Genomic DNA, 60,948 nt, shown 5'->3' with positions numbered 1-60,948 from the left:
CTCTCTATAAGCCCTTATATCCAGGCTGTATCCACAGTTGTCATAAATCTCCAAGATCCAGCCTTCTCTCTGTCCAGGCTCACAAAACTCTCATCTAGGCCCTTATCTCTCATGTCCTGAATACTGTCATCTCCTCCTCTTAGGTCTTGACTACTGTAAACTTGCCCACCTTGAGTCCATTCAAAATGCTACTGCCAAAATATTTTTCCTTGTTCTTTGATTTCAAGATGTCCCCCTTTTCTTTGAATCCCTCCATTGACTCCCCTTCCACCTTACACCAGATATAAGCTTCTTGTCCTCACTTTAAAGGAACTTAACTCCATGGTATTTGTTATATCTATTAGCTCACTGCATTGTTCGCTGCAAGTTTCCCAATGCCCGAGTTCCCAAACTTCACTGCCTATTAGTCAATGCCTCCTACAAACACCTCTGTACTCTTTCCTGTGCTGCTCCTCATGCATGGCAGAGATTCCTTGAAGAAGAAGAAGAAGGTAAAGCTTATGCTGACTCCCCTTCAGGGCCGGCTCCAGGCACCAGCCCACCAAGCATGTGCTTGGGGCGGCACCTGGAGGGGGCCGGCGCGGCGCTCCGGCCCAAGAGGGGGGCCGCGACTGGGCTCGCTGCCCTCCCCGCGGCGCTCCGGCTGCCGGGGAGAGCGGAGCCCTGGCCGGCTTGCCGCCCTCCTCCCGGCGCTCTGGCCGCTGGGGAGAGTGGAGCCCCGGCCGGCTCGCCGCCCTCCCCCCGGCGCTCCGGCTGGTCGGGGAGAGCGGGCCCGCGGCCGGGCTCGGCGCCCTCCCCTGCCGCGCTCCCCGCAGGGGTGGACGGCGGGAGGCTTTTTTGCCTGGGGCGGTAAAAAAGCCAGAGCCACCCCTGCCTAAGTGTATCTATATTCATACACACAGAGAGATCTTTCTTTTTCTTTTTTTTTTGGATGTGTCTTAGCCCCTCCCTTTGTAATTTGTTGGTTTTACAGGCATACCAACAAACAGCTGCTTAAGGTTATGCTTACCAGTCACCCCACATTTATCAGTGACACAGATGAGGGCGCATTCAGCATATTTTAATTTTTATTGTACTGTACTATAGATATTAAACCAGTATCTGTTGTTTTAAATTATTATATAACCAAAAGGTGGCAGCACTGTGTTCCTGTTCTACTTACACAATTAATGAGAGAGACTTGTAACCTTATTAATATCCATATGAGAAGCTTTTAATTTTTGTAAGTAAAAGCCATGAGAAAGTGACTCCATTTGTTGAACAGCAGTATGTTTTCCTTTTCCTGTAGGAGATGTAGTGCAAACAGAAATGTGCATTGTTAAATAATGGATTATGTCACGTAAAAGGCTGTATTAATTACTGGGATCAAGAAATCATAGGAGCATATTTTCTCCTCCTGTTCTGTGTGCAGTAGAGAGCCAAAATGGTCAGATCCCAAGAGGGTGGGGTGGGTATATAAAGAAAGGCACTATCTCTGCTGTATGCTCCCTCTCTCAGCCCCTGCAACAGCTTTTCTATGAGAGCTCTGCAGGCCGGGTTACTCCTTTGCAGCATTTGAAGACATGGAACCAGGGCTGGCTCTAGCTTTTTTGCTGCCCCAAGCAGCAAAAAAAGCACCGCCCCCGAGCCCCCCCGCCGAGCGCCAGAGCCCGCCCCCCCCCCGCGCCGAGCGCCGCCGGAACTCCCCCCGAGCCCCGCGCCGTCCCCCCCAGCGCCGCGCTGCCAGAGCCCGCCCCCGCCCCCTGCCGAGCGCCGCCGGAACCCCCCTCCAGCGCCACGCCCGCGCCGCACCCCCACCAAGCGCTGCACACCGGAACCCCCCCGAGCGCTGAGCCCCACGCTGCCCCCCCCTGCCGAGCGCCACGCCGCCGGAGCCCGCCCCCCGCCGGAACCCCCTTCCAGCGCCGCACCCACGCCGCCCCCTCGCCGAGCCCCGTGCAACCGGAGCCCGCTGCGCCGCCAGAGCACCCCCCCACGGAATGCCGCGCCGTGCTCCCCCTGCCGCCCCTTACCAGGTGCCGCCCCAAGCATGTGCTTGGGTGCCTGGAGCCGGCCCTGCATGGAACCTGGCATCCATATTCAATGTGTTCTCTATCAAAACCCACTCATGCAGCTTAGATACTTACAGAATCCCTTCAGCGGCTGGAACTGTGCAGCTGTGCAGAGAATCAGCTGGTGTTAACCCATCTGCTTCAGGAGTCATGCTGCTAAAGGAAGGGAGCAGGGTCTAATCAACCCCCCACTGGAGAAATATTGGAGAGTCAGAACTGATGGAGTTTCCTCCCCTCCATACACAAAAAAATACATAGGGCAGAGAATATGGCCCTTAGATAGATTGACTCCAGTGGCCCTATTCAAGTGCTTAAGTTAAATATGTGCTTAAGGGCGCTGTTGGATCAGGACCAGAGTACTTAGCATCTAACCCTAAATGCCCCATCCAGGGATACCATATTAGCACTGTCCTATTGAGGAATGCTTAGATATAGTTCTTGGCAAGAAAGATCCTAAAATGTTTTATTTTGACTGATGAAGGGCTCCCCTTGCTGCAAATCAAATAACGCTACAGATATCAGGCCAGATTTTCAAAGCAGCCTAAGGTTAGGTACTTAAATAGGAACTACTGCTGTCTGAACTCTGTTGAAAACCTGCTTTTTGGGTTTCATTTACTTTTCTGTTGCCACTAAGTGAAGGATCTACATCTTTTAGCTAACAGTAAGGTCTCGATTCTGTCCTCTGATATGCACCACACAGTACCTTTTATCTTGGGTAAGTGGCAGCAGTGCTTGAAAATTAACCCTTACACTGATGCAAACTCCAGATGCAAGCCACAATGTGGGTCAGGGGGTGGGTCCAATCCTCACATGCAATGTGATTCATCCAACCCGGGATAAGAACCGAGGGCAAGTCTACACTACTGTGCTACATCGGCACAGCTGCGCCATTTTAGTGTATCTGCTGTGCCGACCGGAGAGTGCTCTCCCATTGACATAATTACTTCACCTCCACACAAGGCAGAAGCTATGTCAGCGGGAGATCATCTCCCGTTGTCATAGTGCGGTGTGGATGGGGGGTCTTTTTCATGAAATTAATCAGGAATAGTTAATCCAGTTTAAATTCGCACCCTCCCTTATTCCTGTTTAGTTTTGAAGCATAGACAAGTGGTGTGTGTGTGTGGGTGTGTGTGTGTGTCACACACACACCCACACCCACCCACCCACACAGAGACAGAGAGAGGGAGGGCGGAAGATTGCTGTAAAGTGAATGTGTTTCTATAGAAAGTGTCAAACAACACTTTTAAAAGAGAAAATATTTCTTTTACTCTTATAATACATTTAAAAAACAAACAAACAAACAAAGAACAACACTTTACCCCATATTTTTAAGGGGGGGCAAGTAAATAACTAGATCAGGTGGATGTTTCCCTGCAATTCTGAAACAAACAAAAATGTGAAAATATTGAAATTTTTCTTGTTAAATTTTTCATTTTGCAATATTTTTGTTCATTAATATTTGTGAGACATTCAGATACTATGGTGATAAGGGCCACATACATACCTCATGGATAGATCAGAGAAGGAATATGGTTCTCTGTATAGGACACTGGACTAGGAACCAAGACACCTGGGTCCTATTCCTGTCTCTGCCATTCTGTGACCTTGGGCAAGCCATTTTATCTCTCTGCCCCTCACACCCTTTATCTGTTGAGACAGTAAGTTTTTGGAGGCAGGGAATGACTCACTATGTGTTTGTACAGTGCCTAGTACAATAGGGCCCTGATCTTGGTTGGGCCCTGCCGACAGTATTGTAATACAAAGAATAAATAATAGATAAAAAGGAATTTTAAAACTAAGGCTAACATTAATACTCATGAATTTTAATATTGTTTAGAGGTCAAAGATCGCAGAGCAGTAGAAAGTAAAATTCCAGGTACAGCTCAAAGATACAAAAAGTGAAGCTGAAAACAGACAACTCTCTCTATAAAGCATATCAATTTTTACAATGCATTATAGTCAATGCAATAGCAGAGGAAAAGTATGGCCTACATGTAATCAAAAGATGAATGAATGGAGAATTCCACTGAGTGGTTTACTGGCCACTTGCCATTCTTGAATGGCAGCAGATAAAAAAAAAATACTGTGATAAGTATAATATATCAGACCATATTTATTTGCAATAAAAAGGTGATATTGACATGAAATTAAACTGCTTGATATTCTGGACCTGTGTGGCCCAACCAACTGGAGACTAATGAAATGCTACTTTTTCTTAGATCTGACGTACTAGAAACCAATAACATATAAAAAACTTGCCATAAAATAAAAGTGGGGCTGTTGCATGAAATCTTTATTCTGAGTCAGTTCAAGAAGATTTCCTTAACTCTGGCAATAAAGATTGCAATTTCTCCCCGTCCCCCCATGCAGCATCTCTAGAATTATTCTGATACTTAAAAAAAACAAACAAAAAAAAACACTACAGCCAAAATAATTTATATAGATTTATTGAAACCAAAACATGAGAGGTGAAGTCAATGGGAGTTTTACATACTCAGTATCTTAGTATTTGGCCCGATAGCACTGTCACAACAATACTTTGCATGTCTTATGTTATTTTGTATCAAGATAATGAATTAAAAAGCATTTTTACCCACAAAACAGTTCTTAAACGTGTTTTGAACTCTCTATTGTGAATTTATAAACAAAATAGATGCTAACTAGTCCACTTTTGTGCCTGAGTCAGCAAACATTAATAAATTTAAGCCTTACAAAAATCCATGCAAGATGGGTAAGTGTTGTTATCCCCAGTTCACATGTGGAGAAATTGAGGCAGAGAAACATACTTGGGATTTACTCAAGATCATACAACAAATCAGTGACGGAGCTAGAAATAGAAGGCAGGAGTCCTCTCCCCCAATTGTTTTGCTGTAACTACTGAACTACAGCAGAAGCAGCTCTGGGGCAGCAGAAGGGGACAGTGTCAGGGATATTGTTGCCCAAGGGCACAGACCATGTGAGATAGTTTGGCAGTTGGGAAGGGAACATGTGCACCAGGGATCTCTTGCTTATGCCTGGTAAACCTTGCCCTCCCCAAGTCCCAGCAGCATAGAGATCCATTTCCTTCTTGTTAAGGGTTTTTTATTGTCCTCTTCCTTTGTGCTCTGAGCAGCAAATTCAGCCAACAAGAGGAATGTACTTGCATGACTCATCTTCAAGGGAAGGGTAGAACAATCAATACTTTTTATCCTCTTTAATGTCCCACAATAGTCTGTCTGGTGTCGATGGGCCTTCCTTGTTGGCCAGGCATGGCACCTTCTGTTGGAGATCAGCACTTCACACTAGTTAATGTTTCTCTCCTATCTGGTGATTTACAGAGTCACAGAGGCTCACAATCAGGGCCGGCTCTGGCTTTTTTGCCTGGGGCGGCAAAAAAGCCTCCCGCCGCCCCACCGCCCCAGCGCGGCAGGGGAGGGCGCCGAGCCCAGCCGCGGGCCACTCTCCCCAACCGGCCGGAACGCCAGGGCGAGGGTGGCGAGCCCGCTGCAGCTCCGCTGGCGGCCGGAGTCCTGGGAGGAGGGCGGCGAGCCAGGCTGGGGCTCCACTCTCCCCGGGGTCCAGAGCGCCGGGAGGAGGGTGGAGTGCCTGCCACAGCTCCACTCTCCCCGGGGTCCAGAGCGCCAGGGGGAGGGCGGCGAGCCCGGCCGGGGCTCCGCTCTCCCTGGCGGCCAGAGCAGCAGGAGGAGAGCGGCAAGCCCGGCCGGGGCTCCGCTCTCCTCGGCGGCCAGAGCGCCGGGAGGAGGGCGGCGAGCCCGGCCAGGGCTCCGCTCTTCCCGGCGGCCGGAGCACTGTGCCGCCCCCCTCCAGGTGCCGCCCCAAGCACAAGCTTGGTGGGCTAGTGCCTGGAGCCGGCCCTGCTCACAATACAACCACTCAAATATTATCTTACAATATAGGATACAGATTAATGCATGCAGCAACTCACAAGCATTCCGTAAAGTCTAAACATTACATATTCTTCTAATCCTAATAGCTATTGTAACAATACTGACACACGGGGGATCCAGACTGATTCCAGCTATGTATTTGTCAGTGTTCAGTTGAGACATGGGGTCCTTGGCATGAAGTGCCACCTGGGCTGCTAGTGTCACAAGTTTTATGGAGAATACCAGCTCTGTTTAATTTAGGGGCCAGAACTTCAGCTTGTGAAAATTAGCATAGCCCGATTAACTTCAATGGAGCTATGTAGATTTACTCAAGCCGAGGATCTAGCCATTGGGTTTCAGAGTAGAAAGTCTCGCTTGTTTGCAAATAGGTGTGCTGATTCGAGCTATGCTTAGCCTAAATGGCAATTATTCCAGGACTGTGTGACATAAATGTGCCTTATTCCCTCACAGACTACAGTGGGGACAAATAAAGCATAATGGTGGAACTAGTTTGAAAATGACTTATCACCACATCTTCAGGTTTATAACAGCTGGGTTTTTTTTAAAGAGAAAGGCCATAGTGCAAGGAAAGCAGTTTCTTTATAAGTCAACAATTTTTTGTAGTTAACAGACAGTTATTCTTTGATCAGAATGCAAGCTATTCACTAAGAGTGAACTTTAGCATAATTTATTGCAGGGCTTTGCCAGCAGCTCTGTAATTATTAGGACACTCAAATGACTAGGCATATTTTTCCCTGCTGTACCTGAAGAAAGAGAAGATTCCAAGAGAAATTCAAAAGCAGAATTGATTTCTCTCCACTTCCATACGGCTGATCTGCTCATTTAAAAAAAATATCAAGGAGTGTGTGGGGGTGAGGGGCAGGGAGACCCCTCCAGGAACTAAAATAGCAGCTTGTGTTTGCATTTTCACCACCTTACTTATAGTGCACCTATCCTGTTAAATGTGCACAGAGTGGCTGGTCATGCTTGAGCATGTGATGTCCAGGATTAAAAATAAAAGTCTATGGCCACCTAAAAATGTCATGGCTGTCATCATGCTTTCATTGACTAGAACTACATTGACAGTGGGGACAGAACCAGTACTTCTTGTACTCTGAAAAACAAAGGTGTATGGCACTTGAGCTAAAGGAGAACCGCCATTAGCTGCTAGCAGTTATAGGGGCTATGACTTGCACTTGAGCAATTCTGGTTCCATCATGTCAAGGACAGTGGTACACACAGCCAGGTCATTACAATAGAAAAGGAACATGTTATTTCTGTGTGATGCATTATCGCAACTAATTGTTGTTGTTTTCTGCCGAATTAAAAACAAAAAACAAAAACAAAAAAACACCTATCGCTCATCAGAATTTTTCTTCTATCTCAAACATATTAGTAGACTTCAGCCCCTATACTCCCACATTGCTAGTACTGGTGGAATTAGATCACTAGAGGGAGAATTGCTAATACTCCTCAGTCCTTTTTTCTCCCTCCAGCTCTCCAAGTGCCTGTTCCTAAAGCTCAACCCCACAGCTGTGCTGCCAGAAACTTTGCATTTCTTAGGGTACATCTATACTTACCTCCGGGTCCAGCGGTAAGCAATTGATCTTCTGGGATCGATTTATCGCATCTTGTCTAGACGTGATAAATCGATCCCGGATCGATCCCAGAAGTGCTCGCCATCAACGCCGGTACTCCTGCTCCGCGAGAGGAGTACGCGGAGTCGACGGGGGAGCTTGCCTGCCGCGTGTGGACCTGCGGTAAGTTCGAACTAAGATAGTTCAACTTCAGCTACATTATTCACGTAGCTGAAGTTGCGTATCTTAGTTCGAAGTGGGGGGTTAGCGTGACCAGCCCTTAGGTAGCATCTCACCTTCTCCTCCTGATTTTTTCCTGATAGGTTATTTCCTGATAGCTCTGTGAGCAGAGCCAGTTCTAGGTATATAACTAACAATTCCTGGGTTTGACCTAAGGGATGGGAATCGGGCAGCCCCGTAGCTAGGACATAGACATGGGGGAGCAGACTGCATGACAAGAGTGGCAGTTGTGCTTGCCTTCAGAAGCACATGTACTTAGTGAAAAATGCAGACTCAGTCAGAAGCCTTTTGAAATTTATATTTATGAAATGAAAAAAGATAAGAGATATTTCTATACTTGTTCAGTCTAACGAAGATTCAAGCATTCAAAAAATTAAAAGATTCAGAAACAAAAAATATAGATATTAACATGAAAGTGCTGTGTAATGTAAACACTGTTCCTGAAACTCAAGTTGAAGTCTTCTTTATTTCCATGGCAGCACCTAGAACTTCTTCAAATTCTTTGCAATTTCTCTTATCTATCAGTGGTTTAAATACAGGCATTTCAGCTTTCACTGTCTCCATATCTAATCCAAGCAAATCAAAGCTCACAGTAATTCCAATGTCAAGAAGTCCAGAGATCTGGTGGAATAGATTGCTGACAAGCTTTTGTATAACTCAGAGAATCTCCGTTGCAATTCGTTACTGGTTTCATCAAACAATTAATGGTAAATCTGGGACGTCTGGTGCTCATTTGCACTTTGGAATCCTGGTAAGTCCTCAGTAACTATGTAATCTTGAAATTTTAGGGGCAATACCATTGCTCTTTTGGTGGCACATCTTCAGGTTGATGCTTCATCACATACATCTCTCAAACCAGGGTGCTTGGATGAAATATCCAAGAAAAACAAACAAACAAACAAAAAAACCTTCAAGCATCTCTCTTCCTCCCCTCCTCCCCCCGATTTTCTTCACAGCCAACAGTAATCAATTCAACATCGTTAGCAAGGTGCCTTAATTCCTTTTGAAGGTAATTGTTCAGAGGAGAAAATCTTTCAAAATCATTCTCATAACCTCAGCTAAGAACAAATTTTTTTTCGGTGATTATTTAACTTCCAAGAGTGGACAAGTCTCCATATCCATTCACAAAGTTTGACAGAATACTCTGAATCTCTTCCAAATTATTGAGGATTATTTCCAAGGTTTTCAGGTGACCAATCCATCTTGTTTCTAGGAGTCTTTGCAGGTGCTGGCCTTGGTACAGCACACTCACTTCATGCCTATGAAAAAAATGGTATAGACTTACAATTTGAGAATATATCTGCCACTGCTGAGCTCTTTTCACACACATGTGTAACCACCATATGTAATAGGTGACTCAAGCAGTGTGTGTAAGGTATTTGCTTGTTTAATTTCTGCTGCAAAAGCATTTGCACTCTTCCTTTGCACTCTGACATAACTTTGGCATCATCAAGGAAAGAACAAAGAATTTTGAAGGTCAAGACCCAGAACTTTCAAAATATGTTGTGTGAGATCTTCAGCAGTGAAGCCATGCAGTTGCGCTACTCAAGTAAGTCTCTCCTTAGCTCTGCTATCAACAGATTAGCATAAAACAGTGGACACATTTTCAATATTCACAGCATCCACTGTCAAGGTCTTCTGCCTGAAATGTGACACTACATCACTATTTTTCTCAGTATCGTCAACATATCTTTCAAAACTATCTTCTTCATAATGTCAATTACTTCATTCTGAATTTCAGCAGAAGTGTACTTTGCATTTTTCAGAATGGTTCAGAGCATCCTTGAATTTTGGATCTTGTCCTGCAGTAAATTAAAGTAGGTTGATAAAAAGATTCTTGATGAATTGTTCAGAGTAAGATGTAAGTCCTTGAAGTTTACGATATCTAGATCTCTCTCAGAGACAACTCATTTATCATTGCAAACTGGATATGGTTTTGCAAAGATTTTTAAATAATACCGGTTTCTTTCAATTTGTGAGGATGACACTAAAGCAACAATTGTGGCACCTGAAAAAGGAAGTTACGATAAAATAAATATCATAATCAGATTCATAAGTCAGGAATGTTACTGAGCACATGAATAAACTGAAATAATAAAATTAGTAAATATTTTGTACGGTGGATCTACCACATCACGTTTAGGAGCTTTCTTCAAGATAAGGGATTTTTGTGTAGGTGCTGAAGAGCCTTTTTTTAAAAAGGTCCCCCCTCCTCCTGCCTTCTCTCTCTCTCCTTTCTTAGTTTTCCGGGAGGAGAGTTTTCTTTTCAGTTTCAAGTTGGTTGTGTTTTCTCATTAACTTTAATGGTCCACCATTATATTTTCTGGCTCGTACAATGCTAGGTATGACGGGTTGGATCACAGAAACCCCCCTGAGAGCTGCCACCTGATGTACCAAGACTACTTCTATACCTGTTTTCCCTGCCAGCTCAGGAATCCAGCACCCTGTCTTGCTGAGCCAGACACTCCCGTCTGCTCCAACACAGACCCAGTGTCTGAATTACTTGCCCCAAAGCTGCAGGTTTACCTGAAAACAACTCACAGAAGCATGCTTGTCTTTAGCACTCAGATGCCCAACTCCCAATGGGGTCTAAACCCAAATAAATCTGTTTTACCCTGTATAAAGCTTATGCAGGGTAAACTCACAAATTGTTCACCCTCTATAATACCGATAGAGAGAGATGCACAGTTGTTTGCTCCCCCAGGTATTAATACATACTCTGAGTTAATTAATAAATAAAAAGTGATTTTATTAAATACAGAAAGTAGGATTTAAGTGGTTCCAAGTAATAACAGACAGAACAAAGTAAGTCATCAAGCAAAATAAAATAAAATGCACAAATCTATGTCTAATCAACCTAAATACAGATAAGATCCTCACCAGTTCCAGAATGCTCCCTTTTACAGACTAATCTCTTTTTAGCCTAGGTCCAGCAATCATTCACACCCCCTGTAGTTACTGTCCTGTGTTCCAGTTTTCTTCAAGTAACCTGGGGGGTGAAGAGTCTTCTTCTTTAGCCAGCTAAAGACACAATAGAGGGGTCTCCCACAGGTTTAAATAGACTTTCTCTTGTGGGTGGAGACCCCCCTCCTCACTCCTATGCAAAGTCCAGCTCCAAGATGGAGTTCTGGAGTCACCTGGGCAAGTCACATGTCCATGCATAACTCAGTCTTTATAGGCCGAAGCCATTGGCCACATGGTATCTTGTATGTCTCCAGGAAGACTCCTTATGTGGATTGGAGCATTCCAAGATGCATTGTTCCCCAAATGCTTCTTGATCGGGTACTTAACCTTGTGAATTCCTTCCTAAAGAAGCTGACCAAATGCCTCACAAAGCTTACTTAGAAATCAAGCAAGTATACATAACTTTGAACACACGAATGGTGCCTACATACAACTCGGATGAACATAACCAGTAGATCATAACCTTTACATAGATATGTTACATGGCATATGTAGCAAAACCCTATTCCAGTTATATCATACATACATTTATAAGCACCCCCCCATAAAGCCTTATGGGGTACACTGTCACACTAGGTACTTGGAACTAATCTCTGGTTAGTGAGGTGGCCCCTCTCTGGTGATTTTTTCACCGTTTTGTAGTGAGGTGGAGCTGAATGTTGCAGAACAAATTATGAGCACAATTTTATATACACAAATACATAAATTCCTAACCACAGTTTGTGTACATATCTCATAACAATAATCAGGTTCAGAATATCACATGCTTTCATTAGGGATCGAACTTGATATATATTTATACACAGTAATATTGTATACAACCAGTTGATTGAATAGCATATTCTTTAGGGTTCACACCCCTTGTTCTCTCTTTGGGGTGTCTGGACCCTGATTGTCAGAAATGTAGAAATGGGGGGGAACAATCCCTCCCCCTCCCCAAACTCTGAAGCTTCTCTTTTCCTTGTTGCAGTCTAGTCAGCCATTGCATTCAAGTGGACTAAGCAGTTTTCATGTTTGATTAAACCTTTGCCATGAGAAAGTGCATTTTTCCAATTGCAAAATCCAGATTTGGTAAAATAACCATAGTAGCTCCCATTCCATCAGCATTGCCAGGGTGCATGTACAATCAACAAGGAAAACAAATGGCCCCTCCTCAGCTACAGGGCTGGAGTCAGGAGACTTGGGCTCTGTTATGGGCTCAGAGACATAGATTCATTGAGTGTCCTTGAGCATGTCACTTAATAATGTCTCTAGGTCTCAGTTTCCCCAGCTGTAAATTGGAAATAATGCTACCTTACTTACCTTCATAATGTGCGTTGATATGTACAAATGAAAAGCTCTCTGTATAGACACGAAGTGTTTATCATTTATTCATTCATTATTATGATTAATCATTATTTTTATTATTATCCCAATAGCTGCAGTTATCCTTAATCTGTTCCTTTCCTCTGTTCTCTCTCCTACTGCATTTCTCTTTTTTCAAGGGAGAACGCTATTGCAAAGAAAAGTCAGGCCAGGTCGGGGTTGGAGTAATACAAAGTTTATGGTAAAATTGTCTCTCTGCTAAGTGAATTATGGTATACAAACATTGGTAGCTTTTCCTGTCTCTTGATTGCAGCAGGAAATATATATGTGCTAGCCCTTGACTGGCATGTTTTTCCTTTGTACTCTTTGCTTAAGAAACCCTGCGTCGGGTAAGAATTGTGTGGCTATTGTACTACTCTGGGTAATGACAATTAAAAAATTATTAGCAGGGTTTAAACAGTGTTTACTTAAAAGTTGAGTTAATTGCCTAGCTAAAGTAAAATGTATTAAGGACATCTGTGCTGTTTGCTCATTGCTATAAGTTTGTTTCTACCTTTAACAATGGCAAAGTAGCCTAAAGCCTTGTTCTTAAAAGAAAAAAATAAAGTTACTGTTCAAGCTAAAGGCTGAATTGTTGGCAGTTATTTTTCAAGAGGGAGAAGCCCCTTCTAGACTTTTAGCAGGGAATTTACAGCTCGTGTTCTAAATTAGAAACCTGGTCTTATTTTGCTGGTCTTAGCAAACTGTAGCTCTACTGTGGCTGTTTAAACTTTTCTTGCCTGCATCCAATATCTGCCGAGAGAAGGGATCCCAGAGGAACCATTTTAAGTGAGAAGTAACCCTATGCTCTCCGCAATGATAAAATATGAGATCAGGGAAGTCTTTAAAAAACAACAACAGAAAAAAAACCGCTTGCGGTTGATAAAATTGTATATCGTCTAATGGCATCATTTGTTGGGGTTTATGGGCTGAGGGGAAGGTGGAAAAACTCATGTAAAGACCAGAATATAATTAAAACTGGTAGACACGGGTAGGTGTCTGAGACTATTTTAAAGTGCTGGGGATTTCTTTGAAACTGGCTAGATTTTTAAGATGTGTTTTTGTTTGGGTTTTTTTTTTTAAGTGATCTCTTACTCTTCCCCTTTTCACTGCTGCTGTTGAAAGCAAAATACCTGACCCTGGAAAAAGGAAATGAAACCTTATGGGGACGATCCACCATGGTGTCTCTTTTCTGGGCTTTCCTTTTTGATGTGTCCCCAGTACCAGAGGCGCATACGTGTGCCCCAAGCATTGTGAGCTAGCCGTATGCAGTTGAAACTGCTATTATCTCATCCACCTTGTCTCTGCATAACCCCAGTCAGTTACACCTGGGAGAGGAAGCGAGTGACAGGCAAACTGGGTTCCCTTTTCAGTTACCTATTTTAACCCCTCCAAGTTTATGGGACTCAAGGGGAACACCTACTCCGACCCCACCTTCTCTCATCTTGGTATGCATCTGGCTTTCCCCTCACATGCTATAGTTTCATGCTATTCATCTCTGGCTTCTTGCACCAAACGGTCCCATATCTGCCCTCTCTCCCTCGCATTTGTTCTTTCCCTACAGAGAGGGTTTGCAGCTGCTGACTGGATCTTGAACAGAATTAGTTAACGGGGCGGAGCAGGGGAAGGCGGGGGAAGGCAAGGATCGGCCTTGGTTTCTGACCATTTTTTTCGCTTGGCTCTCAGTCGCCAGCAGCGATCCAGGAAGCAGTGGGAGAGGCTCTCCTCTAGAGCAGGGGTTCCAGCGATCATGGAGGACCTCCTCTTTGTTGCAGCTAAGGTCATGTCCGTCTGGCTCACGGTGGGGTTTACACTGATAGTGTTGCCATCGGTGTTCGGAGCGTCGCTGGGGATTTCTGAAGTCTACATGAGAATTTTAGTAAAAACCCTGGAGGTAAGTTGGGGGCCCTTAAAACTTTATACTTAATACAAGGGAGGGGGGCGACTGGGACATGTTTTTGTTTTTTTGGTGGTGGTAACGGTGTTTCTAGTAAAAGCTTCTAGTCTGCAGCCGTAATTCTGTTGTAACTTCTGCATAAATACTTATTCTCCTTGCATGAATCAGTTTCTCTAACGCAAGAGGGTGTTTTCTCTCTCTGGATGAGTCTGCCAAAGGCTGGCTAGTCAAGACTAGAAAACAGAGTTCCTGGAAATGCTATATGCTTTAGGAACCTAAATCAGGACTAACTTTGCTCCGGGGTGACATTAAATCTGTCTCCTTTCCATTGGACGAATAAATGACCTGATAGTCAAGCTGTGCATAAAGAGCTCATCCCCATGAGGTATAGACCGTGGAGGAGCCTGCTTTAGAAGAAACTATCATGAAACTCCATAAATCTAGACTAATTTCATGCCAGTCTGAACCAAAAATCGGTTTCCTTGCTAAAATGTTCTGCTGTGTGCTCATCCACACTTGTGATCGCATAATACTAAACTGTGAATGTAAAACCCCAAACAGCCAGTGATTATTCTAAAATCCCACGTATTAACACCTTGGTACCTCAGCCTAGAATGTTATTACATGACAGAAATTCAATCTCTGGACAGAGAAGGGCAAGAATATAATGTACCTTGCACTGCACAGTGCAGTAGCGTTCTGCCTTCCTCTCCTTTTTAATGACTCTGACAATAATCATCTGTGCCAAGCTGCTTATGAACTATAGTTTAGGGGACCAGCTATGAATCTTGTATCTAGCTCGGTCCTGCTGACCTTTATGCCTGTTGAATGCCTGTATTTTCTAAATAACCTTCTCCTGTTGACTAACATTGAAATTAACTTATTTTTAAATTGTTTTGACCAAACAATGTGTGGGAATATCACAAACGATAGCTCAGGCCAAGCAGGAACGTTGGGTGTGTGTGTGCTACATCACAGGTAGCTTGTCTAACCAATCCTGTGCAATGGATAGCTACCCAAGCAGATGCTCGGGGGGGAGGGGAAATCCAGTTTTGGTGCTCTATAGAGCACTTTCTCAAGGCTATTCTTAACAAAAACACTTGTCTCACTTTCTTCAGGTGAGGCAAGAATCTCGCTGGGGTTAGGTGCTTAATTTGTAATGCCTTGCATTTGATGTGGCCCCTTGACCTGAGTACGATGCCAGTGTTCAGATTCCACATGGTGTTAATTCCTGGCAGTCCCTGCTGTGCTGTACTTCATTCACTTGGCACATAAATTCTCACCGTACTGGCAACAATGGCCACATGTGCAGCTTCTTGAGTGCTGAACTTATGCAGCAATTCAGCTTCCCATCATCTTCTCAGTGGAGTGGGCATGTGAGCTGATCTCCTTCTTTTCCCCTGCCAGTTTCCTCCTCTACAGAAATCTACTTTTCCAGGAGAGTGCTGGTTAGGGATAGGTTGAAGATGGAATGTGCGTGAAGTTCTAGAGGAGCAAAGGGAAAGGAGGAGCTAATGTTGTATTGGCCTCTTTAAAAAAGGCCATTAATCAGGATGATCTGGGTAACTGTAAGCTGTTTAGCTCAACAGTGGTCCTGGGTGAAATTGTGGCATGACCTACTGGGAAGCAACCAGTAAATCATGCTGCCTTTGTTCATCCCAGTCATCATGTGTTCCATTGAAAATGGATCTTGTTAAACTTGGTGGTGGTGGTCTATGAGGTTACCAGTTTGGTTGAGATAATATATTCAGATGCCTTACGGAAGCAGGACTTGGTATCACACAACATTCTGAATTTTTTTTTAAATGCTATGCCAAAAGAAGCGCCTATTAAATGGCTTTTTAAAAACTGGCTGATAGATCTTAGAGTAACTTTAAATAAATGAGTGATCCAAAAGTTATTTCTAGTGGGGTTCCCTCCTGGGATCTGTTCTTGGCCCAACGCCATTCAATGTTTTTGTTGAGATGACACAGGTTGATCTGCCATTTAACGCTCCACCAGTTGTACAGGGCAATCTGGATATCTTGGAAAACTGGCCTTACTTGAGTAATACAAATTTTATCTATTTAAAGTTACAAGATGATGCCTTTTTAGAAGCTAAAAATGTTCATTGTACTGATAGAATGAGGGATGGTTGCTTAGAAATCAGTGACCAAAAAGTCACTTTAAAAAAAAAAAAAAAAAGGGTGCTAAGGGGAGGGCGTGAGGGATAACCAGCTGAACGTGGGCTGGCTTTGCTGTGCCAGGGATGAGCAAAGGCTATCCTTGTATGTATAAACAGGGGAATATTGAATAAAACTAGGGAGACATTACTGTTGTATATAGCGCTAGTGAAATTATTACTGGAATACTGTGTCCAGTTCTGGTGTCATCCTAAAAAGGATGTTGACAAATTAGATGAGGCTCAAAAAAGAGCTATAAAAATGATCTTGCATTTGGAAAACCTGACTTGGAGTGAGAGACTAAGCAGCTCAAACTCTTGGATAAATAAATAGATCTTTGGAGGTGACTGATCATGGACAGCTTCTAACAGAGTTAGAGTAGACTGTAGAGTCTGCTACTAGACAAAGGCATGACATTATCTAGTGGCTAGAAGGTGAAGTTAAAGGAACTCCGACTAGAAATAACTCTCAAACCTTTAACAGTGAGAGTAATAATCATTAGAACAACTTGCCTAGCGATGCGGTCGTTTTTGTCACCTAATATTTTAAAGATTAGGTGGATTTCCCACCCCTCTTTTCCCCCCTCCTCCCCTAAAAATCTCAACCAGAAGCTATGGGTTTGATGCAGGAAGCACTTCATGAAATTCTAAGGCCTGTGCCATACAGGACTAGATCACAATGGTCCCTTCTGGCCTTAAATTCTAGGTGAATTGCACCAGTTCCTCTCTCAGAAACCCAGCAAGGTACAAACAACAAATATGCGTTCTGTACTGGAGTAAGAGGGAGTGGAGGCTATATAAACTAACTGGTCTAAACATATGAATTTTTGTGGCTAGCAAAACTGCTGGATGAATACATCTTGCTTCCCTAGTCATGGTTTTAGTGAATATCATCACTGAGTGACATTTTTTTTTTGGCCAAAACGTCTGTTTAAAAAACAAAACAAAACTGCTATTTCTTAAGCACTAAAACGTTTTGTGAACTCCTGTCAGTTTTGCCAAATGGTTTCAGTGGAAACAATCGCTGCCCCTCAAAAGAAAACAAAATGGAATATTTTGGTATGTTCAAAACCCAGCATTTTGAATGTTTGGTTTAAAACCACTTATTATTTTAAAATTTCATTTAGTGTTGTTGAAAATATTTAAATAGTCAAAATCAAAACAAAAATGTATCATTTGACCAGAAGTGTGTGTATGTGAGAATTGCCAGCAAACCAAAAATCTGTTATTCATACAGCTCTGCTGGACAGCATCAGCAAATGCCTTTAACTACTTGTTTTTTATCATTGCACGGATCTCTAGGAGAGAGAGGTAGGAATTCAGAGCTATGTAGCATTACTCTGTTTAACAAATTGTTCTAAGTGTCTTCTATTTAGATTTTCTTTGTTTGAAATTTCAAAACCATTAACTTCTTAAATGTAGAAAATACCCTTAAGCTCCCCTACAACTCCCACTTATGAGGGCTTCTAATAGAGCTGCCTTTAATTAATTGTTTAATTAATGTTTTTGAAGAAGTCCTAATGTGCCTGTCCTTACTGTATATACTAAAGGGACATGAACTAGTGGTGGATTTCTGCCCTCCCCCGACCAATGCAAAAAACCCTAATTGACTTCACTTTCTGATTCTGTTGCATTGAACAACACTGCTTTTTTTGCAGTGCAGGGGAAATTCTCTTTTTAAGAGCCATATCTATTGATCTTGAGGTCTTCCTCTCCCCTCACCCCACGCTTACAAAAGTAGCATAGAAACATCTGGTCCAAACACAAGCTGCCTTAGGGTGACCAGATAACAAATGTGAAAAATCGGGATGTGGGGGTAATTAGAGCCTATATAAGAGAGACCTAAAAATTGGGACTGTCCCTAGAAAATCAGGACATCTGGTCACCCTAAGCTGCCTGCATCCCTCTACGATGGCACCACTGAACAGATAGCTGAAACAAGGGCTGATGTTTCTAATGCTGTACTTCTGAGAACTTGACTGGTCTTTGCTTCTAATCACTGCTCTTGTCTTTTAACTGCAGATGCCTCTTTGCTCAGTTTTAACCAAACAACAAGACCCACTTTTCCAATGCTTGCTCTACTAGAGTTTCAAATAGCACTGTGTGGAAAGCCTCTAAACTCTTTCTAATAATTTGTGGTCTAGCTTTGTAGCATCTCTCTGTGCTTAAGGAAAGCCAAAGTCAAACTGAGCTTAAAAACTAGATTTTTTTTTTTTTAAAGGAGGGAATAGGGGGTTTGCAAAACCTAGGACAAATTGTGATTTCCACTTTGAGTTCTAATGTCAGGTTTTTAGTGTGTGCTTCCCAGGGATTATGGAAACTCACAGGTGTACAGTGATGTGCTAATCCATAAGGATGCAAAAATGAAATTGCCTGGTTCACACTAAGAATTGTAAAAAGTAATGAGGTGGTTTTATTTTTTATTATTATTATTATTAAGTGTCAGTGATCTAAGGCATTTGTAACAAAGGTCAGGAAGTAAACTTTGTTTACAAAAGGCATTATCAAGTTTTTCTCAACTAAGATTTACTTGGTCTTGTGACGTACAATATATTCTCTCAGGAATGTGCATATGTGACTTTCATTAGCATGAAGGATAGTTCGGTATGAACTGAAGGAAGAATACCTTTCTGAAATAGAATGCCCTGGTTTGGCTAATGCTTTAGGCACAGCTCGAAAAGTATATAGCAGCCTAGCTATAGAAGGGTAGGAATAGATGGGCAGTTTTCACAGATGAGAGGTAAATAGCAGGGTCTCAAAGGATCTGTACTGGGACCAGTGTTGCTCAACATTGAGGTGGCAAAGTTTGCAGCTGATACAAAATTACTCGGGATAGTTAAGTCCAAAGCAGGCTGGAGAGTTACAAAGGGATTTCACAAAACTACATGACTAGGCAACAAAATGGCATATGAAATTCAATCTTGATAAATGCCAAGTAATGCACACTGGGGGTAAAAAATCCCAACTATATATATGAAATGGGTTGGGTCTAAATTAGCTATTACCACCAAGAAAGAAATCTTGATGTCTGTTTGGATAGTTCCCTGAAAACATGCTCTCAATGTGCAGCAGCAATCAAAAAAGCTAACAATGTTAGGAGCCATTAGGAAAGGGATCAATAATAAGACCGACAATATCATTATGCCACTATAAATATGTGGTACACCCACACCTTGAATACTGATTGCGGTTCTGGTCACCCCATCTCAAAAAAAGCTATATTAGAATTGGAAAAAGTACAGAAAAGGGCATAAATGATTAAGGATATGGAAAAAGTTCCATATGAGGAGAAGTTAAAAAGGCTGTGACTGTTAGCTTGGAAAAGAGATGATAGAGATCTATAAAATTATGAATGGCATGGAGAAAGTGAATAAGGAACAGTTATTTATCCCTTCACAAACCACAAGAACCCTGGTCACCCAACGAAATTAATAGGTAGTAGATTTAAAACAAACATAAGGAAGTACTCTTTCACACTACGCACAGTCAACCCATGGAACTCATTGCCATGAGATCTTATGAAGGCCAAAAGTAATTCTTTTTTGTACCCGTGATAGAGAAGTTCATGGAAGATAGCTCTATCAGTGGCTATTAGCCAAGATGGTCAGGAATGCAACCCCATGTTCTGGGTGTCCCCAAGCCTCTGACTGCCAGAAGCTGGGACTGGATGATGGGGGTGGATAATTTTACTAAATTTCCCTGATCATTCCCTCTGAAGTATCAGGCACTGGCCACTGTTGGAAGACAGCAGTGGTGCTGGAGCAATTTTTATAGTGGGGGGGTCTGAAGGCGGAAACCATGTATTTGGGTTTCTTACTACTTTAAGCTGGGGGGTGCAGCAGCATCCCTAGTTGCAGTACCTATTTAAGAGACAATACTGGGCTATGTGGACCATTGGTCTGACCTCATAGGGCTGTATTTATGTTTAAAAGTTCACCTTATTTCAAATAGTTCTTTGAAGTGCAGCACTTGCCAGGGATTACATTGTCAGGTCTCCTGCCTAGAGACGTTATGTATCATTGTGGGATTGTATGTAAACACTTTAATGTTTAATACAATGAAGTCCTAAATTGGCTTAACTGGATTCAGTAAGGTATTTCCAGGATAATGCAGGAAATTGCCATATCTGTCACACTTCCTTCCTTAGGTTTCACAGCTGATGACTTCCAAAATATTAGCTACCTGAGGCTACACATTCCCAGTTCAGGGGAAACAAGCACAAGAAAGGGTGGAGGGAGAACACCGGAAAACCATATCAAACTTGCCAAAAATCCTGCAATATTACTCGTGTTTCAAGAAATACTACTGGACAAAACATTTCCTGGAAACTAGTGACCAGGTGGAATATTTCCCCTTGTGCCTCAGGTCAAGCTACAACGTGGTAGCTTTTTGTTGTTGTAAAGAACCTATGTTCAGTGAATAACATAGCTGAAGTCGAAGTATCTTAGTTCGAACTACAAGGTACTTACCGCGGGTCCACAAGCGGCAGGCAGGCAGGCTCCCCCGTTGACTCCGCATACTCCTCTCACGGAGCAGGAGTACCAGTGCTGACAGCGAGCACTTCCGGGATCGATTTATCATGTCTAGACAAGACGTGATAAATTGATCCCAGAAGATCGATTGCTTACGGCCAGGTTCGGCGGTAAGTATAGCATATCCTTAGTCTAGTTTACACTGAAAGACTGTAATGAATGTTTTAACCATGGTTCTGGTGCCATGTTTGTGACTAGGTCATGTTACATGGTAGCACTCCCCCCCCCCCCCCCCCATAGTAAATACTCCTCCTACCAAGGCATGAATTCAAGAAAGTGATGAAATTCCTTCCTTTTTTTGTGCCTCACCAAGCACATTTCAATCTGATTGAACTGATTCAACTCTGCTGTTGTATAGCAGATCTCGTGTAGGAAAAGTGACTATGGAGCTCTCAGATCAGGCTATTTTAGAGCAATTTTTGAGGAATGAAATGTACCCTTTGAGAAGGACAGACAAGCACATCTTAGCTGTAGATGTTGCCTGGTTTACTTTACATCACACTTCAATTTTTATCTGCCTTGACGATCACTGCCTCTCTTGCAAAGCATTGCTGTACATTGTGATGTTGCAACTTTGCAAACACTACAGATGCGTGTCTCAATATCCTGTGTTTTCAGGATTGTTACTGATTTCTGCTGTGTTCAGACCTATTTGATTCTGCCTTTAATATGGACTTAGCTGTATCTAAAGTAGTGCAGCAATAAGATTAAACTTTTATCAGGAATGATTCCAAATGAGAAGCTGCCTGCTCCTTCTAAACTCTAAATTGGTGACTTTATAGATTCCTATCTTTTCTCATGCAAAATGGGTAGGGATCAAAACTTGTCTCTGGTCACTAGTCTTAGACAATTGGCTGGAAAAAAACCAAGGTATTTACCAAAATGTGTCTAGCCTGGACCAGTAATGAAAGATGGAACCTTACATCATGGGTGCAATTTATTGTAATTCATATTTTTGCCATTTATTTGAAAAAGGTAATACCTAGAGGCCCAAAGCAGGTCATGGTCTGACCTATTGCTCTGCACTGTGCAAATATAATAGACATTTCCTGCCCCCAGGGCTGGATTAACTCTCCTGTGGGCCCAGGGCTATTTGATTTTGTGGGGCCCCTGTATACAAGTCTTTTTCCTGAGAGGGAGTTTGGTGCAGGATGGGGCTGGGGCAGGGGATTGGAGTGCAGGGTCTGGGGGGAAGTTTGTATATGACTCAGTATAGAGGGAGGGGGATTCTGATCTGGGGCAGGGGTTGGGGTGGAGGAGGGGGTGTGAGGTGCAGGCTCCGGCAGGGAGGCGCTTACCACAGGTGGCTCCTGGCCAGTGGTGCAGCAGGGCTCAGGCAGGCTGCCTGCCTGCCATAGCCCCATGCTGCTCCTGTAAGCAGTCAGCTGCTAGCACATCTCTGCAGCCCCTGGGGGGCGGCGGGGGGGGGGGGAGACAGTTCGTCCCCGAGGTGTTGCATTTTTACATTAAGAATATATACACTTGTTCTGAGGTCTGGAAGGAGGTGAGAGGCAGAGCAGTTGAAAATCTCTGGATAAACATAAAATGGGGGAGGGGGAAATAAGTGATGACATGGTAGAGGTCTACTATAGACCACCAAATCAGGAGTGTCAAGCTGTCTGGAGTGGCTTAAGAGCATGAGTACCAACCTCAGGGGAGAATGTTAAGAACGGGGGCACAAACCCCAAATTGGTTGTGAGTTCAATATGTAGATTTCACCAACCAAGTCTGAAATATGAACTTCTCAAGCACTGTAACATGGGACACAGACAATCTCTTTGGGTACTCCAGTTTATCTTGCCACCCTTAGGCAAGCTTGCCTTTGATAGATAGTCCCTCACAGCAAAATTCAGGTTCTATCCAGTCCCAAAGGACCAGTCACTTACCCCAGGTAAATTGTACTTTAGATCTGACACCAAAGACAATGCTTGTTGTTTATATGTAGCTCTAGAACTCCATTAGGAGCAGGAGAAAGATGAAAGTAAGTGTAGGCCCTCTACTTAGTAGGGAAAGAGAGCTAATGACTGATGACATCAAGAAGGCTGAGGTGTTCAATGTCTATTTTGTGTCAGACTTCATTAAGAAGGCTGATTGGGACCAGATCAGTTAATACTAACAACTGGGGGAAGCAAAACATTGCAGAATAGAGGGGGAAAAAATAGGTTAGATATTTTCAAGTTGGCAGGTCCTGACGACCTAGGTACCCTAGGGTACTTAAGGAACTAGCTGAAGCAATCTCAGAGGTAATTATCTTTGGAGGACAGGTGAGTTCATAGAGGATTGGAGAAGGGCAAACCTAGTATTGTCTTTAAAAAGTGGAACCAAGAGCACCTGGGGAATTAGACCAGTCAGCCTAACTTTGATATCTGAAAAGATATTGAAACAAATTGTTAAAACAATCACTTTTTAATAATCATGAGGATAATAGCGTTATAAGGAATAGCCATCATGGATTTATCAAGAACGAATCATGCTAAACCAACCTAATGTCCTCCTTTGACCGGTTTACTGGCCTAGTGGATGCGGTAGATGTGATGTATCTTGATTTTAGTAAAGCTTTTGACATAGTCCAACATATTGTCATAAGCAATTAGGGAAATGTGGTCCAGATTAAATTCCTATAAACTGCACACAACAGGTTGAAAGATCGTACTCAGAGTAGCTATCTGCTGTCAAACTGGGAGTATGTATATAGAGGGGTCCCCAAGGGTCTGTCTTGTTGACTAGTACCAGTTCCATTTTCACTAATGACTTGGAATGGAGAGTATCCATGTAAAATTTGCAGATGACATTAGGATGGGTGGGGTCGCAAGCACCTGGGACATATTAGAACTCAAAATGATCTTGACCAATTGGAGAATTGGTCTGGAATCCACAAGATGAAATTCAATAAAGGTAAGCGCAAAGTACTACACTTAAGGGGGGAAAAATCAAATGCACGACTACAAAATAGGGAATAACTGCCTAGCTGGCAATGCTGCTAGAAAGGATTTGGGGGTGATAGTGGATCAGAAATGGAATATGAGCCAACAATGTGGTGCAGCTGCAATAAAAGCTAATATCATTCTGGGGTGTATTAACAGTAGTGTCCTATGGGAGATAACTATCTTGCTCTATTCAGCACAGGTCAGGCCTCATCTGGAGTAGTGTGTTCAGTTTACGGTACCATGCTTTAAGAAGGATGTGGACAATCTGGAGGAGGTCAAGAGGAGAGAAACAAATGATAAAAGGCTTAGAAAACCTGACCTATGAGGAAAGGTTAAAAAAACTGGGCGTGTTTAGTCTTGAGAAAAGAAGACTGGGAGGAAGGGGGCGGTTGGACAACAGTTTTCAAATATGTTAAGGGCTGTTAAAAAGATGCCGGTGATCAATTATTCTCCATCTCCACTGAAGGTAGGACAAGAAGCAATTGGCTTAATCTGTAGCAAGAGAAATTTAGGTTCGATATTAGGAAAAACTTTCTAACTATAAGGATACTGGAATAACTTCCAAAGGAGGTTGTGGAATTGCTGTCACTGGAGGTTTTAAAGAACAGGTTAGACAAACACCTGTCAGGGATGGTCTAGGTTTACTTGGTCTTGCTTCAGCGCAGGCAGCTGGACTTGATGATGACCTCTCGAGGTCTCTTCCAGCCCTACGCTTCTTTGATTTTTATGAAACAAGCAGTGTTTCTATTGGTGGCAGCCTCCTGGTTTAGTGTGTATGGGAGTGGGCAGACGTCACTCTTTTTTGTTCCTTGCTCTGTCTTTGCCTTGTTATGAAACCTTGGACAAAGCACTTTTCTTCACTTTCCTCTTCCACCTTCTGTCTCGTCTATTCAGACTGCAAAGCTCTTAGGGAAGGGATTGTCTGTACAGCATCTAGCACAATGGGGTCCCTTTAGGTGCTCCTATAATACAAATACTAAGCGAATACTTTGATGTTGGTCCAAGACTTTTTAAGTTCTAGGCTTCTGAGCAGGATAATGCTTTGATTCCTGAATAAGGATAGATTTAGTCATTGAGAGAACAACCTCCCCGTTGTCACTCTTGAACTAGCTAGCAAGAATAGTCACAACTTCTTTTCTAGGATCTGTCCCATGGATGGATATGTCTCAGTATGAAAGTGGAATTAATATTCTCTGAAAGGGAATTTAAGGTTTAAACAGTGTCTTGTAATCTCTTCCTGAAGAGCTCAGTGGAATCTCAACTGACACTTTTTGACAAGACAGGGTCCGTTTTCGACTGGGCGTTCTGGTTGAAAACCAGACACCTGGCAACCCTATGCACCACCATGGCTTCTTTGCTAGTCTATACCTTCTTGCCACAGGATGTCTAGGAGAGGCTGCTGGTGGATTTCTCCCTCTCTGTGAAGCTGCAAATGTGGCACACAAGTTCACTTCTCTTTACTGCTCAAAAGAAGTGCTGGTGGCTGTTCAGTGGCATTATGCTAGACCTCCTTCGAGAGCCTTTGGCCTATACTAGAGGAGATCGGTCACTAGCACCATGTTCACCCTGTAGGCAGTCTCTTCAACACCCTGTGCTCAAAAATCATGACTGGCATAAAAAATCATGAGTCCTTTTAATTTTTTTTTTCTTTAGAAAAATAACCGTGGGTTCTCTTACTTGCTCTTTGATATCTGAGCCTTTAGTGTGCACTCAGGTCACACTTTCTAGCTTATCTCTGTAGCCATAAGGGATAGAGTATTCCCGCTACACCGGCCCCGCCCACCCTCTTTCCACCCCCCCCACCCCCGCCTCTAAGCTGAGGTTCTACTGAAATAATGACTCTGGCAGCTGGGGCATGACTTATAGCTGGTTGGTCTCTGCTCTGCTTGGATGCCGAGGACCACTAATGAAACCTTTTTTTAAAAAAAATCATGTGATGTATACTCTTCACTTTATGAATTGGCATTCTGTTGTATTAAAGTTGACGGAGTGAGTCTAGAACTACTGGTTGTTTCCACTGACTCTTGCTGGCAGGGTTTTATCTGTACCAAGACACTTAAAAACAGGAACAAAATTGGAGGTGGTGTGTGTGTGTGATGGTTTGTCTAGTGAAGAGAACTTAATGCAGATGGCTTTCAAGGGAAGTACCACTTACTCTCTAGGAAGCTCTTTTAATGGTGAGCAAATGTTAAACATCAAACGCTGTCTCTTAAATGCACACTTTTTTTTTTTCTTTCTCTTGAACAGTGGGCCACAATACGAATCCAGAAAGGAGTCAGACAGGAGCAGGCAATGGCACTTAAGAACTCTTCTTCCAGTGGTAAGAATTCTGAATGAAGAATGTCTCAGTAATATTAACCTGAGGAAAATGGGGAACAGATTATTTTAAAATGGGGAATAAGGAGCTACTAATCTTGTTCTTAAATTACTATTGTAGTGCCCAGAGGCCTAAGATCGGGGACCCATTGTGGCCAGTACGGTCAGGCATCTAGTAAGATATAGGCTCTGCCCCCAAGGAGCTTGCAATCTAAAGGTTCAATTCTGCCGCTCTTACTTGTGACATCTTTTAAATGGTTTAGTCACTCTGCACTCGGTTGCAGAGCTGGGTCTAAATATAACCTTACTTACATGGAATAGTACCGTACTCCAAGAATAGCTCCATTTATTTCAGTGGGCCCACTTATGTAAGGTATTGCTCAGTGCGAAGGGGGACAAAACCTAGCTAACAGATGGAGGCTAAGGGTGGGAGTGAGCATTCTGTGCACTTCACAGATGGGATCTGAGGCTATGTCTACACTATAAAGGAGCACAGCTGCACCACTAAAACTGTGCTGCTGTAAGGGGCCCTATGTAGCCGCTCTTTGACGGTAGGAACCTGCCAGCATAATTAAACCACCCCCAACAAGTGGTGCTAGTGATGTCGGCAGGAGTGAGTCTCCTGCTGACATCTAGTGCTGTCCATACCAGCACTTTTGTTGGTGGAACTTATGTCAGTCAGGGAGGTGGGGGTTTTTTACACCCCTGTCTGACCAAAGTGATGGTGTAGACAGTGCCTGAAGCTCAGAAGTCAAGTGACTTGCCCCAGGCCATGTAGTCTGTGGCCAAACTGGGAACTGAACTCTGATACTAATCCCAGTTCAGTGTCCCAACCACAAGGTCATTCTGCCTCTAAGTTAAACACTAGATCACATCAGTAGACAGCTCATGTGTGGCTAGCCCTACTACTGATTTCCTCAAAACATCTTAAGTAAGCAGGACTTCAGCTCTAGTCAGCACTTACACTTTGTCCCTGATCGCCAAGAGGTACCCAGCAATGGCACAGATCTGTTTATTATTATTATACCATAATAAAAAACATTGGGCAATGAATATTGCCACTTCTAATGCAACAACTCCTTCTGTTTCTCTTGGCTTCCTTTGCATTACATGGACAAAGTTCAAATGTTGCAGTTCAATTTTTATTGTCTTGTGAAATAAAATAGTAGGGGGTAGGGCTCTGCTTTCTTACAGGAACTGTTGGCACAACTGCCTGCAGGATTTTTCTCAGTTGTGAGCCACTGCTGACCAGGGGTGCCAAATGCAAGCTAGCTGCAAGTCTGGCCAAAGATGAGCTATTTTCAGCAGCTCTTCAGGTTTTAGCCACAGTCTGTGCTCCAAGCCCTGGCCTCTTGGGTGGTGGTGAACAAAGATGTCCAACACAAACAGGTGCCAGGGGTTGGAAAGATTTTTGAGGAGTGGAGAATGAACACTTTAAATATGGGTTTGCAGCATTGGGGGAGGAGAATCTGTGCCCAAGTCACACTTACGCTTCTCTGGCAGTGAAAAGTGGTCTTGGAGTGAATGTAATTTACACTGGAAGGCTCTATTGCATTGCCAGAGTGATGTAAAGGGACCTTAATGTAAATGAGATTGGGTCTCTGTTCTGTACTTTTCCAAGTGGAGCACTTCTTGCGTCTAGTCCTAAGCTGCTATTGTCTAGGGTTACCATATTTCAACAATCAAAAAAGAGGACGGGAGGAGCCCCGCCCTAGCCCCGCCCCCGTCCTGTCCTAGCACCGCCCCCGTCCTGTCCTAGCCCCGCCCCTTCCACTCCCTCCCACTTCCTGCCCCCTCAGAACCCCCAACCCTCCCCTCCACTCCTTGTCCCCTGAATGCCCCCTCCTGGGACCCCTGCTCCTAACTGCCCTCCAGAACCCCACCCCCTACCTAAGCCTCCCTGTGCCTTGTCCCCTAACTGCCCCTTCCTAAGACCCCCCCCCCCCCCAACTGTCCCCCAGGACCCTACCTCCTACCTGTACCCTGACTGCCCAAAACCTCATCCACCCTCCCCCAGAAAGCCCGCCCCGAACTCCCGATTCCCCCCCCCCGCTCCTTGTCCCCTTACTGCCCCCTCCTCGGACCCCTGCTCCTAACTGCCCTCCAGAACCCCACCCCCTACCTAAGCCTCCCTGTTTCTTGTCCCCTAACTGCCCCCTCCTGAGACTCCCCCCACCTGTACCCTGACTGCCCAAAACCTTACACCCCCAATCCCCAGACAGCCCCCCCCCGAACTCCCTGACCCATCCAACCCTCCCCCTGCTCCCTGTCTCTTGATTACCCCCCCCCGAACCTCCCTGCCGCTTCTCTGACCCCCGGCCCCCTTACTGTGCTGCAGAGCAGCGCGCTCGACAGCGGGGGAGGGGAGCAGGGTCGGAGCTCCAGACGAGCAATCTGTGAATGCAGGGAGGGCGGGGGAGGGAGAGGAGGGGGGGTGTCAAGTTTCAGGAGAGAGGCGGGGGGAAGTTGCAGGAAGGGCTCTGGCTCTGGCTGTCGGAGCCCCGGCTGGGCTGTAAGCCGCGCGCACGCTCTGCATGGGGGGGGCGGGGGAAGAGGGGAAGTCCGGACATTGACAAATTCCCTCCGGACGCTATTTTTAACCCGAAAAAGCCGGACATGTCCGGGGGAATCCGGACGAATGGTAACCCTACTATTGTCTAAGGGACAAAGCATATGTATCTTCCAGAATAATTGAAGAAACAGGTGGGTGCTCTCATCCTATCTTCTCTGTGGGGTGACTGTGGAGCTGTGGCGAGGACACATGGACTAGTTTCTAATGTTCATCCTATATGTGGTTTAGGAAACGCACAGGGAGAGAGTGGACAGGAAGGAAAGAGTCTGCCTTGTTGCATAACTTCCAATTTGCCACAGACTGGACAAGTGTCTGCATTTTGGGGGTGGGGGTGATGAACTGGCCTGCTGCATAGTAATTGCAAATAATCCATGACGCACTGTTCTGGCAGTCAAACATGTGTGGCTCTGATATTGTTAGGCCGCTAGCTGAGCGGCACAGAGCAGCAAGAAATCCTTTGTGACAAAAGATCAGCTGTTTAAATCCATTCTCTGTTCAATTTCTTCACATTTCTGTTATTAAGGCATCATACAGAGAGATGAAACCACTATGGAGAAGGAGATCGCGGGCCTGCACCGAGTAGACTTTGAACTCTCCGATGTGTTCTATTTCTCCAAGAAGGGGATTGAGGCTATTGTGGAAGATGAAGTCACCCAAAGGTTTTCGTCAGAGGAACTAGTCTCCTGGAACCTTCTTACAAGGACTAATGTCAATTTCCAGTACATCAGCCTGCGTCTGACTGTAGTGTGGGTCCTTGGGGTCCTCATCCGCTACTGTTTCCTGCTGCCTCTTCGGTGAGCCAAGTACTGGGAGAATAGTTCTCATGTATATGTATGTGGTGATGCACTGGGATTCACCCAGGCCAGTAAGGGGCTCAGCCAACACTTCTTGCAACTCTAGGCAACTAGAATGCTCTGCTGCTGTAGCTCACAGCCCTGACACCAACTGCCAGTCTACAAGCGTGGAGGTCTCACCCAGGCTCCCACCACCCACTTACTCCTTGTAGGGGAAACTCACCAACCTTTCCAGCCCCAAATTCTCCCCCCAGAACATCTTTCTGCAGCCCCTCTTATTGTAACATCCACAAAACCTTATCAAGTTTGCTGCTCCTTTAAAGAAATAGTACAGAGAGCAGCTTATTAACTTAGTTGGGGCTGACAATCCTTCCATTTCAGTCAAAGCACTGAGTTGGTTTATGGTAAAAAGCAGACAAGTTCCTTAACAAAAGGGCATAGAGTTAAGTCATACCAAGTGTAAGAAATAAAGCTAGAAATGGTTACAAACACAAAAGTAAAAATACGCTTCTAAAATTATAACTTAATTTCAGAAGGTTACATTCTTGGTCTAAGCAGGTTTCTTACCTATAGTCAATTTCCAGAAACTTTTAGCCATCTTGGATAAGAATGCATAACTTTTGTGTTCTCTCCCCTGCTCTGTATAATCCAGTAAACCTTGGAAATGTATTCTTCTGAAGGATATCCCCAGATACAGTTCCTTTCCCCTGCTGGGTATTACATCCATGTAGATGCCATACCAGCTTCTTCCCAGCTGGTGACTTTTACGATGCAAATGATCTTCCTGCAATCTCAGATACAAATGAATAGCCCACTGTCCTTGGCCATGCCTGGCTTGAAGTGTTGGCCTCTTTCCTTTGTCTGGAAAACCCTGTTTATCAACTTCCCCTGAGGTGCCTGGTTTAAACATGTTTGTCGCATTTTCAGCACCTCTGTATAATTTGTTGTAGATTAACTGGACATAGGTATATCATGCAAGAATATTAATGATCAGTGAGTTGTTTTCCAATGACATTACATGACCGCTTTTAGATACAGATTATGACAACAATGTGTTAGGTGAAGTGGGCATGACAGGTTACTGACACACAGCAGTAAACCACCAATGGGCCTCTGTGTCACATACGCACTAATGTGAAATGATCACTCTGCAGTTTGAGGTAACTGAGTCCTGCAAGAAATGATGACAAACATGCAAGCAGGGCCAGCTCTAGGATTTTTGCTGCCCCAAGCAAAAACAATTCTGGCCACTCTCTCTTCTCCCCCCCCCCCCATTTTTTCCTTACCCCACCCCTGGCCCCGCCTCAACTCCGCCCCTTCTCCAAATCCCCAGCCCTGCCTCCTCCCCCCAGGCTCTCAAACCTGGGAGGGAGGGAGGGCTAGCAACGGCGCGTGAATCAGCTGTTTCGTGCGCCGTGGCGCATGAGCGGCAGCAGCAGCGGAGGTGAGCTAGGGCGGCCGGGGCACATTTTTAGGAGCGGCATTCTGGCGCTGGCCATGCCGCCCCTAAAAATGTGCCACCCCAAGCACCAGCTTGTTTTGTTGGTGCCTAGAGCTGGCCCTGCATGCAAGCTGGGCTTTTTAAGTTCTCTCACTGCACCCATCGCTGTGGTGTCTCTCTGCTTCTTTTACTCCCTCCCCCATCTTAAAATTGAAACTATTGTAGGGGCTCAGATATTCATCAGATACTCTTCAGCATTCTAATGTTCTCTAGTACATGTTTTTGTGACATGAATTGCCATAATTCCCCTCCAATAGGGATCTTCTTGCTGCAGACAAACAGTCTTGTCTCTTCCTTTTCGTTTTTAGTGTTACCTTGGCTGCCATTGGGATTGTTTCAATGATTGTGGGAACCACACTTGTAGGGCAGTTGCCAAATAGCAGGTAAGTGTGTGTTTTTCCCCTTAATTAACCTGTTTGGGAAGAATTTTGTGGAGAACTAGGGATTGACTCTGCCCATGGCAAACCTGCCATGTCCATGATATGGCATCAGTGCTGAAAGAACGCAAAGTTAATACTGTGGATCTTTTCTAGTCCTCTTCTAAAACTGCCAATTTATTGGTGCTCTACAAGGATGTTCGGTGTCCTGAAGAACTTGAATACCAAAAAAAAAAAAAAAAAAAAAATGCAGGGGAAGGTGGAGATACCAAGGAAAGGATTCCTAGAAGCATGCGTGTGGAGAGTTTTAAGGGGGAAAGAGGTGTTGGGGATTGGTCCTGCTTTGAGCAGGACTAGGTGACCTCCTAAGGTCCCTTCCAACCCTTATATTCTATGAAACTACATCTACGTTTAGGGGGCAGTGTAACAGACTGCAAAGCTGAGACTGTGAAAAACTCAGCACAAAGGTGACTTGAAGCTGCCTGAAAGAGGGGAATCTTGAGTTGCCCACACGCTAAGGGCCATTATGATCACTTAGTCTGAGTTCCTGCATAATGCAGGCTGTGGAATTTCACCTGATTCCTGAATTAAGCCCAGCAACTTCCAGTTGAATTAGAGCAAGTCAACTTACAGCAATCATGGTCTGCTCTGTCTAACTTGAACTGAAGTCTGTTTGGCTCCCAGCCAGAGGTGAAAGTAAGCCGGTACGCCCCGGTATGGCATACCGGCAAGAGCAGTGCGCCGTACTGGGGTGGCCCAGCTTCCCCAGGCAGCAATTTAAAGGGCCTGGGGCTCCCAGCTGTGGCTGGAGCCCCAGGCCCTTTAAATTGCTGCCAGAGCCCTGCTGCCGGAGTTCTAGAGTAGTGGCAGGGCTCCGGGGGTTGTTTAAAGGGCCCAGGGCTCCTGCTGCCTCTTCGGCCCAGGCCCTTTAAATTGCCGTCAGAGCCCTGGGGTAGCAGCGGCAGCAGGGGGCTCCGGCAGCGGTTTAAAGGGCCTGGGGCAGTAGCGGTGGCCGAGCCCTGGGCCCTTTAAATTGCTGCTGGAGCCCCCGGCTGCTGGCGGGGGAGGCAGAGGGGTACAGGCCGGGCCAGGGCTGGCTCTGATCCCGCCCCTTCCGCCTGAGGCCCCATCTCTTCCGTGGGCTAGAGCCAGCCCCGAGCCAGCCCCAACCCAGCCCTGTACTGGTAAGTCCCCTATTTTTACTTTCACCCCTGCTCCCAGCCAGCCTTGGAATTGGGAAAGGTGGCTTTCTGCCTCTCCCAATCCTCAGATGTGCTGAGCATGAGTCCTAAAACCAGTAAGCTGAAAGACTGGGAGGTGTGTTGAGAAGAAAGGAGATCAGATATATAGGCTTATCAGGATTACTTTGTGGAGGACATGAAGCTCAAAACTAAGGCATCCAGACATGAGGTCAGTAAAGGATGGCCTCTTCTAAGGACAGAGGAGCCCTAGAGGGTAAACTCCTTTTGAAGTTATAGGAGGGGGAAGAAGATGGAGCTGGAAGTAACGAAAGGGAGGGAAGGAGTCCACTCCTACTTCCACTCAACCTTGGATAGGGAAGAGCAGTGATTTACTGAGTCACTGTAAGAGACCAGCTGCTGCATGGGAGGTGGTGGAAACTAACCAGGGAAGCAGTTTGGACCTTACTGTGTTTTTTGGTGGTGAAACAGGGTTGGGGAGAAGAGTGCCAGGGATTGGAGTAAGGTTGATTGGAGCAGACTCCAAAAGGGCAGCATGATGGGGAAGGGGAAAGGAGAGAATAAATATGGAGCATTGGTGTATGAGGAGAGTGTGAAGGATATGGTGGTGAAAATGGGCAAAAACGTGGCACTGAGCTGGTAAAAGGAGAGACTGGGAGAGTTCCTGGGAGCAGAAGAGGATGAAGGGGAAAGCAAAAGACAAGCGTGAGAGGCAAAATGGGGAAAGCAGGTGGGGCAGGGGAGAGGCAAGAGGCAACAAACAAGAAAACAATACTTGTTGCAATGGAGAAACTCTGAAGTGTGATTCCAGTCCAAAAAGTGACTGGGAAAGGAAATATTTCTTGTGCATATTCCCAGTTCTCTCATTAGTGACCAAGGCTGTCTTTAAAAAGTGGTCTTATTTCCCTTGGATGTGCAGGGCCAGCCTGGCTCTGGGCCATGAGCTGAATTCTCTTCCTCCTTTGCAGCACCAGTGGAACTGTTAACTAAGTTCCAGTTGTGACACTTGTGCTAACCTACCATTTTAAGGGGATAGCACCTGTGTAACTGAGAGTCTATCTTGCCCTGGAGGGCCTCTCATTACTGATGGTTGTCAGAGTCCAGCTTGATTTGTCAGGGTCCAGGTTGAGTTTGCAGGGAGGCAAACAACAACAAAACCTCCTCTCCTTACCTGTGAAGTGAGCATGCTCATCATGGAAATAACTGAGAAGAAAACATGAAACCCCAATACCACTCTAAAGGGCAGTGCTACTCGAAACAGCTGCTAAACACTCCTTCCTTCACTGGTTTCCCCTGTTATGCCTCTATGTGGTTTCTCCCCAAGCTATCCAGAGGAGCCCGGGAGGTCTCTGCTATGTAGGTTGTCTCTCTACCAGTGGTATCACCACTCTTTATAGTATGGAAGCACCTCTGGGAAATCAATCTTGGTTGGGCTGCCTTTGTGCTGCGGTGTGTGTACATAAAAAAAACACACTGAGATGGTAGTTCTACTTCAACGAGCCTATCTAAATAGACAAGACAGAGAGTGGGAGGTGAAGTGACTTGCCCAAGGTGTTGCAGCAGTTTGGTGGTAGATCTGGGAATAAGACCAAAGTTCCTAGAATCCCAATCTACTGCCCTAAACACAGTACTATTGCAATAAAGTCTTGGCCTAGTCCTTGTAACTGGAAAACCGCTTCTATTATAGCTCCCTTCCAAGACTGTTTGTAAGTAGGGTGACCAGATGTCCCTATAAAATTGGGACAGTCCCGATATTTGGGGCTTTTTCTTATATAGGATCCTATTACCCCCACCCCCTTTCCCGAATTTTGGCACACTTGCTATCTGGCCAGCCTATTTGTAAGTGTACGTGTCTTTCAGCGCTAAAGATTGGCTAAGTGAACTGGTCCACCTGACGTGCTCCCGGATCCTCGTCAGAGCTCTGTCTGGTACCATCACGTACCATAACAAGTGAGTAAGTCTGTGTTGCACTCCACTATTGTAAAGGGCAGAGCCGTCCCTTGGGTAGGATGAATTGGGGCAACTGCTCCAGGTCCAATGCTTTTGGGGGGGGCGGGGTGTCCCGGGGGCTGGTGTGATTGGCTGGCATGGACAGTCCAGGAAGAGACCAATCCATCACTTCCGTTCCGGGCCCTACATCCCTATAGGGATGGCCCTGGTAAAGGGGATACATAACTCTAGGCAAATAGGACTAAGGGGGTAACTTTTATTTTTTCAGGGGGAGTCAGTGGTGGTATGACTGTCTAAAAGTGAGGACCTCTTTTAATGATCTTTAATTAGTCTATATGGAATTTGCATGACTCTGCTACACAGGCAGAGCAGCTGAATGATGAAGGTGTTTGCTCAGTGTTTACTTATTAGCTGATAGTGTGACAACTAAATCTTTTACCAGACGTTCTTCTCAAAGCATGGTTCAAATGTTATTTAACACTATTTTCATTAACAGTAGGTCTAGTTTGTACATTGACAACATGTTCACCAACAATTTTCTGTCAGTTAGAAAATAATCACAACCATATTGTAGCTTGGGGGTGCCTACAAAATTATTGTAAACTGCTGTTGTTGTTCCACTGAAGTGCAGGCTCTCATGAACTAGTGAGAAACTGAATATAATCAACAGAATGTTTGTTAACCCTTTGGCTGCAGTTTGACCTGTTGAACCAAACACTGGCTTGTCCAGTAGTCTAGGAAAATATTGTTAAGTAGGCAACATAGTTATGTTTTGTACAGTTAAGTGAATAATACTTCCTGTCATTGCAGGGAAAACAGACCACAGAAAGGGGGTATATGTGTTGCCAACCACACGTCTCCAATAGATGTTTTAATCCTGACTAACGATGGATGCTATGCAATGGTATGATAAGTGAAAACGTGTGATGTTGATTTACACAGTAGCGGTCAGGAGGAGGCCACTAAAGTTTGTGACCTAAACTAGGGTCTGACTCCAGATGTCTAGAATAAACACTATGTACTAACCCAGTGTATCACCAGCTTCTGACTACAGGAAGGATTTCTAACTTCTCGCAGCATTTTCTAGAAGGAACATGCATCCTGAGATCCCAGATAAACTCACTGGCTTCTACCAGGTTGTTTGTTTATGAGCACTTGGTCCCGTCAGACCAATGTGTAAATGAGAATCTGAACCACTACAGAAGTCACAGAAATGGAATCTGTCGGATCACTTATTAAAAATGCATTTCTTTACACTGCATTGTTAAGTTTCAGGTATGTCTCCATGGCAGATGAAGGTGTGATTGTAGCATGGGTAGGCATGTCTACATTAGCTTTAATCTTGCTCATGTAGGTAACAGTAGTAGTGAAGATATGGCACTACAAGCTGGCAGCCCTAGTATAAGCCCAATGGGCTACACACTCAGGTTGGAATTGTGAAATGCCCAGAAAAAAAGTAGTAACAGGTTAAGATGGGGGCATCTCCGTGTACCTTGTGATGTGGTAATGGCACAAAGGTGGTATCAAACTCTAACTTTCATCTTTAGTAAATGTTAACTTTCCTATTGTAACACTTCAGTGACTGACGGTACCTAAAATCTGTGCAAGTCACTGGTAGATCAGAGTACTGCAAAATATTTTGCCTAAAAGATTATAAAAGTAAAGGCAGAGGACATGGAGAGAGGAAGACTTCTCTTAAGTATTGATGCTAATTGCATTGTGAGTAACATCTTTCTGTTCATGCAGTTGGCGCACAGTTCTTGGTGTGCATGCAAAAGCATGTAAAACTTCCAAAATTTAGGTGTGTTAATACTCACAGCTATATGCCCACCCTAATGTGCATGAGATAACCTAGTGCAAAATAATGAAGAAACCAAGATGGTACAAACTCTAAACTATTTTGTAAAAACAGAACTTCAGAAGGGACTTTAGTAGCCACCATATTGGTTTGAACGTGCTTAAAGGGATTTCTAACTGTGTGCAGAGACTTCACGAGGGTGAGTGGAAACTTGACGCGTCAGAAAAATTCAATCTTAAGGGTCTTCTGTGATTTCCTGAAGATGCACAAAAGTAAATGCTAACAAAATAGTTGCCTCTTTACTTTCTACTGTCTATATATTCAGGGTTTGAACTATGATGTGCAATATTTATATAGTGCTAAAAGCCCAACTTTCCAATACTGTATTTTCTAGGTGTCTAGGAAACTAATGCTTTTACTGGATTTTTTTTTTTTTTTTGGTACATTGCAAAGCTCTAGTTTAGGAGATACCTAGCTGTATTTTAAATAGGCATGAAGCAGATGGACTTTCATTTTGCCATGAGTTTCGTATAGTAGCTGTCTCATTTGGGCTTGCAGGTTGGCCAGGCTCATGGGGGTCTAATGGGACTTATTCAGAGATCCACCGTCAAAGCCTGTCCCCATGTCTGGTTTGAACGCTCAGAAATGAAAGACCGCCACCTAGTGACAAAAAGGTAAGGAATGGGCAATCACTCGGCTGAGTGCTGCTGTAGCTGTGAACAATGGCATTATTCTAACCATAACAATCCTAGCATCTTGAAGCCCTAGTCATGAGCCAGAACCGCATTGTACAAACACAGAACAAAAAGATGGCCCTTGCTCCATAGGGCTTACAACCCAAGTATTACACAAGAGACAGACAGACATACAGGCAGGTGGGGATGGGGGGGCAATAAGGAAACAGTAAGTCATTGGTCAGCATGATAGGCAGTGGCCTTGGCATGCCAGTAGCCAAACAGTCTTGCCTCTTCTGGAGGGTGAATCTGCAGTGAATATATCTGGCCATCTTGTTCTAAATGCTAAACACCTTGCAGAAACACTCGGAATACCAGGACTCAACCTCCTTCTATGATTGTGTATTACCATAGTCTGGAGTGATCTGAATTGCAGTCATTTGCAACATGCATGCAGTGAATGGAAAAATTACAGTTGTGGGAGCAATCCTACACTATTTTTCTTTGGGAATATTACTATGCATCTAATTTGCAACAGAAATGGAACTTGGATGTTACCCACAGATGGGGAGGGAATAGGCAAGTGTGTGCTTGCAGATGAGTGCTGAGATACTGCAGAAATGGGGCAACAGTTTGAAAAGTCATTTAGCACTCTTGGAATCTCTTCCTATAGTAAAATAGTTTAGACAAAAGGTTCCAGTAACGAAGGTGTTCCAGGTGTGACTGCCCAGAACTTCTGACATGGGGTTAATCTGATAACTCTGCTGCCAGGGACACTTGGTGAGCAGGTACCCAAGTGTCTTTCTGTTTCTTTCCACAATTATAATCTAAATTGTTTTCCCACACGAATGTCAAGGAAAAGCAGTATGCAATCCCAAACTGGGATTTACTGTTGGGAGGTAGGAACCTAACATTACTCACAAAATATTAATTTTACCATGAAATAGAATTACCCGTAGCTCTTTCTGAAATGTTCTCTAAATTGGAGCCTTCTAAAAACCACAGACTTGCTGGTTTTAGATGAAGTTACCTACAATACTGAGCTCCTCCTGGAAAGGGCAAGATTTCTGCAAAGAAGAACTTTCCCTTAGCGTAGTACAGTAGAGATAGTAGTGCTATATTTTAAGTATCTATGAAGTTTGTAGTCCAGCTTCAGGTTTGTTGTAAAGGGAATCACTCTCCTGACTCAGGGATGGAGTTGTTCCTACTTAAAGATCTGAGTCTGGTATAGCTGACCTCCCATGATGGGAGGGAAGCTCTCAATAACTGGGGAGAATCATGTTCTCTCATCCCTCTTTCTCTTCCTGCATACCTTCACTAACTACTTCATTTACAGAAGATAACTGAAGGGAGTGTGTCGTTTTTTGTTTTGTTTTTTGTGGTGTGTGGTTGTGTCTGTGTTTGAGGGAGGGGAGGAGAAGACAGGAGATGAAATCTTTAGCCAATTGTCCTGATCATAATAACCTTCCAAACTAAAAACTTTCAAACTATGTGTTTCAGCCCTAGTTGATTCAATCAAAGGTGCACCTGCTGGTTGGGACTGGATTCCAATGCCGGGTGTTTGTATCCTATCTTAAATTTTGTGTAGAATTTTCAGGATAGTCTTATAGGGGATAAACTTGTCTTTCACCTTTCTGGCTTCTAAATGGTAGATTGAAGGGGCATTCCAGAAAGTCTACTCAACCAAGATCGAGAAGTGAGAATTGTGGGCATAATATATATTTCAGAAATGGAGAAGGCCTATGATTAAATAACTAGAACCAAGATTATGTAACCTGTATCAAACTTGCATATTTTGCTCAGCCTGTTTAAATATTGCAGTCAGTGGGGCTTCCACTTGAGTGTGCCACAGCCTAAAGTATCTTACAGACAAGAAGTTTTTCCAGATAGGCAGCCTAAAACTTAACTTGAACTTTATGCCTTTCATTTCTTGCATTAACACTACTTCCTCTCAGTGCATCAGCCCTTCAAATACTTGTTGTTGGTTTTTAACCCCCCCATTATTGCTTGTGAATCTTGCAACAGAGGTGCTTTTTCACAGACTCCCTTGTTGAATCCTTTCCATTTCTTACCACAGTATATTAGCTACTTATTACTAGAGCTTGCCACAAAAGCGCCATTTTTCATGGGGTGGGAGGGAGGAGGGGAAATCTTGCAGTCTGTTATTGAACTTAAAAAATCAGAACAGTTAGAGGCTAAACATGAACACGCACCTGTGCTCACGCGCATGCTCTCTCTCTCTCTCTCTCTCTCTCTCTCTCTCTCTCTCTCTCTCACTCTCATACATCCGTGGGCAAGAGAGAGAGCTGGGGATGTCCCTTTGAAGTAAGAATAATTGGTGAAATACTGGGTAGGACTAAATTAATAGTAAAGGATCTAGAGAGCTGAATCTAGGCTCAAATGATATTCCTGTTATCACTTTGCATCTGTAATTCATATGTTGCATCAAGTGTTGGCTTTTGGTTTCTGTTGAATGTACATACATGACTGGGAAAATTAATCCTGTTTCAAAATGTATTGCTTAAACATCCTTCTTTCTGCTTCTACAGACTGAGAGATCACATAGCAGATAAGAACAAACTGCCAATCTTAATTTTTCCAGAAGGTAAGAAACTGTCTCATTCCACTGGACTTAGTTCTCTTCTCAGTGCTTATGTCGCTCTTCATTGTCCTGCTGTGACGCCGATTGCTCAAACAGATCTTGTTCCACACTTATAATAGGAAACATCAAGTGTCAGGATGCCCTGGCTCCTCCCAAAAATGGTGGGATGAAGGGGAAGAGTGCTGAAAGGGTTTTTCCCACAAATGGCTTAATCCTTCTTCTCTGATGCAGACACAGCCAGTTGTGTATCATGCATGGCCTCCCTGCTTCTACCTACCCCTCCATCCTCTTCCCCCAAACCTCAACCCTACTCTTCTAGCACTGCAGGGAGGGGAGCACTGTCCCACCATTCTCTGGCCTCCAATCTTTAGGCCTGGACAAAGCACAGACCTTGGAAAGACTAACTCATTCTTCTTGGAAGTGCTTTTCACTGTTCCCCAGTGGTTGCTTGCTTTGCAAACTGGTATAATCCTGCTGTCTGACTCCATTAGAATATATAACAAAGGTTTCCTGATTGCCAACACTCTGACTTCTCTTTTGTCCAGGCACTTGTATAAACAACACATCAGTAATGATGTTTAAGAAAGGAAGCTTTGAAATAGGAGGGACCATTTATCCAGTTGCAATCAAGGTAAAATACAATAGCAATGGGTCTCCAGACACTGCTGTTTACCTGTAGAAAGGTCTGGCTGAGTGGTGGGTGGGTGGGAGATGGACAAGAGTTTGTCTCAGTACTGTTGCTGGTAGAAGCACATGCCCTACAAGTGGCCCTCTGGTGTACTTGGCCATCGGAAAGCGAATAACTGAATACCCATGAATGAAAATAATTCAGTCTCTTTAGAGTTGCTCTCTTGAAATAAGTGGAAACCTGTTGGTGGGTTCTGTTGGCGTCTTCCTTACAACGTGGAAGACTGGAGAGAAGGTAGGCGGTCTGGCCAGCCCATGAATTAACAAGTCAATATTTGAAGGAATAAGAACATGAAGCTTGTAATCAAGGCTAGACCTGACACCACTGTAAAAATATACAGCATCTCCCCATGCTGTACCTCGGGGGGTGGAGGCCAATGTGTAATGGTTACTAATGTCCTCCTATACAGCCTTGCGAGTTAAGCGCCCTAACACGTGTTTACACTTTGGATCTATATTATTTGCATGTTCATTTATGCTGAAGGAAATGACTTAAACTTACTATTTTGCCCTTCTGCAGTATGACCCTCAGTTTGGAGATGCATTCTGGAACAGCAGCAAATATGACATCGTGAGCTACCTGTTGCGAATAATGACAAGTTGGGCCATTGTGTGCAACGTCTGGTACATGCCACCGATGGTCAGAGAGGTATCTTTGCATATGGTTGGTTGTTGATTTGTATAGGATGTAAAATAAGTATGGCTCAGAATCAATCTTAAATTGAGCTTCCTTCAATGCTCTTGGTAGCATGATACAACTTTTTTTCAATTTTGCATTTCCCAGTGTATTTAAGTATGGAATGTACCTGCAGTATATTAGCTGTTGGACAGGGACAGCCTCCTTTTTCATGTAGTGATGCTCTGGGACTAAGTGCTGATGGCACAATGGCTACACAATTATTCTTAGCAGCACAGCTCACATTAGCATGAGTAACACTTGCTGTTTGGAAAATTGGTTTATTATTAAGTCATCAATCTGTCTGAGGGGAAACTTTCTCCACCTTGCCATCACTTCAAAAACAGACCTAAAATGTGTGCTAGATTTGCCTGGGAAGTGTGTGATCTTCCATTTAGTAGTATCAGGTTGCTGATGAGGAGTGGACTAACATTCTTTGAGGAAAAGAAGGCTAAAAACTAGACATTCAGAGAACGAGCTTAGTGTGTCAAAGACGCTCCACTTCCCTCTCTGACACCTTCCCTCCCCCCTCCCCCCCACAAAAAAACCCAATGGAAAACCCCCAAACAAAACAGGACGAAGCCTAATGCTCTGAAAGCAAAAGCTTTCTGGTCACAAACTAAAGAATCTGTAGGACTTGCAGCACAGCTGTGTGTTTTTAAAAAACAAAAAACTCCATAGGTCAATTGACTCTAATTTCTATCCCTTGAAGGAAGGAGAAGATGCCGTCCAGTTTGCCAACAGAGTAAAGTCAGCCATTGCTCACCAAGGAGGACTGACTGAGCTTTCCTGGTATGAGCTGTGATTCTGCTTGGGCTTAATGTGACATTTTTGCATACATGTCTTGAGTCTTTATGGCTATAGAATGTGGTTCAGATTCTCTAACGTATCTAGGGGACTTAGACACGTCTTCACTATATAATTTGAAGAGGTGTTAATCCCCTAGACAGCTTTGATTGCCTCAACCTTTGTGTTCTTTAATTTAAATGGTCTTAGCCAGGATATGGTAGATAACGAGGGAGTTGGCTATTCAGGCACTTCCATATGAAAGGTTTTCTTAATAATTTATATGATGACAATACAGAGCTCTTGAACAGTAGGTTTCAGCTAAAAGTTTCAAAGCACAATACAGTCTTCCCTGTTTGACAAATAGAAACTAAGGCACATAGAGGTGACATTCTTGTAGTGAAGAGACACCAGGTCAGGAGCAGAGCTGAGACTAGGACCCAGGTCTGCAGAGCTCCTACCCATTGAACACCCTGCCTCAGTATGGATTTACGGTACCCCAAGAGTATGTAGTGCTATAAAAGAAGTGGATCATGCTGAAAAAACTCTAGAGCAAGGCCCTGATGAGAGCAGTCAAAAAGCACAAGTGGATTCAGTGCTCTAGAGAGCCAAGAAGGATGGGATATGGAATTTAAGTAACATAAGGGACAAATTATACTATTCATGCAAATGCTACTGTCCCTGAAGTCAAGATGAAGTTACATGGGTGCATATATTTAAGGGCTTTGGCCCAGATCATTAAAGGCATTTAGTGGCTCAACTCCGACTTCATTTTTCCCTAATGTTGAAGTTAACATCTAACTGCATCCTTTCTGTCCTCTGTGCTCCAGGGATGGAGGTCTGAAAAGGGCCAAAGTCAAAGACACCTTCAAGGAGCAGCAGCAGAAAAACTACAGCAAGATGATAGTAGGAAATGGATCAACAGGAAATCCATCAATGGGAGCAGAATCAGACTGAATCCCAGCTTTTCCAACTAAGCTTCCCAGGACTAGCTCTTACAGGAATACTGTGGGTTTTTCATTTAGAAAAACCAAACCTGTTCTAATGTTCGTGTATCTCCTTTATGTGGATGGGGCAGAACATACACACGGGGCAGTATTTTGTTATGTATTTTTCTTGAAAGCATGATATTCCACTGAATTGCAGCTGCAGGTATGATGGAATAGAACCTGACTTAAAACTGGGTGGGGGAGAAAGTGCAGTTTTTCAAAACTGTACATGACATTCTCTTGAATCTCTGAAAGGGAAGTGCAGACAGTGAGTCTAGCCTGATGCTGTCAGGTTACTGTGTGTGCAAATAACTCTTCTTGCTAAAGTCACTTGGAAGTTGTAAACAAATTTGTTTCCTGAACTGCTACTTTCTCTCTCATCATGCTTGTAGGCTGGCTCTTTTGTTGTATGGTTCTTAACTAATCTTGCAGTTTTAGTGGTGTCCTGATGCAGGTCTGTTGTCTCCATTTGTTTGTATTTCTATGTATGTGAAGCAGGGAGGTGGTGAATAGCCTAGAATGACAGACCCTAAACAGTGGGGAGAGAGGTGGGCAATCAGAACAACATCCTCTTCAAACACAACCAGGACCTTGGATGGCCTCTAAACCTAGAATTGCCTCTAATGGAAACTGATACCTGAGAAGATATTTAGGAGATTCCTCTAGAAACATCTCTGCATACTGGAACTATTCCCTAAACTACTGTGCTTCTTCAGACTGGGAACAGTAAAGGGAAGAGATGATTGGGAGCTCCATAACTGAAAATGGATACCTCTGTATTATAGCAGATGCATTTTTATTATAAGTGCAGTAATTCTTTTTTTTGCGGAATGCTAACAGCTTAACAAAAATCTGTGGGGATCAGCAACCACAACACAGCTCATACTTGGCTGGGCTAGCAATATCTAGTGTGTCATTTGCAGTAAAAGAAATGGCCTGTTGGGAATGCATGTATACTGCAGCCTTATTGTAAATGGGAAATAAATTCTATATTTCTAATGCGTCTCTGGTGGTGGTATTTTTCCTCTAACTTATTCGTTCTGGCTTCTATTTCTCCTTCTGTTGGGCAATGGCTTGCAGTGTGGCTCAGATCCACAGAGGGACATGGGCACAGCAGCACCTCGCCACTTGGTGGGATCCATAAACACTCAATTAGCCACCCAGGATTCCTAGGCAATGCCTAGGGAGAAACAGGTGCCTCAGAAAGGGATCCACAAAAGCCACCCTGCTAGGTGGGGAGCCACCTAAGCTAGTCAATGGCAGATGCTGAAGAAAGGGGTGTGGCCTAAGCCCTGCCCTTCTTAGAGCATTATGCAGTCATCTCTGCTTAGAATCCACAGATGAGTCATGAGCCTAAGCAGTTTCTTGCAAGGGTGGCAATGACAGAGGAAGCCTCCCCTCGTTAGGGAACTCCCTAGGTTAAATTCTCCCCTGTCCCTCCCCGCCTGATGAGGAATAGGGGAATTTTCCCCCTCTCAGGTGAGTGTCTTAACAGCTAGTGCTAAGTAAGCATTACTCTTGTGCTCTCTATGGCCCAACACATCTTATTTATACACAGTGGAACAGCTTCAGCAGGAAACTCCTATATCTGAATATCCCATAGTCCACTGATTATTTTTTTTTCTTTTTGGGGTACTCATCCCCGCTCTCCTGCCGTTTTGGATGGAGTTAAGTATGCTCTGAGCATGCCTGCTGGATTGGGCTCTGCCAGTGCAATAGGTGGGGCAATACCTGATTTGAGGCTCCTGCTAGGCCTTAGGCATGAGCTAGGCCCACAGCTGCAATAGGATTTAGGCACCTATGTTCCTACTTAATGCACTGTCAGAAAACAAAGTGAAAATAGTAGGAGATAAATCGCTCAAGTCAACACTGACTTCAATGCAAGCTGGATCTGGCTCAGTGGAGTATAGTGGCATGCTACAATTCTGGAGTCCAACAATTTTAATCTAACTTCTGCTAACATAGGCCCACTTTTTGCCTTTGATATAAAGGAACAAAATGACTTTGTATCCAGGGAAAATAAATTGCTTCAACACAATGCACACTTAAAACTAGAACAGGAGGGAACCCCAGAGACACTAGACCAATTAACTTACAATTAAACCCCAATAACAATGAGCCTCAGCGCAAGAGCCTGTAATAAACTATGAACTATTTTAAAAGGGAGGGGGGGGAGAAACAAACAATAAAACCTCTTCCCTCTGCCACAAGAGAACCTATTTAATTCTGAATAGATCACTATAACCTGGGGATTTCCCATATGCTCCTAAATATGAAAACTGCTATTCTTTAATTGAAAATTATGGGCCCAAACCTATATGTACATGAGAACCTCTCTCAGGTTAATTCCTTCCACTGAAGTTAGCAGGGCTACTGACGTGAGCAGTTTTGTGGGTCCACATTGACACTCCGTGAAGGTCTTCCGTAAGCTTAATTGCATATTGGATTATAGCCTACATTTTCAAAAGTAACTAGTAACTTTTAGGGGCCAAAGGTAATATACCTTAGGTGGATATGACTTTTGCTTCTAACTTTCTGCCGTTTATGTTGTATGGGCTGAAATTTTCCTGGTTTGGTATCTACTTGAAGATCATTCTTAATTTGTAGAATGTTTTGAGGGGTGGAGGAAGAGGGGTGGGATAATAACTTCTATTTAATAAAGAAATGCTATCGCTGCAGCTGTAGAGGGAAGTTAAACTGGGCTAAGAGTTCAAATTTAGCATTGATGTAGTCCTGGTAGAGGAGGGGTAAATTTAAGAATCCTGGAGAGAAACTGGCTGTGATTTTTGTTGTGGTTATGGGGCTAGTTACACCTCTGCACCCTCCTGCTCTCATAAATTCGTCTAGCTTTATGTGAGTGAGTAGTCCTGCTGAAGTCAACGGCAGTGCTCCTATGTGTAAGTGTTTGTGATGGCTTCCATCTTGGCCAACACACCAATTAAATGGGACAGAACTGCATTTATGAGCCTCTGAAAACAAGCTACTGAAAAATTTTTGTAGGACTTTTTTGTGGAGCTTAACATTTTTCCTAAGGAAAAATACCTTGTCCATTAATGTCTAATTTAACTGAACATTGTACAGAAGGAATGTGGGATAAACCAAGGGCTCCTGATGCATTTGTCTTTTTGCTATTTATAACATGAAAAGCCTCTAGGGTAAACTAGTTGCTGTTTGAATCATTTTCTTTCTTTTCCTCTATGGAATGTACTTGATCAGACAGTTTGCCAAGAGTAGCACATTTATTAAACATATAAATTAGACCTCTCCACACCAAAGACTGAAAATATGTAAGTATCTTATTTGCCACTAGGTGGCAATCAGCTCTTTATTGTTACCCAGGAACCAAAGGCTGCAGGCCCCTACTAGGAAGCAGATAATGCAGAACTAGAAGCACCCACAAGAACCCCTTTCTAAAACTAAATTTCTTTTTTCTCTTTCTTTCTTTCATTCACTGTGCAGGGTAAGAGTTGTAATGAATGCTTGATACTACACCCATCAACTCCTTTTTTCTCTTATAAGAATTACCAGGGGAGGGGAAGTGTGTGTGTGTGTGTGTGTGTGTACACGTACATGCATAGACTCCCTTATTCTCTGGTTATGGGTCCACAATCTAATACTGTACTGGCATTGGGATAAGATCTGTTGAATGGTCAGGGCCAGGTCTACCACCTACTAGAAAGGTCTGTGCAGGATAAATGTGAGTGGTCTTCTTGTAAATGGTAGGGGTTTTAGTAGGAAGTACTCTGCACTCCCTGGAGGGTGTTATTTCAGTAAATGTAAAATGCCTCAACTCATTATTAGTAAACTACTCATTCTTCTGAGGAAATTTTCCATTCAATATCATCATTCCTCAAACTAGTAGTCTGTCTCAGGTGATACTGCATCTGATCGGGCTTGAAACAGCCCTGTCAGCTCTCAAACAGTACAATATTTGGATTTAAATCCTCACAATCTTTTTAGCCCCCATAGATGTGGAGGAAAAGCTCAAAATGTGAACCCAAATGACTCAGAATCCAGAAGGCAAATAAGTACTACAAACTTATTTTGTTAAAATACATGATTTTTCAGCTAATCACATGACTTATAGGGGCCTGATTCATAATTTTGAAGAGTTGGGGATGTCAGTGCTGAATACTGTGAGAAGTGCCTGTCCTGTAGCGTGGCCAATTCAAAGCATAAATATAAGACATCTCTTGTGATGGACCCACCATTTGCAGTGGGGAGGTTTGCACAGGAGGGTTTTTGAAGTAGGACAGAGAGAAAGGTCCCAACTTCTCCTTTTCCCCTTGCTAGCTCAACCCCCTTCCTTCTTTTTAATACGGTCTGGGGAGCTGGCTTGAGAACTTTTGCAGGGGTGGTAGAAGGGACAGTAGAAACTAGGATAAAATGTTAATTTTTGTACAGATGGCATGATATAGGGGCAGACCCTGGCAACATCCTGCCTGTTTTCTGGAGTCGGACGATCTCCCTAGTGGGATGGCATTTCACACTTCTGGCTCTGGGCCCAGCTGGAATCTAGATGTCTAAAGGCGTATGTTTGAGGTTTTTCTTCTCTCATTAAGTTTCAGCTTTTCCATTCTAACTGCTTCTATAGCTCCTCTCGCCACTGTACCTAAACATCTCAAATGCTAGTGACTTTATCCTCACAACATCCCTTTTATTATCCCCACTTTACAGATAGGGAGCCGAGTCACAGAGACTAAATAACGACTTGCACAAGGTCACACAAGACTGTGGCAGAGCCAGGAAATTATCCCAGATCTTCTGAATCCCCAGCCAATAGTTTTACCACAGGGCCATCCCCACACACCCGTAACAGAGGATTGCTTTGAGTTTGCTTTGGACAAATGGTCTTTATACTCCTGCTTTAGTGACAATCAAATTGGGTTCTGTAATTATTTTCATGTTGCATGAAAGCTTCTCAATCAACTACTTAGTGCACTGTAAGTATTGCTGAAAATGTTGGTCTTTTGGGGTTTTTAATTAATTTGTCCTAGATTTAAAGGAGTTACACTCTTAATGTGATTTGTCCTGGGTATATGAAATTCAGACAACTGCTAGATAAACTTGGGCCATTGCCATCTCGTTGACTTACTCAGTCAGCATAAACAGAACTGTGGAAATCCTTGAAACAATAGAGTCTCCTTAGAAATTTGTTATGAATAATCCAGTAGTGCTGCAGAAGCCTCTAGGACAGGGTCTAAGTGTCACTGTGGTTAGACTTGCCCTCAGTACTCAACAGATCCACAGAGGTCTCTGACCAAGTCCCTCTTTAAATATCTCACATGTGGTGTTAACCTCCTTTGCAGGCAGATGGTGTGATAGTCCTGTGAAGAACTAGGCAAACAAAACAAAGCCTATCTTTAAATCCAATCACAACCACTAAAATTACAGCAAGCTCCCAATTCAAGGGTGGGAAAGGGTGGCACAATTTAGAGCCTTCACTAAGCTAAATATTAATTTTTGAACTCTTCTCCATCCCTCTCCCAGTTCTTCACCAAGTCCTCTCGCTCCTTTTAACCCAATTCTTCCATCCCCCCACAGACCCTATAGGGTGTCTAGTTAAGGGTCCACTTGCCAACAGATCACTCCATTGCAGGATCATGGCCTAAAGATCCATGCCGCTGCTCTCCGGAACAGAAGGAATCCAGGCTTATGACCTGCCAGAGAAGGGTTAAACCTTTCATATGGGGCACAGCACACTACATAGAGCTTGTGTGATGCATCTACACCCAAGTTTAAATGGTTGTACCAGACCACTGGGCTTATGAATGACTCAAATGGCAAACTGTCCCCAGACACTTAAGCTACCATGCTGGTTTTATCACAGTTGTGCTGCTTGGCGCTGCCATCTCTGATCGATGCGTCTGCACCTTTATCAGATTCAATCTGATGCCATCTTGAATATTTTTTTGTTTCCCCCTAAATGAACATAATAAAAAAGGCAGAAATGTGACCTCAAGAGGCAGGATACAGACTCCAATGATTGTTCACTGTCTCCATATTTTTATTAGATTTTCTGTGTTTTTCTTTTTTCTATTTGCTGGATAAAATCCATACAAATGAAATACAGGCTCACTCAGTAAATAATAATGAAAAGGTAAATTCATTTTACAGAGAAGCCAGTACATGTTAGACATCATCTTGAATGACGGTGATTTTCTTGAACTGATCACCAAGCTATTACAGTCTCTCAAAAATAATATCTGGATTTTAGGCTCTATGATTGTGCGCGCGACCTCTGCTTACCCTTTGGCTCTTAAGAAAAATTGATTTTTTTTTAAACGTGCACAATACATTGCTAAAATTACACTGAAAGGGTTTAATTTACATTATATTACTGTTCTAAGGGATGACTGCACATATTGGGGATCTTATTTGTTTTTCACTTTAACTGTGGCCCTCTCCCTCCTATGTTCTACATTTAAAGGGTTATACCATTTCTTGCAATGATAGGCTGTGATTCAATGAAATAAAGCCTTTTTAGATCTTTTAACAGAGCAGGAGTTCTCAACCTGGGGTTGCAAACAGGTGTCAGGGTCGCTTCCCATACAGCTAAATGAGATGGGAGGTCTTGCCTATACCCTGGTTACAGATTGAGAATCACTGTAACACTCATTTATTGTAACATTCAATTTCAAGGGATGAACCTTCAGTGCAGAGGGCCTGTCTGTCTTGTTAGCTATGTACCGATATTATATCTTAAACATGTTTAAGAGGTTTACATTCTGCGTGGGAAGGTTTTCTTTAAAAACAAAACAAAACTGGCCATGGTGGACGTGATTGTGACAGAATGTTTTTGTGACCATAATATTTCCATTCCAAAGGCTACTGCCTTGTTCCTTTTTTGTAACTGATGGCTTTAGAAAAATATAACATGCCTGACTTCTCAACATGATTTTTCAACTAATCACATGACTTACAGGGGCCTGATTCATAATTTTGAACAGTTGGGGATGTCAGTGCTGAATACTGTGAGAAGTGTTAAGCACCTGATGTTTCCAAAGATTCTACAGACTCTTGGGTGACCTCTCTGACCCCACTGAAGTCTATGAGAAAACTCCCACTGAAATCAGTGAGGGCAGGATTTCACTCCACATGCTTTTTGACCACCTAGTGGGAAAGTAGGCCAACTGGTCTTCCAAATAGTGGCACATTTTTGTTGATTCTAGCATTAAAGGAAAAGAAAAAACACACGATCTGTAACTTTTTTGCAAATACATCCAACGTGAAATATGCTGCACTGGCTGTTTTTAAACCTTCACGACACGAAAACCTTCTTCATCTGAATGGAACATGGGACAGAGAATGTTTGATAGATAAACAGGAGTTCATAGAAGAAGAGGAGTAATTCATATCTTATGCACATGAGGGGACATAACCCAATTTATGATAGTAGGGTTTTCAGATAAGAGAGTCTCTACGGCATTTGGGTTTGCATCAAACTGCCCATGTCAGCTATTGATTATAGCCCCAATTCAGCAAAACACTAAAGCATGTGCTTAAACATTTTCTACTTCAGTGGGACTTGGTTGCATGAGTAAGTGTTTTGCTGAAGGGGAATGGACTTAAATAACTGCTAGGTTGAATCAGGACCTCAGACCATTTAATACGGTTTCATTGTGCTTTTTATGTTTGTGTAGCGTTTTCAGAAATGCCCAATTGCCTTTGCAATTCAATAAACACACTGATGTATACAACCTGACATCTTTCAGAAATAAGATCCAACCCTTCTTTATAAATAATTATGCCTATTGTGTGGTTTATTTAATACTGCCTGGATTTCTCCTATAGACCAGCCAGGCACTGTCTCCTATAGTTTGTTTCATTGTGTGGCAGCAGAACAATAGGAAGGTTAACAGTGTGTCATCCTCACTTCATCCCCAGATAATGCATTAGACTAGATGGTTGACAGCACCACAGCATAAAGTGAACATGATGGAATATAAACCAATATTGGGATCGCTTTAACACAGAACTGCTCGTGTACAAATGTACTGTAATTTGTTTTCTTTTGCTCCACTGCATGCAACGGTTACACTTAATTTCTGCACCCAGTAAAGTCAGCGGCCTGGGCAGAGTTTAATCCTCTCCAAATGATCAAGCCATGATCAAACTTGCACTTGTACACACAGCTCTTAATGCTATGTTTGTGCTCAAGAGAGAGGAAAAGAATTCAGAAGCATGAACTCCTATTGGCAACAGAAATCTCCTCCATGTCACACTTAACGATAAGAACTATACCGTGTCAGTGAGACAGAGAAATAGAGAATCTCATTCAAAAGGCTTTAGCAACAGGTATTAATTAGCCCTCAAGTTAGTCATATGCAAAGAAGCCAGCAGTAAATTCAGTAGGTCCAGGCCAAGCTGTTCTATCTGTCTTGGCTGAGTTACTGTCAAAGTTAAGGCTGGAGTTAGGGCCAGAATTTCAAAGTTATTTGGACACTTTAATGTGTAGATAGGTGCCTAGTGGCTTTTTCAAAAGCACCGAGCTACATAACTAAGATGCAGATAGGTGTCTTGTGTGAGTTAGGTGCTTTGACATTTTTGAAAATCCCACAAGGCACCTGTCTGCATCTTTAGGCATCTTTGGAAAGATACTGGCTGGAGTTCAAATTGCTTTCAACATTAACAATTCTTCAATCTCATAAAGTTCTTGAGAACGCAGAATAAAACTAAACATGTAAAACTGCCCCAAACACACACTTGTGTCAGAAAATAATTAATGATCGGTAGGGTGGAGTGTTCATTGCTGAATTCTACTGCTAATTGAAAGATCTCCTAGTATTCTACAAAAAGAACAGGCGTACTCATGGCACCTTAGAGACTAACAAATTTATTAAAGCATAAGCTTTCGTGGGCTACAGCCCACTTCTTTGGATCTAGTATTCTAGTCAATTCAACTTATATTGCACCCAGCCCTGTGGTATCTCAGCACCTTCCAGAAGAGCATGGAGCAATGTCACTACTTGCTCTTCTTTCCCTCACCTGCATAAGTACAGAAAAAACCCTAGTGCAGGGGTCGGCAACCTTTCAGAAGTGGTGTGCCGAGTCTTCACTTATTCACTCTGATTTAAGGTTTCGCGTGCCAGTAATACATTTTAACATTTTTAGAAGATCTCTCTCTATAAGTCTATATTATATAACTAAACTATTGTTGTATGTAAAGTAAACAAGGTTTTAAAAATGTTTAAGAAACTTCATTTAAAATTAAATTAAAATGCAGATCTTATCAGTTTAGTGCAGTGGTTCTTAACCTGGGGTGCATGCACCCCCTGGGGGTGCGAGATGCCCTTCCTGGGGGTGTGAGACATGCGAGATTTTTTTAGAAGCTGGGGGCGGCTGCAGAGCGCTGGGCCCCGGCCAGGAGCAGAGCCCTGGGCTGGCTGCTGGTACCCCAGGACGGCAGTGGGCTGAGCAGGGCCAGAGGCCCAGACCCCGGCTGGCAGGGGGCTGGGCGGCTGGAACCTCAGACCGTCAGCAGGCTGAGCGGGATGGAGGACAGAACCCCAGACTGGCAGCGGCTCACCCGTTCCGGTTCCGCCAGCTGCTGCCAGCCGGGGTCCCGGCCGCTGGCCCCACTCAGCCTGCTGCCAGCCAGGGGTTCCGTTCACTCAGGCCGGCAGTGGGCTGAGCGGGGCTGGCAGCTGGGACCCCAGCTGGCAAGGGGCCAGCGACCGGAACTCCAGACCGTCAGCTGGCTGAGTGGGGCTGGCGGACTGAACCCCAGACCGGCGGCAGGCTGAGCGGCTCAGGCCACTGCGGGTCTCAGCCCGGTGCCAGCCTAGGGAGCTGCAGTGCTTCATTATGACCCCTGCCCTAGTGCTTCATTATGAGGCTTACTTTGTGCTCACCCTCCTTCTTCTTGATGTCTTTCAGGCAGTCCCCAATCCTAGTCCCATTGAAGTCAATGCAAGATTTGCTATGAGCTTCAACAGAAGCAGGATCAAATATTTCATCCACACTCAAGATCTGACTGTCGTACCATCCTCCAATAAAACCAAATTCAGAATGAGTTTGTGAAGCAATGAGCCCTTTGTAAAATGCTTTGAGATCTACAGATGAAAAGTGCTATATAAAGAACTAGGATTTATTATTATGGTTTCAGTGGGTGTATTGGTTCCTGGTCCTGAAGCTATATGAACATCATAGGGACTAGCATTTTTGTGGCTCACACTAGTGGGACTGAAAAAATGGCTTGGCAAAAGATACATACACACACATCAGTTGAACTAAACCTGAAGATCATGGGTTCAAGTTAGACAGACTCAAACCTATATTATCATATTGTGACACTAAAGCCTTGTTTAGACTAGGATTAAAGGTGTGATGTTAGTATGTGTTAGCTAACGTGCTACCTAACATGATTTTTAGAAGTCTTGTGTAGACAAGGGGCACTGTCTTTAACACCTGCTAAACTAGCTGAGCTAAGGCCTGCTGTTACTCCCTTTTATTAGTGTAAATTACTGTATTTATGCCAGAGGCTGAATCTGAGGTTATAAAAATTATTTCTGTTAAATTAATTCCACATCATTTTAAACTTCATATATCCCTCATTTAAGGTCTTTATCAGACATTGCATCTCCCAGCTGGACTTTGGCAAGTTGAGAGCTCCCTACATCCTTTTTTTTTTAAGTTGCAAATGCTATTTATTGATTTTTACATTATTGCAATGTTATAAACCATGTCATATGAAGAAGCATCACCAGGCAGCCTAGAGTGCATATGAACAAAAAAAAAAAAAAAAAAAAAAAGCTGGTTAACAAGTCAAATCGATTGGCACATTCTCAGACCAGGCAGTACAGGCAGAATTTTTACTGCTTTAAATCCTCCCTTGTTCATGGGAGAAACAAACATGCCAACATATAGAAAAGTCCTGTACAGTGGTGTAAAATTACTCGGCCCAATTCTTGAGTCTGCTCTGGCTGCTTTCCACTCCTCTAGCACACAGCAGTTGGGAAGCTGAGAATTCCTGTTGTGTAATAAAACTCCCTGAATGGCACAGAACCCCTATGCCACTGCCTCGCCCGGCTCTTGGTGCAGAAGGCAATCCTGGGAGAAAGGACTATTTATAATAAAGGGGAAGTGTGGTCCAGTGATGAAGGTGCTTGTCTAAGACTTAATAAGGAGACCCAGATTCAATTCATTGCTCCATCACAGCCTTCCTTGGGGACGTAAGGTACGTCTACACTACCCGCCAGATCGGCGGGTAGTGATTGATCTATCGGGGATCAATTTATCGCGTATAGTGTAGACCCGATAAATAGATCCCCGATTGCTCTCCCGTCAACTGCTGAACTCAAGCAGTACGAGAGGCGGAAGCAAAGTCGACGGGGGAGCGCGGCTGTCGATCCAGCAAAGTAAAGTAATTTTAATTTGATCTAAGATACGTCAACTTCAGCTATGCTATTCTCGTAGCTGAAGTTGCGTATCTTAGATCGATCTCCCCCCCACACCCAGTGTAGACCTGGTCTTAGTTTCTCTGTGCCTCAGATCTCCCATCTACTTAAAAAGTGAAGAGGTGGGGAGATAATTGTACTATCCTACAGCGGAGGTATGTTGTGAGGATAAATACATTTAAGATTGCGAGACACTCAGATATTATTGTAGATGGGGCCAAATAAGTACCTAAGACAGAGAGAATTTTAATAAATGCTATTCTAATTAAAGTGCTGTTTACTCTCCATTCTAGATCATTAATGAAATTAAGATGAGATCAGAGTCAGATCCCAGTAGTACCCCCACTAGATGGCTCTCCCCAACCTGTGCAGTAACAGTTATTATGTTCTGCAGACAGATTTCAGTACAGGTAACGCTGCTCATATTCCAGCCAATTTCAGTTATTTTTGAGGGTAAGACTTTGAGAAATGCTGCAAGTAAACTACATATCTCAAAACAAACTGAGACCAAACAGGGAAATATCAATAAAGACAAAACTAGAACCTTTTATGTCTAGATATTGCTGTCTAACCCCAGGCTGTATGGAGTACAGGCAGGCTGGCAATAATCTCCACAAGCAGTAGTTACATGGTACTGGTTAAAAAATTAAATTAAATTAAAAAAAAATTTTTTTAAAGAGAACTGCACTCCTTTTGCTACTGAAAGTTAATATTTTGAGAGAGCTGCCCTTTCTTGTGAGACTGACACCAGCATAAAAAGTCAAATGCTGCTCTCTGCCCTATAGCAACAGGCTTTGCAAGGCGGATTTGGGGGCAGTTTGGATGAAGAAATTCTCCTTTTGACATACCACAGCTGCTTAGTATGAGGTTGCCGTTAGACTACTCAGCTGCTACCACATCAGCCAGGTCTCTTGTAGGTCTCTGATCTGGAGGATTTAGGTTGTGTAGTGGTTATAGACTTCCTGGTTTTAATAGACCATCCTGTTCTAAACTCCTTTCAGCCCTTTGGTTATTAATATTACTGTGATGCCACTTGGCAAGGAAACCAGGAAGTCTTTAGATCAGTTTTCTCAGGATCTCATTGAAGTGATTATAATGCATCACTAATGTTTGTAAAGGACAATCATGTTCATTTTTCCTCCTCTTGAAATCTTACAAATGTGTCTTTAACCTTTACAGCTCCTCTTGAAAAGCTGATGGATTATTTGAATGAACTTCTTCTACTCCAGAGCACAACAGGAAACAGTGCAGAGAAAAATTTCATTCTACAGTAAGTCAAAGCTCTGTGTTTTATTTGAAAATATTGCTTTATGATGCACAGTCAGACGTCCAAAACCACTTTCCATTGTAACTGCCTGATCCTTACTAATGCTTCTCAGACTAGGATTGCTTGCTGAAATGAACTTTTTCCCAATATGCCTTTCTAGGACTGGCCCTTTAAATTTGGAAAAGGGGAATAGCTGCAGGCCTAGAGTGGCCATTTTTTACCTGATATCTACTTGCTGTATTTTCCTCATTTTTAGTTTATAAGTAGTAGTAATACTTTTAACTCCAGTTCTGCCTACATTTTCTTATTCCCAAACAGATGACTCATTCTCACAGGCTTTTGCTAAAAAGTGATGACATTATGACACTGGCACTATGGGGCCCCAGTGGAAGAAAGATTGCAAGTTTCCTTTGCACGTTGGTTCTTTTCTTAAAAAAAGAAAAAGAAAAGAAAGACCTTTACCACTCAGATTCATAGATTCCAAGACCAGAAGGAACCATTCTGATCATATAGTTTGACCTCCTGTATAACACAGGTCATAGAACTTAAGCTTTAAGCATCAATGTTTCACTGTGAGGTTCTTCTGATTGTTACACTGTATGAAAGCAGAATTTATTTTTAACTAAGAACCTTTAGTTTTGTTTTGTAATAAACACAATTCAGACTTTAATACCTGGGGTTACCATGTCTTTCAGATTTCTAACAAAAAATCCGCAACGAACCAACCAACCAAAAAACCCCACACTGATAAATATTCAGGATCTCATGAGGACATGTGCACAAGGCAGGGATCATAAATGAAATGTATAATAAGAGTTCCTGAAGTTGGGACTTTCATTACACAATGATCCTTCAGTGGCATGTGCGATTTTAGCACTGTTGCATTTATTCTTCAAGCCACCTATACCATCTCAAAGCCTATTGAAGCAGGAAAGAACAATAGGCATAGGGGAGCTGCCATACTAGATCAGATCCAAGGTCCACCTAGTCCATTATCCTGTCTCTGACAGTGGACACTACTAGATGCTTCAGAGGAAGGTGTAGAAACCCTGCAGTAAGCAGATGTGGGATAATCTGTTCCCCACATTAGAACTCATCCTGATCTCTAATAGTTAGAGATTGGTACAAGACTTGATACATGAGGTTTAATATTCCTTCAACAAAATTTGAAGTAATTAATTGTGATAATGATGGATATTCTTGGTATCCATATAAATAACCAATCTCTTTTTGTATCTTATTAATTTTTTGGCCTCAACAACTTCCTGTAGCAATTAGTTCCATAGTTTAATTATCCATTGTATTGAAAAAGTATGTATTTTTATCAGTTTTGAACTTCCAACCAGTTAATTTCACTGCATGTCACCTTGTTCATCTGTTATGGGCCAGGGAGAACAAACACTCCCAATCTGTCTTCTGTAGGCCACTCATTATTTCATCATGTCCCTTCTTATTCATCTTCTTTCTAAGGTGAACAATCCCAATCTTTTAAATCTCTCTTCATGCGAGAGCTTTTCCAGGCCTTTGAGATAGGGGGTAACAAAGTATTTAAAACAAAGAAATAGGATTCAATTAAATACAATGGTGAGGCTCCCTCCCCCAACCTACACATCTCAAATCTTTTCAAGGCACGTCTCTCATTTTATTACCACTACATTAATGGGTCCACTTCAAGGAGCTCACTATGACCCAGGAAACAGAAACAGACAAAAACTGGAGGAGTTAGAAAGGACAGTGGAAACCTAAAAGGAATTTTATGTTTCTCTGGCAGTAATTAAAGCAGTACAAAGAAACATGTTAAAAATCATGCTGAGTGGTGGGGAGAGAAAACTCTGAGTAGATACTGTGCAAAAACTGAGATCTAGCTCACAGAACCAGAGTACCAGTTTTTCTTTCACAGATAACACTGTTTTGTATATGCTGTATTGTATGTATACCATGGTTAGCATATGTAATGGTAAATAAGAATGCTGGTACTCCTGTGAAACAGTGTTTAAGCCAAAGCCAGAAGTTTCTTCAGCCATAGTATTCTTTCTATGCAAGAAAATGCTCAGCAGTTAAACCACAGATTAGTGGGCTTTAAAATAATATAAACCACAGATATTTTTAAAATCCGATATTGAGCTGGGAGGAGAGAGGGACCTGTAAAACATGAGATTTATATATAATTCACAATTTAAGCTCCTTATATGCAAATCCACTCAACAACCCAAGCTCCCCTATTTTTGCAATGAAACCTGAAAATATTTCCCTGAGTTCACTTACTGTATGTAAATAAAATTTGTCTTATTTTTCTTGACCCAATTCATTCAGAGATGGAGGGTACCACTATTCATCTTTTGTAATGTTGTAATCAGATTAATTTCCATGGTAAGAAACTGCAATCTCACAAATGCTAGACTGCTGTATCATTGTATGAATTGGGGATGAAGAAAAAGCTCAGGACAAAGGAGATGGCTTTTGTGTACAGAAAGATATCCTGGTAATCAATATGAAGGGAAAAATAGATTGAAAACATACCTAGATGGCAAGGTCTTTGAGGCAAGGACTGACTTTTAATTTTGTATTTGTACGGTGCCTGGCACAATGGGGTTGTGGTCTGTGAAGGGGGCTTTTAAGAGCTATCACAATACAAATAAATAAATGAGAAGGATTCAATGGGAGTCCAGCAAAAAAAACCCAAAAACAAAAAAACAGGCTGGGGTTTTCAAAAACGTATTAAGAAGTTTGGTGCCCAAATCCCATTAAATTTCAATAGGATTTGTGTACTTAGAGGCCTTTGAAAATCCCAGCTCTAGATATTAGACTATTTTTAATGTATTTATTTAAATCTGTCTGTCTATACTATATACCTGGTAGTTAGCTGTATATGTTTAGCCCTCATCTTGCAGTGATCTCTGCACAAGCAAAGAAGTTCTCCTGTGGGAACTCATTGCAGGAATAGGGCCTTGATTTGCAGCAATGGTGAAATGGGTTCCTGTCAATCATGATACAGACTTTTAATTTTAGGAACAGATTGTGATACTCTTAGGCCTTTCCTCTTCTGGAAAGGGCACCATTTAGCTAACTCTATTTAAAATTCGATGTAGTTAAACCAGGGCAAACTCCTTATACTGACATACATAGGGGGGAGGGATAGCTCAGTGGTTTGAGCATTGGCTTGCTAAACCCAAGGTTGTGAGTTCAATCCTTGAGGGGGCCATTTAGGGATCTAGGACAAAAATCTGTCTGGGGATTGGTCCTGCTTTGAGTAAGGGGTTGGACTAGATGACCTCCTGAGGTCCCTTCCCACCCAGGTATTCTATGATTCTATACTTAGGCCCTAGTTCAGCAAAGCTGGTAAGCATGAGATTTAATCATGTGCTTAAAGTTAGGCAGGTGCATAAGAGCTTTGGTGACTATAAATATTTGCTGAATTGGGACCTTACACTAGATTATCCCATACTTAAATTGGTTATCTTGCATTTGTAAATTATCAATTTATTTTAAATTGATATAAGCAAGGGTTAAATGCCTCCACTTTGGGGTTGTACTGGTTTAACTAGACTAACCATATCAACGTAGTTTAACTGGTGCATTTCTCTAGACAAGGTCTCTCCCACAATGAGCAATACCTTCCTCCACAAATAGACCCATTGACTTCAATAGGACTATGCATGAGTAAGGTAGCCTTTAATCACAGTGCTTAATTTGTAATGAAAGATGTGCCAGGGCTCAAGCAATTTTTTTACATTCATAACTGATGCAACAAGCCCAGAGGTGCTGGGCCTATGAACTGCCAAGCACCTAGAGGTGCTGGGGATCAGCCCTGGCACAAATTAAGCACTGCTTATTCACCTTGAATAGTATCATATTCTGGCCCTTTATTTGTAGCGTAGCATTTTGAATAATGTCACAGAGAAAAGTGCTAAACAGAGATGTAAATAGATAAATGTAAGTTTCCTGGCTTGTTTAATTCTTTATGAAGATGGACTAGAGGCCATTTACAAATTCATAGTGGGATCTGGGGTCTGGTGTGTTAGGTGCATTTGGATCCAGGGTTTTGCTTTAATCCTATCTCTACTGTACACATATCAGGTATTCTTACTATTTCAAGCAGTAACAGTTTGTCCTCCTCACTCCATTACTGAATATAGAACAGCATAATTCCTATTAAAAAGATTTTAAAACAAACCACAATAAAAAAAATTAATAAAGGATTAAATTGGGGGTGACTCCAGATTTTGAGCACTCCAACATTGGAAGGGGTTGGAGTTCAGATTCAGGGTTTTGGTTATTATTATATTGGCACATGGGTACCCCATTATGCTAGATGCTGTAAATACACATAGTAACAGACAGACTTTGCTGCCAATTGCTTGCTGTCTAAGGTCCTGATTGTGCCATTTGCGAACTCCAGCTGGGCTCTGTGCACACAGAGTGGTGCACTCACAAGCAGCAAATTGCAGTATCAAGGCCTAAATAGACAAATCAGACAAAAGGTGGGAGAACAGGAAGACTATTATTCCCCTTTTACAGATGGGAATCTAAGACACTGAGGTCCAAATCCTCACAGGTATTTAAGCACCATCAGTGAGAGTTAGGTGCCTAAACACCTTTGAGGATCAGGGCCTGATATAGAATCATAGCAAAGCTTTTGAAACAGTCTCCCACAGTATTCTTGCCAGCAAGTTAAAAACGTATGGATTGGATGAATGAACTATAAGGTGGATAGAAAGCTGGCTAGATTGTCGGGCTCAGTGGGTAGTGATCAACAGCTCGATGTGTAGTTGGCAGCCAGAATCAAGTGAGTGCCCCAGGGGTCAGTCCTGGGGCTGGTTTTGTTCAACATCTTCATTAATGATCTGGATGATGGGATGAATTGCACCCTCAGCAAGTTTGCAGATGACACTAAGCTGGGGGGAGAGGTAGATAAGCTGGAGGGTAGGAATAGGGTCCAGAGTGACCTAGACAAATTGGAGGATTGGGCCAAAAGAAATCTGATGAGGTTCAACAAGGACAAGTGTAGAGTCCTGCACTTACGATGGAAGAATCTCATGCACCGCTACAGGCTGGGGACCGACTGGCTAAGAGGCAGTTCTGCAGAAAAGGACCTGGGGATTACAGTGGATGAGAAGCTGGATATGAGTCAACAGGGTGCCCTTGTTGCCAGTGCTTGGGACGGCACTTCTCAAGGGGCGGCATTCCGGCCCTTTGGGGGCGGTTCTTTTCAAGGGGCGGCACTCCATTTTGTTTTTGTTTGGTTGGGGTTTTTTTGCTTCGGCGGCAGCACTCCGGCTTTTTTTTTTTTTTTTTTTTTTTTTCTTGCTTGGGGCGGCAAAAAACCTGGAGCCGGCCCTGCTTGTTGCCAAGAAGGCTAACGGCATACTGGGCTGCATTAGTAGGAGCATTGCCAGCAGATTGAGGGAAGTGATTCTTCCCCTCTATTCAGCACTGGTGAGGCCACACCAGTATTGCATCCAGTTTTGGGCCCCTCACTACAGAAAGGATGTGGACAAATTGGAGAAAATTCAGCGGAGGGCAACTAAAATGATTTAGAGGGCTGGGGCACATGACTTATGAGGAGAGGCTGAGGGAACTGGGCTTATTTAGTCTGCAGAAGAGAAGAGTGAGGGGGGATTTGATAGCAGCCTTCAACTACCTGAAAGGGGGTTCTAAAGAGGATGGAGCTTGGCTGTTCTCAGTGGTGGCAGGTGACAGAACAAGGAGCAATGGTCTCAAGTTGCAGTGGGGAGGTCTAGGTTGGATATTAGGAAACACTATTTCACTAGGAGGGTGGTGAAGCACTGGAATGGGTTACGT

The 60,948-nt window shown here is 43.3% G+C and overlaps 1 protein-coding gene across 3 annotated transcripts; it reads left to right on the top strand.

Moving 5' to 3' along the window:
* Positions 1 to 12,250: 12,250 nt before the first annotated feature.
* On the top strand, positions 12,251 to 43,479 carry GPAT3 (glycerol-3-phosphate acyltransferase 3). 3 transcript variants are annotated; one of them, XM_005292058.4, is made up of 13 exons: positions 12,251 to 12,392; positions 13,729 to 13,936; positions 25,807 to 25,879; positions 28,971 to 29,241; positions 31,051 to 31,125; positions 34,179 to 34,268; positions 35,079 to 35,172; positions 36,625 to 36,740; positions 39,290 to 39,345; positions 39,888 to 39,973; positions 40,550 to 40,678; positions 41,418 to 41,497; positions 42,322 to 43,479. In XM_005292058.4, exons 2-13 carry the CDS (start codon positions 13,793 to 13,795, stop codon positions 42,446 to 42,448), a joined length of 1,341 nt encoding a protein of 446 aa, XP_005292115.2. In that variant the 5' UTR covers positions 12,251 to 12,392; positions 13,729 to 13,792; the 3' UTR covers positions 42,449 to 43,479. The 3 variants fall into 3 exon arrangements, with proteins under 3 accessions (XP_005292115.2, XP_065452228.1, XP_065452229.1); XM_065596156.1 differs by having other exon boundaries at positions 12,326 to 12,424; XM_065596157.1 differs by lacking the exon at positions 12,251 to 12,392 and adding an exon at positions 12,555 to 12,831.
* Positions 43,480 to 60,948: the final 17,469 nt, after the last annotated feature.

This window comes from Chrysemys picta, chromosome 5, assembly GCF_011386835.1.
Source record: "Chrysemys picta bellii isolate R12L10 chromosome 5, ASM1138683v2, whole genome shotgun sequence".
NCBI lineage: Eukaryota > Metazoa > Chordata > Testudines > Emydidae > Chrysemys > Chrysemys picta.
Note: the sequence above shows the minus strand (reverse complement) of the source record. Positions and strands in the feature narration are given on the sequence as shown.

Coding starts and splice junctions, on each gene's coding strand:
- GPAT3 (XM_005292058.4), top strand. CDS start 13,793: ATGGAGGACCTCCTCTTTGTTGCAGCTAAGGTCATGTCCGTCTGGCTC. Junction 36,741..39,289: donor CGCCACCTAGTGACAAAAAG/GTAAGGAATGGG, acceptor CTGCTTCTACAG/ACTGAGAGATCACATAGCAG. Junction 39,346..39,887: donor AATCTTAATTTTTCCAGAAG/GTAAGAAACTGT, acceptor TCTTTTGTCCAG/GCACTTGTATAAACAACACA.